Source organism: Sceloporus occidentalis, unplaced genomic scaffold (assembly GCF_023333645.1).
Source record: "Sceloporus occidentalis isolate IW3139 unplaced genomic scaffold, rSceOcc1.0.p SCAF_3, whole genome shotgun sequence".
In the NCBI taxonomy this organism is placed as follows: domain Eukaryota; kingdom Metazoa; phylum Chordata; class Lepidosauria; order Squamata; family Phrynosomatidae; genus Sceloporus; species Sceloporus occidentalis.
The window spans coordinates 112,799,843-112,862,628 of NW_028316983.1; the positions used below are offsets into that span (position 1 = coordinate 112,799,843).

A 62,786-nucleotide genomic window follows, 5' to 3' on the forward strand; every position below is an offset into this window, starting at 1 on the left:
GCTTTTTCAGAATAGGTTTTACAATGGCCAATTTGAGTTCTGATGGAAATTGGCCCTCCCTCAAAGATGTATTAATAATCCGGCGTAACAACGAAGTTACCGCCGGTCCCCCCTGGGCCGCTAGCCACGAGGGACAGGGATCGAGAGAGCAGGTCGTCTTCCGAACTCTTCCGAGGATCTTGTCCACATCATCGGTACTCACCAACTCAAATCGATCCAGTACAATGGGGTCCACGGAGGCTCTGGACACCTCTACCCTAGGTTTTGCTTGAATGTCGGCGTTAAGACCTTCGCTTATCCGAGAGGTTTTATCCGCAAAAAAGTCGTTAAATTGGTCACAGCAGGCCTTAGAAGGTTCAAGGATCTGGTTCAGGGAGGGAGGGAGCTGAGTTAGCTCCCTAGCCACCCTGAACAACTCTGCTGGACGCGACTCTGCGGACGCAATACGAGCACCATAGAACGAATTCTTTGTTGCTCGTATTGCCTCTCCATAGTCCTCTAACAGTTGGTCTAGGAGAGCCTTGTCGTCTAAGCGAAGGTATTTCCGCCAACGGTACTCTAGCCGTCGCAGTTCCCGCTTCCTTGCCCGGAGGTCTTCCGTATACCAAGGCTTACGTTTGGAAGCAGGCCTGAGAGGGCGCTTAGGAGCGATACTATGTATAGCCCTTGAAAGACCGGTATTCCAGATACCGGTGAGGGCATCAACAGAATCGCCGTCACTGCCAACCATGAGCCCCTCTAAGGCCTCTTGGAACCTTCCAGGTTCCATCAGCCTTCGAGGGTGGACCATCCGAATCGGTCCACCACCCCCGGGGGGGATCTGGGTAGAGACCTTGATTTTTACCTCTACCAGGAAATGATCCGTCCATGACAAGGGGGAAATATTAACTATTTCCGCCCACGGATTTTCCGCATCCGAACAGAAGACCAAATCGAGAGTATTACCTGCACAATGTGTGGGACCCTGTATCAGCTGGGACAGGCCCATGGCTGCCATGGTTTCCATGAATTCCCGAGCCGCACCGGATGGAACATAGCTGGCCGTAAGAGGGATGTTGAGGTCGCCCAGGACAAGAAGCCTGGGCGTCTCCAACATCAGCTCTGCGACCAACTGTGTCAGCTCGTTAAGGGAGTCCGCTAATGCACGGGGTGGCCGATACACTAACAGAATCCCTAGACTGTCCCTAGCCTTTAGGGTCAGGTAGATACACTCAATATAGGACGTCTGTCGGATGTGGTTCCTGATGAGGGACACGGTGTTCCTATGTATCAAGGCCACACACCCCCCCCGCCCACCTAACCTGCGCTGGTCCTTCACCGAGAACCCAGCAGGCAGGGCCTGAGCCCACACAGCATCCCCTTCAGGCCCTAGCCAGGTCTCGGTAATGCAAGCCAGGTCACATTTTGAGTCCTCCACAAGGTCGTGGAGGATGTGGGTCTTGTTGTTGATTGACCTGGCATTGCACAGGAGCAGCGTCAGGGTTTGTGGCACGGTTGGAGCGACCCTCAGGTTCCTTTGGTTGGGAGGGGGACCGGAAGGAGGGATAGATATGATGCATCGATCCCTCCTTCCCCTGGAACGTAAGCCCCTACTCCCACCGCCATACCTCCCCTTGCCCCACACTACCTCAATAGGAGCTCCGCTCAACACGATGTTATCCCTTCCCTCCCCAGCCTGTGCATTCCCCGCCACCAGTTCCTCCCCCCATCCCACCGTGGCGATATAAAGAGCAGGGGTTAGCCACCCCAGGCATCCCCTGCTCTAAGGGCTCGAACCCAGCCTCCCTAACCCACCTAAAAAGCGCAGCTGCGCAACTGCGCAGCTGCGCGCTTGCTCTCTGGGGAGCCGCAGATGGTAAGTCCTCCGCGTGGGTGCGCAGCTGCGCAGTGTCCTCCAAACAACGGAGGACCGTCCGGCGGCACGGCGGTGGCCCCAGCAGCAGCAACACAGTCCTTGGGGGCGGGCAGAGGCGGGACGGAGGAGGAGGGCCAGACACGATGGATTTATCTGGGTCGCTCTCACCGACACGCCCCCTCCCCCGCCTTCCTCCAGGTGTTCCTGGCCCCCGGGATGGGCGCTTGCTCTCTGGGGAGCCGCAGATGGTAAGTCCTCCGCGTGGGTGCGCAGCTGCGCAGTGTCCTCCAAACAACGGAGGACCGTCCGGCGGCACGGCGGTGGCCCCAGCAGCAGCAACACAGTCCTTGGGGGCGGGCAGAGGCGGGACTGGGAATACTGGGAACTGTAGTTTTGTGAGACATTTAGCCTTCTCTGTCAGAGAACTCTGGTGCCACAACAAACTACCCAATGGCGCAAACCTGGAATATTCCTGTCAGAATGCCTCTAGAAGTGCCCTTTAAAAGTAGCTTTTGGGCATAATCAGAAACCATTACTCACTGCCCCAATAAAGTGACTTTGTTCTTTCTCATTTTGTTTTACTTTCATTACTTCCAAAAGTAATTGGTTTCATGTAGCCACATTATACATAACTCATTACTTCCAACCACTTGTGGCCTATATCGAACATGTGAGCCATGCCTGCCTCACAGCTTACTCAGTGGTCATCCCTCTCCGCATCATCCTATAAAGTAGTGGAGAGAATGTTAACACCCATTGGTCAGTCTGTCTATTTTGATTTCACTTTTCTCATTTTTCTAAGTTCATTTAGCCTATGTTCACACTCATTTGCAAATTCAGCCCTCTACAAAATGTCCATGTAAAAATGTGTTTGCATTTTGGTCCACAATTCTCCCGCTAAATGCATTTTGCACACTTTCTTCCTACTGTGTAAATGTTGGGCAAGTGAGCTTCCTTTCCACTAATTTAATCTACATGCATTCTCCCTATACACGTTTGTGAGATTTTTTCCTTTTAAAATATGCACTCTTTTTAAATGCAGTTGCATCACAACATTCTGAAAAGTGCAGATTTTGAACCCTTATCTTTTCTAGTGTGTATAATGATTTGGAAAGCCATCCTTTTTGCATTAGAAAATTACTGGAACTATTAGAAAAGTATAGACCTGTGGTGGCGAACCTGTGGCACACGTGCCTTCACTGGCACGTGAAGCCATCTCTGAGGGCACACTCTACAGCAAGTAGTGGTGGAGGCAGGGCATGCATGCTTGGCCTGGCTCCTTGTCATGGCATGGTTTGCCTTGAGAAAATCGGGCCATGGCAAGGAGGGGCAAGGGGCACGTGCCTAGCTCTTTGCCACAGCCCAGTTCTCTTCTGGAAAACTGAGCTGCTACAAAGAGGGTTTTGTGTGGCCCTTCTTGGTGGAAGCCTCTCCCTTTCCAGCCGGATGTCCTGCCCCTTCCAGCCAGAAGTCTTGTCCCCCTGTAGGAAATGACTTGTACACAACAACAACAACAACAACAACAACAACCAATTCCTCTGGAGTTCAGCAGGGCTGACTTTTCAGGTGAGTGGTGCCACTTTAACAGCCATGGTTCCATGCTATGGAATTCTGGAAACTCTAGTATTGTGAAGTGTAATGAAGCCATCCACACTGCAGAAATGATCCAGTTTGACTTCACTTTAACTGCCATGGCTCCATACTATGGGATTCTGGGAACTATCATGTTGTGAGGCACAATGAGGCCACCCACACTGCACAAATGATGCACTGTCATACCACTTTAACTGCCATGGTTCCATGCTATGGGATTCTGAGAACTGTAGTTTTGTGAGGTGTAATGAGGCCATCCACACTGCAAAAGTAATCCAGTTTGACATCACTTTAATTGCCATGGCTCCATGCTATGGGATTCTGGGATTTGTCATTTGTTGTGGAACCAGAGATCCCTGACATAGAAGGCTAAATGTCTCACAAAACTGCATATCCCTTAATTCCAAAACATTGGGTCATGGCAGTTAAAGCAGTGTCAAACTTCATTAATTCTACAGTGCAGCTGCAGCTACATGCTTGCCAATATATTTTTATACTTCCTCTTGGGTTTCTCTGTAGTGCAATATAATCGCAGAGGAGACTCATAATTTCTTTCTAGGAAAATTCAGTTTCCTTTCCAGTTGACTTGACTCCCTTCCAGATGCAGAAATAGACAATGACCCAATGCCACAAAAAAACTACAAATCCCATGATTCCCTAGCACTGAGCTAGGGCAGTTAAAGCCATCTCAAACTGGATTATTTCTGCAGTGTGTTTTGGACAGTAGCCTCGTTAACCTGTTTAGATATATCACCAGATTGGGGTGGTGTTGATTTTATTTTGTTTTTAAGGTGTTGTTGTTGTTGTGTGCCTCCAAGTCATGTTAGTTTGTTTCAGTATAAAATTGAGAAGAGGGCAGAAAGGAAGGGACTCCAGCAGCACTTTTGAGCGTAATTGGTTTGGTCTTTTGGTAGTCTGTGCTTCTGTTAATATCTCCTCTTTTCAATTTTGTCAGACTGAATGGTGATGAATCAATCTTATCCAACCATATACTGTATCTAGTCTTAAGTTACAGGAGTTTAAAATTGATGCCACTTCTCTTCTCCAGCATATGTCCTTCCCTCTTTGGGTTGTAGATATGTTTGAACAAGTTTGATGATTTAAGTATCTAGGAGTCATCTTGCAATTATCTGGTGCCTGGATGTACCAACCTTACTGCTGTCACCCAGGTTATGATATCATTGCATAGCAGCAGGTTGCATGCACAGCCAAGGTGAATCATGTGTATGTCTTTGTTCCGTTCCAGCCTCCTGTCCAGGAAGGATTCCAAAATGCTCTCCATTTGGAGCAGGAGTACGCATTATGGATTTATATCTATATGAGTGTTTTTGGCTCAGGGTGACCAGACGTATCCTCTCTTTCAGCCTCCTGTCCAAGAGGAATTCCAAAACATCTTCCATTTTGAGCAGGGCTAAGAAGCAAGGATTTATTTTATATCTATATGGGTGTTTTTAACTCAGGGTGACTAGACTTGGTTCTCTTTCTTTTCAAGACCTGTCCTCCATTTCAACTTCCTGTTCAGGAGGGATTCCAAAAGGTCCCCAATTTTGAGCAGGGCTTAGAAGGTTGGATTTAATATTTATATCCGTGGAATTTTGTTTTGTTTTGTTTTTGTTTTGAGCTTTTATTAGGTTAGGTCCTCCATTTTTTTCATTGTGTGTTTTTTCCACTGGAAGTCCCACTTCCGGAAGTCCTCACCCTAGACGTTCCACCCCTCTGAGTTTGGGCACTTGGTATCTAAAAGGTTCGCCATCACTGATATAGTGATCAATAGAGCAATTGTAGGCAGAAAGCATTTTACAAAAAACAGGAAAGGTTCAAATTACATCTAAGGTTAGGGCAAGTGAGATTTTGGTATAAATTGCTTTAAAATCCTTTGGTGTGCAAAGGAGTGGGTAGAACGATGAAAGCCACCTGCACAATTATGAAATGACTGGAAACAAGAAAATCTACCCGGGTGGGGACTGATTGTTATTTAAGCTCCTTCTACTAGAAAAAATGTATGCTAGAGTTCAAACCATATCCAACAGGCTTCATTTTTGTGATCAAATACAACCATGGCTTTGACTTGTGCAATTTTTCCTGGCATATTCTATATGATACAGTCTGATAGGTAATTTCGTTATTTTATTTTATTATTTTATTTATATCCCACCTTTCTCCAAAAGCAGCAATAAAAGAATGCTTTATTATCTCAGTTACCCTTGAGTGCATCAAACTATGGGTCTTAAAAAAAACTGTTTCAAACTGTTCTATTATTGTTGTTTTAGTGTAGATTTAATTTTCTGCATTTCTGTGATTAAATTTGAACATGTTCCTGAACCCTGCTGTAGTATGTTCAGTGATGAAGGATAGTTTAGAAGTATATCAATAAATATTCTGATGTAGCTGTACCAATGTGAGGACAAAAACAGAGTGGAGACTCAAGGGACAGCTGAGGGGTTCCATTTCAGCACTGCAGTGCATTTGTTCTGGGTTTAAGCCTGAAATCTAAAGAAGCTATCTGAGTTGATTAACTTGTTTGGGGGATGCAGTTCAGGACTTTGAATAACTCCTTTAAAGTTTGGACTAAAAGCCAAATCTTAGGTATTGAACAGACCACCCCATGGGGCAGCCTGCAGCCACCTTTCTTTTCTGGATTGGGGCCACAGCAACTACACACCATGGCCCCAATCTGGCCTTTCTGAGGCACAAAAAAGAGCCGCAAAAAGCAGCTCCTTTTTGCGCAGTGCAAAGGGTGCCATAGCTGCCGGTGCTGCAGCATTTCAGCATTCCTTTGGTGCTGTGTCATCTGGATGCAGCGCCAGAGGAGCACCGTGATGCCACCTGCTGTGCAGTCATGCGCCAAGTGTGTTGGCAGTATCAGGGCAGCTTCAGGGTGTGCATCATGTGGACGTTACACCCCCACTCTGCCCTGTTCAGGCCCTTAGTCACTATCCAACTAAAATGGGAGCTACCACCTACCACTGGGTGACATGGGTGGGGCATGGGTGGGACAGATGAAGTGCTAGCTTTTGCCAAATCCTGGACCCATTTCTTAAGAAGCAATTTTATAATAAACTTCTTTCACCGTGAGCTTGTTTTTTGCTGCTGCCTTTGAGTTCACTTCCACTCACGACAACCCTGTAAATGAGACATCTCCATGGCCCCTTATTCTCAACCTCTATACTGCTATCCTGCAGGTTCAGACCTGTGACCTCCCTGATTGAGTCTATCCATCTGGCATGCAGTCTTCCTCTGTTTCTACTGTCCTTTACCTTGCTCAGCATTATTGCCTTTACTAATGAATCATACCTTCTCATGGTATGACCAACTCACAAATGAGTTAATTTTCTTCCTATCCACTTTCTTGACTGTCTAGCTATCACATCCATACATGGTGATGGGGAATATAATGGCTTGGACAATTCAGACTTTAGAGACTCCACCACGAGGAAGAGTGTTCCACTGTTGAACAGCTCTTACTGTCAAGACATTCTTCCTAATGTTGAGGTGGAATTTCTTTTCCTGTAGCTTGCATCCATTGTTCTGTGCTCTAGTCTCTGGAGCAGCAGAAAACAAGCTTGCTCCATCCTCAATGTGACACTCCGTCAAATACTTAAACAGGACTGTCCTATCACCCCTTAACTGTCTTTTCTTCAGGCTAAACATATCCAGCTTCCTAAGTCTTTCCTCATAAGCCATGGTTTACAAACTATTTTGGTCACCCTGCTCTGCACACGTTCCAATTTTTCAACATCCTTTTTAAATTGTGGTGCCCAGAACTGGACACAGTATTCCAGGTGAGGCCTTACCAAATCAGAATAGAGTGGCAATATTACTTCCCTCTATCTAGACACAATACTTCTATTGATGCAGCCTAAAATCACATTGACCTTTTTAGATGCCGCATCACACTGTTAACTCATGTTCAACTTGGGGTCTACTTGGACTCCTAGATCCCTTTCACGTGTAGTCTCATTAAGCCAGGTGTCACCCATCCTATATCTGTGCACTTCATTTTTCTGCTTTAAGTGCAGTACCTTACATTTCTCCATGTTGAAATTCATTTTGTTAGCTCTGGTCCAGCTTTCTAGTCTATTCAGGTCTTCTTGAATTTTGATCTTGTCCTCTGGGGTATTAGCTAATAATTTGTTGTCATCTGCAAATTTGATAAGCATGCCTTCTATTACTTCATCCAAGTCATTGATAAAGATGTTGAATAGCACTGAGCCAAGGACAGAACCTTGTGGCACCCATTGGTCACTTCTTTCCAGGATGAAGAGGAGTCATTGCTGAGCACCCTTTGGGTTTGGCCGGTCAACCAGTTACAAAGCCATGTAACAGTTGCCTTGTCTAGTCTAAATGTCCCTGATGGAATTTAACTTTAGCCTCCACAATGTTCTAACTACTACCTCTACTTTGTACTCATTGAATATCAGATTAGGGATGACTTCAGCCCCAATCATGGTATAGCAAGGCTACATTACAAAAGCAACAGATTATGTATTTAGAGCACACAAGGGATTATGACAGGGACTATGAAAAAACTGAATTTTGAATAAAAATAAAGCATTTTGAACATAACGACTTTCCTCTGGAGCACCAGTATTCTGGCTTAGGACCAAACACAAATGACTTTATCACATGGGGGAAACTGAACAAAATCAGGGGTTTAAACAGCGATTATCCCAGGCAAAATGCAAATTTGCAATTAAGATTTTCACACAATGTCACTATTAAACAGACAATAAAGAGGCAATAAACAGCAACAAATCATTCACAGGGAAGTCCCAAAAATGATTTGTTGCTGCTGGAGAATACAAGGCATTGTTATTCAACCAATTTTTCAAGTTCTAGTCTCTTTATACTAATGTTATCACTGATAAAAACAGGAACTGTTGCACCACATGGACTGTTTCTTTGTTCCTGTGGGAGGTTTGATGACAATTTTTCCTCCTACAACCCCTACCCTGGTGCCAGATTTCCTGAAATGGATTTTGCTTTTAAGTGTATATTCTGCTTTCCCAGACATGCAAGAAATTGGATAGGAGGGGGTATGAAGGCACTGCTCCCTCCCAATTAAGATTTCTCCCACAAACTCTTCCCATGAAATTTTCTGTTTGCTTTTCTAGCATTGCAATAACTTGAATCTTCAATAGAACATGGAGAAATACAGCCAAGGCATCCAAAGAAAAGCGCCAGGCCAGGTCACCAAGGAAGGGCATATACAGCAAATATAAGAGTTTTAGGTGTAAATGATTTTTAATATCTCACTCTCAATAATGCCAGAAATTTGGGGGACTGAAGGAAAATTTCATTGGGAGGAAGAATTCTTATTTGGAGGACCAATGCCTTCATTTTGCCTTGCTCCATAGCTATGGATACCCCATTACCGTCAGCCCTCCACATTCATGGGGGTTAGGGGTACAAGACCCCAAGAATGTGGAAAAATCATGAATAACCCTTCCCCCATAAGGAAGCCAGTTAAAGGGATGGGTAGTGCGGCAAGAAAAGCAGGCACGTGTGCTTCTTTTCTTCACCTCTCCTCTTGTCCCTTTAACTGGCTCCCCACCCTTTTCCCAGTGAGATAGTTGTCTTCCCCAGGCAGCTATCCTACCAGGAAAGGTGCAGAGGGGATTGATCCATCTTTTCCTGTTTGGATAGCTATGGAAAGGGGAGGAATTGATTTCCCTCCACCCCTTTCCCCAGGCAGCTATCCCACCAGGAAAAGGGTGAAAGTGATAGATTCCACTCTGCCCCTTTCTTGATGGAGTGGCTGCCTTGGGAAGGCAGCTATCCCACCAGGAAAAATGTAAGGGATAGATTCCCTTTCCCAGTGGAGTGGCAGCTACCCCACCAAGAAAGGGGCAGGGGGATTAATCCCCCTCACCCTTTTTTCCGGTAGGATAGCTACCTTGGTAAAACAGCTATTCGCACTGGGAAAGGGGTAGGATTTGTGTGTGCACCTTTCCCTGCTTCTCTCTCCTGGGCTTTTTTCCCTGAGGGTAAAAGGCCAGTAGGGAGGAGGAGGAGAGGTTTGTGCACACACAGACTTGATCTCATGAATAATCAAAATCGCGAGTGTCAAAGCCACAACTGTGGAAGGCTGACTGTAGCAGAAAAAACAATGATTTATCAGCAGTTTTTGAAGGGGATTTCTTTCTTTCTTTTTTCTTCCTTTTTTTCTTTTCTTTTCTTTTTTAATTTTTTTTTGAACTAGCATTTTATTTTACTTTTACAGTAATTTCAGATAAATTATTTCAGGGACAACTTGGCCAAAACGGTGAGATTATCATCCCGTACAGTCTGCCTTTTATAAAAGCTTCCCGAACCAGCAAAGCAATTATTTTTTATCTGCTCTCACAATGTTTGGTTTAAACATTGTGAAATGTTTCGCAAAAAGAGCTTTCATTCTAATTGTTATTCATCTTCAGATCATACCGACACTCTGTATAACAATTTGACGTCTGAGCCTAAAACATGGCTGGGTGAATATTCCCAGACACTGTTATCATCAAAGTCCTGTCAGCATCACACCCTTACATTTACTGGGAAACTACTCATTGAGTTATTGATGGAATAGAAGTATTATTTTCTTTTGGAAATCTGGCTTCACTGCTGGATTAAACTCAGTGGCCTTTCCTCTATTTTAGGATCTTTCATCTTATCTTTCCATTGCATGTTCGCTCTCTTTCCTTCCCATACAAAATTTGGAGAACATCAGAGTGTGACATGGATGTGTTTACTGTTTTAGCTTGGGAGAAGACTGCTCATTTGTACGGAGACAAAGAGGATGGAATTGTAATATGAGCTGAATAGGTTGGCCACAACTTTTAATGCAAATTACAGAGTCATGCGTCATATATACATTCATAGCTAATATCTTCCTCTGGTTGACAATGTGTAGGCAAAGTACGATTGAGGGGACATGGGGCCCAATGGTTTCATGAGTATGAAATGTTTAAGCAGGGCTTCCCCCATAAAGGTCTGGTAGACAACTGGATCAGACTTTTTGTAACAAACTAGTAAAATGTATGTTTGAGAGGCCTCTCCTCCGGTTGTGTTATTAGTCCCATTCATGAGTTTAGGAAAGGGTGAACCTGAGAAAGGAAAAGGAGACAGCCTCTCTACATAATTAGAAACTCTGGTTTTTCACAAGCAGTAAAAACTCTACAGGCTATTGTTGCCATATGCAGAGAGCTCTGAAAGAAATAGGCAAGCTTATCTTGGTCTCAGATGAACTCTATTCTGAATGCCTAAATAGAGTCCCATTGTATTTTGAGTCTGCAACCTCCTCTTAAAAAGGGGATATCAGTCTGTAGAAGTCTGGTGAATGACCTTCAGACAACTCTATCTGAGATATGCAAAGAGAGAAAGAGATTGAGAGCGAGAGAGAGAGAGACTGAGAGAGAGAATGATTCTCTCCAGGAAGTATTATATTGCTGTATATTTTACATGTTTCCTCTATTAGAGATATGCAAAGAGAGAGAGACATTCATGGGGTCATCATAAGTCAACAGGTGACTTGAAGGCACATATAGCTTTTCACACTACACAGTTATAAAACTATGCTTCCACTTCAATTGCCATAACTGCATCCTAGGGAAGTCCGTGGCTTATAGTTTGGGGAAGACTAAAATTCTGTTCCTGAAAATTCTAAAGAATGTTCTCTAAACTGCAAATGTTAGGTTTCCATCGGGTGTCGCCATGACAATTAAAATGGAAACACAGTGGTATAATTTTGAAGTTTAAGAAGGCCCACCTTCTACATGAATAAAGTCAGGCAAATCAGACTAATTTACATTGGAAAATTTCAAGAACAAAGTTGTGTTCCATGGACTATGGTGGGGGTGGAAAGAAGAAATAATGAAATGTTTCTATGGCACAAGTGAAACAGATGTTAGAGGCCCACGCCATGGGATATTCCTTCCAAAAGAAATACATTGATCATGTTTCACAATACCTGTGGAGACTGCAAACTCTTTCCTCCAGTTCTAGTCAAGTTCTCCCAGAAGATCTCCACCATTTCCTGGCATATGAGGCAAGCTTCTGTTTGCCTGAGTTATGCTCTTGCTTGTATTTTCCCTCTTATGATTCCATCCATCACAGATTAACAGAAACATTAAGTATGGTATTTTATGTCTGTAATATCTCTTCTAGGTGAAAGCTGGTCAGTTTTTAGTCCAATAACCCAGGGATCAACTAGTCAAAGGATTACTATCCTATAAAATAGATTAATCAACTAGCATTATCCTTATATTTTATTATTTAATTCATTTCTACAGTAGTTACATCTGAAAAGCTTCCAGAATGTCTTATATAAGACAAATAAAAACCAAGATAATCCCTGCCCTTAGGAAGGACAACCCTTTTAAAAATAGAGAACAAAATGAAAAGAATGTTGTGGGGGGGGGGGGGGGGAGAAAATGGAAAAGTAGCAAATTTGGAAACCAAACCTTAAAGTTAAACAGCTGTTATGATGACCATACAGAGGAAGATAGAAGAAGCTGGTGTCTCAGCAAAATCAGCCTAGTGTTTCTTCTCCTGTTATCGGCATATTTTACCTTTTAATCCACTTTTCTTCAAAGAGGCCCAATGAAATGTACATAGTGTGGCTCCATAACAACATCTAAGCCAATATTTCAGTGTTAATAACTCTCTAACATTCCATCAATGATGAAACCATTCTTAAATGAAGGAATTTGAAAATGAGACAGTGTGAAAATATTGAATCACAATGGGAACTGATCATTGATTTCATGAGAAAATACTGGGGTAAAATAGCTATTTTAGGATTCAAAGAATGGGGTCCTGACCTGCATGCCATAGCTGTGCAGGAGAAAGGGCCTTTTTGATGGCCTCCTGGAAGGACATCACAGGCCTTTACAGCTGGTGCAGGGCACCGTGGCATCACATGCAGGGGCAGAAACAAAGGGAATATAAGGCATATGTTTGACCATTTAAATACTAATCCACTTTGCTGTGCTCACTCTTTCTCTGATTAAGATTTCAGGGGCACCACCAGGAGATGAAGGCTGCTGGTTTGTGGTCACAGCAAGGTCCACTGGGCAGAATGCCAGGCCAGTAGATGTCATTGAGGGACCCAGTTGGGCTTCAGTGAAGTTGCCATAGTAGAATGGCTGGGAAGGAGGGGTCTGCGTTGAAGTGGCCTGCTAACCTTGTTATTCAAGGAGCACAGGGGTCCTCTACCTAATGTGCTTGTTGTACACCTGGGAAGGAACGATCTCAGCCTGCTTAAGCACAAGGTACTGATCCTGCAGGCTTTGCAGGACCTAGACATCATTCAGAGCAAGTGGCCTGGGGTCAAGTTGGTATTGTCAGCAGTCCTGCCTAGGCAGACATGATGCACTGAGGGAGATGCATGTGTCATTGACCTTGCTCAGGGAAGGGTGATCAGAAAAATGTGCAAAGCTATGATTGCAGGCTTAGGCCACTTTCTTCCACATCCATCAATAGTCTTTCACTGCCCTGAGCTCTATAGAGATGATATGGTCCATCTTTCTGAGGCTGGTAATGAACTATTCCTGGAAGACTTGAAGCAGGGGGTGAGAGCTGTGTTGGCAGACACCTGTCCCTTGTCTATGGCAGGTAGAGGGAGAGAGGGTTAGAGTTGTCGTGTACACCTGTGGCACCTCCTTTGGGTGTAGAGCAAGGTCTCACTAGGGTCCCCAGGCCTGGGGGCAGGGAAGGACTATGCCTTTGAGGCTGGTCTGGGGGTTTACCCTCACTAGTAGAGTACCCATCGGTGAGCAAACCAGTTAATGGATTGCCCCCATCCCTCAGGTTGGTTCAGGTGTGTTGTCTGTGGGAAGGCTGCAGGGGTTGTCAGGGTTGTCAGTCAGGGGCTGAATCCGCATCAGGTTGCTCCCCCTCCCAGGGATGTTATACTTGTAAATAGGTCAATAAAGTGGCCCAACTTTGTGTCTGATCTCTTTACTCCTGGATGGTCATCAATAGTAAAATGGAATAATATGTGAAAGTGGATTTGGAATATATATTTAGGGGCAGTAAACCAGCTTAATAATATATATCAAGTTGTTCTACTTCCTCTAAATATATATTTAAAATATATAGAGAGAGGATATATAACCACCACTTAGTAAGTTGGAAGTCACACATATTCCCTTTTTCTTTGTTATAGTGGGGGACTTTTTGTGTGTGTAGTGTAGTTAGTTGTATAATTTGTATCTGTAATTTTCCCTGGATGGTTTCGCCCATCAATGAGAAGGAGTACTCTGTCAATGTACTGACTACAGACCAGCTACTGGATGGACACAGTGTTGTGTGATAAGGTACAGCCACAGACTCTACTGTCTTGCTCTAGTTCCACTTTTCAAGCCTCTTGTGATAAAGTCCTAAAAGCCTGATCACTGATATGGTCATTCCAGTTCACTCCAGAATGAATCAACTAAGTAGTAGTTAGTAGTCCTTGAACAAGAATTATTATATAGAAAATTATTACATATTACACTACAAATCATATGAACCAGTGCATACAATACAGATGCCAGATAATTCACAGCACCCAGAGCCTGCCTAAGGATGTTTTCACATCTACAATTATCCAGGGTTTAGATTTTAGTGTAGAATTTCCTATTTCACTTTGCTGAACTACAGCATAACAGCTCTCTGGCATGTAATTCTAAGTGCTTCACAAAACTATAAATCCCATGATCCTGTAGCATAGAGACATGGTAGTTAGATTGCTACCAAGTATCAGACTGGTAGAATTATGCAGTGTGAAAACACCTAAAAATGCTGTCCTTTTCAATATATTGCTCCATCCTTCTGTTTCTACAGATCCATAAAAATCAATACCTTGTCTAAAAGTATTTCCATCTTGGTTGCACATCAAAGCTATTCACAAATTATGTTTCCCATCTATACCAAGAGATCATAGAGACATTATTTTAATTTACCACTGCACCAAATATGCATTGTTTCACTTTCCATCGGAGATGACGTACTGAGATTTTTTAAAAAAAATGTTTGGGTTTTTTTTGGAAATGAGGCAAGTTACAGAATGAAAACCATAATTAAAAAAGACGCCTATCTTCTCTCGATCCTGTTACCGGCAAAGACTGAAAAAGGGGTGATAAGGAATGTCTCTGAAAACTTTTCACAATATTGCACAGCACAGTGAATTCTTTCAACTGAGTCCTAGGTGTAATAGATGGATAATTCACTTGCATTAAGAGTGCTCCCTTTGTGTCCACAAACACTGCCTGAAGGTCAATTGTGTGTGCATGCATGGCTAGATAGATAGATAGATAGATAGATAGATAGATAGATAGATAGATAGATAGATAGATGCCTCATTTAGCCATTTAGTCTTTTCTTTTTTTAAAAAAAAAGGTACAGTTCTCTCAATAGGAAAAAATAAGATAGTCAATGCACAGTATGTTGGTAATGTAATAATTGCAGACATCTGATGTGTTAGAACAGTGGTGATGTGTGGTTGCATTGACTGATCAGCAAAGCATGGGAAATGCAACAGATGAATCATTCACAGAAATAGAAAGAACAAGGAAAGGATCACAGTTGTGGAGCCCTTCATTTTATTTCCTGAACAATATAGATTATTAATTGCCAGGTGCATTCTCAATTATAAAAATACAGTCACCAGGCAAGGAAATGGTGATCTGGGTGCACTATGTGTTAAAAACATTTTAAATGACCAAAGTGTTCAGTGCCAGTGTATTTCCTCATAAAGTAAAAGTTTGGGAAGAACTGTGTTGTAGACTGTTGTCATGATAGCACTATTCTACAGTCTCTACCTGTTTTCATTTTTTTTAAAAATTATTCTCACTTCTAAATCAAAGAAATTAATACTGTGAATCTTTGGTGGAACAAAGAGCTAGCACACAGGAAAGTAAGTAAACTTACTATGTAACATGATAGTCTACAAAATAATGGGGGCAAGATAGGAAACATCTCTCAGTTTGATCAAGGCAAGCTAGAAATCAATGATCTAGCTGAAATGTTTCAATAATAATTTATTTCAGTTGTCTGTTCAGAGAGGCTTCAGGAAAGCATTCTGCTTGGTCTTGCCTTTGGCATATAATAACCAGTTCCATCAAGATCTGCCACTTACAGTACTTGTCATTTTTAGTATACAATGTTAGTTTTGGCACTCAGTGCTGGAATCTTCTCAAGGGTTCCAGTCAGTGTATAAGAAATTACCACTATTGCCAAAGCACAGCAGGACTGAAATGGAAACAAAATTCTTCTCTTGTTTGTGCCATCCAAATTCAATAGCTACAAGTATTTTCATCATGGAGAAGGTCTCCATGTTAAAGAAGAGAATCCTATCAGGGAAAAAGGGAGGGAGAAAGGGAGAGATGGCAGCTGTATTTTTGCACTTACATGACTAAATGCATAATAATTTAAGTCAAGACTATTAAGAGTTAAGTACACAAACCTCTGGGCCTGGATTAACTAATCTATCCATTCCACTTCCTCCCAAATTCAATTTTTTTAAATCTCACATCCTGTCAAGCCCAAATATGAAGAAACATGTGTATTTTGATAAATTCTTATCAACAATGAACTGAAACATGATTCTCAACCAACCCTAAAGTGGGCTTGAATATAGATTCTGAAAGGCTGAGAGCATCCCCTGCAGGCAGACAAGCAGGGAAGCAGGCATTCTAGAAGACACCATAATATCTATCTATGTAAAAGGAGTCTATGCAGAACTATATTTGTCCACACAATGACACAATGTTTTCCCTTTACTTGCAATATCTACACGGGATAGGTAATGGGTTAGAGATGAAATTGTTACATGGAACTGGCAAGAAACTACTTTTAAACTTCTGAAAAATTATTTTGTGTGAAACATCTCCATTAATATACCCAAGCCGTAGCATATTCACATGCTCCAACCCCGAAAGCAAATATTAAAGCCCATTCCTTCTGTAAGAAGGAATGACACTCCTTTGACAAAAGAGGACAATGACAAAATAGGTACATTCACAACCACAGCAAAAGAAATGTAGATGTTTACTGCTGCTGCTTACATAATTAATATCAGGATGGACAATCGGTGGCCCTTCAGACACAGTGGGGTCCAACTTGTCCAACTTTTATTATCCTAGCCAGACTAGCGATTTGTGAAGTTTGAATGGAGTTACATTCCAGCAATATCAACAGGACTATCTGTTGCTTACCACTGATCTATAGAGTGGGTTGGGTCCAGATGCAACGATGTTTAGGTAAGACAACTCAGGATAAATGACATGTAAACTAGTCATGACTAAATTAATTAAGTCTCATTGATCTCAGTGATTATTATTTAAATGTTTCTTAATTTAATAAGATCTTAAAACAGCAGAACAGGTCACTAGGAAGAATGCAATGAAGTCAACACTATGGTTGATGTGTATAGATCCTATGTACAGCCTAGATTGCAGGGAAATTATCAATTGTCGGTAAAATGTCCAAGCCACCAATGGCACTATCTTTCCATGGTGGTGGGTTTGCATGATCCTGTGAGGAAAGGGATTATGCTGATGGCAGCAGTGCTACTGATAAGGTCTCCCTTGTCAGACAGAATTTTGATGAGGAATCAGACTAAATGTGCCAAACAGCTACTGGGGAGCTACTGTAACGGAGGGTGACAATAATGGAGGATCTCTCAGAGACAAAGGGAGTGGCACCATAGTTAACTTTTGGAATGTGGAATGTGAAAGGCAGGCAAACCAGATCTAATAAAACAAGAACTGGAACATGTAAATGTTGCAATATTTGGGGTGAGTGAGCTAAAATGGACAGAAATGGGACATTTTGAGTCAGATAATTGCACAGAATTTTACTTGGTAAATGAAAATTAGAGAAGAAATGGGGTGGTATTAATAGTGAGGAGAGATATAGCAAAAGCAGTCAAAAGATATAATGCAATGTCTGATCAAATAATATAAATAAGACTTCAGGGAAAACACATTGGTACAACCATAATCCAAATTTATGCTCTAACTGCAGAGGCAGAAGAAGATGAAACTGGCAGATTCTATGCTGGAGTCCAGGAGGAAATGGGTCACACAACAAAGCAGACTTCTAGTTGATCTTAAGTGGCTGGAATGCAAAAGGAGGAAACATAGCAGAATCAAAGATTGTAGGGAAATTTGGTCTGTAATCAAGAAATGAATCAGGAGAGTGACTGATTTGATTTTGTGAGGTCAACGGTTTGTATATCACAAACACAGTAGAATTTAAAGATAATGGGATTATCACATGTCGGTAAAACATTCCTGAAGCTTGAAGGTGTGATAGCTGGTCGTGCTTCTAAATCATCATTGAAGCATCCCCACTCCTCTCCTGTCATTAAAGCATTCACAGAGCAGCCATTTCTTCAATAATGGGAACTTCGGTTATTGAAGAAATGGCTGCTTTGTGAAAGCTTGAGGATGGGAGAGGAGTGGTACGCCTCCATGACGATTTAGAAGTGCAACTGACAATCACATCTTCATACTTCAAGAACGTTTAACTGATTTTTCTCCAACAGTAAGCCTCTGTGTGATCATCCCCATTGGGAAAAACAGATTTGCACTATTAAGCCTAACTGACTGAGAGCTAGAAGAACCCTGGACTGAAACAAGGGACATTGTCAGGGGAAAATGCAAAGAGACATTATCTGAAGCCAAAAAGAAAAAGATGCCACAGTGGATGACAGATGAAACTCTTCAAGCAGTTAAGAGCAGATGAGAAGCAATCAAACAAGGTGACAAAAGTAGAGTCAGAACCCCCAATACAACTGTTTGGCATCTTGTCCACAGGGACAAGGAGAACTACTATAATAATTAATACAGACAAATAGAAGATGAAAACCAAAAAATATAGAACAAGGAACCTCTTCCACAAGATCCAGGAACTGAAAGGGAAATTTAAACCAAGAATGGGTATGCTATACAACAAGCAGGGGGACACACTACATTACCAAGTATAAATAAGAATAAAATCAAAAGTTGTCATAAATTGACAGCAGCTAACAACACAATATTCAAAATCAAGGCAACATTCCACTGAAAAGAATAAGGTTGCGATGAACTGTAAGTTAAGAAAGACACATTTTGCCCCAAAGCATGTTTTAAAGTAAGCATTCAGGCAGTGATATATCATGGGATTATTTCAGAACAAAGAATCTTTTTCTGACCTCAACCACATACAATAAAAGCACTTGATCTTCCTCTAGTCTACGAAATACATAACTGACTATATTGCATAGTACATTTTCATCTCATCTGTTCTCACATGGTTCATAAGGAAAAGAGGGGGTCATCTTGCTGTAGGGATATGATATTTTCCTTTTTAAATCTTCTCAAGAAGAATTTTGTGCTTTTATTGGGAGGGAGGTTGCTCATAAGTAAAGTATACAGTATTTTACTAAATATATTAAACGCCAAATGCACAAACCACATATATTCTGTGTATCATGAGTCTTGTGGTGATCTAGTGGAAAAATTCCCTATGTTCTTATCAATTTTGCAGTCCTATGTAATATGTTCAATGCATTGTCTGTATTGGATAGATAGTGTCAGTTTGTCCAATACATAAACTGGTGTTTTTTTCATACAAGGTTGGAAAGGGATTCTTATGAAAGTTCCTTGAAAAATGCAGCCTTCTGAAAAATGTTAATAGATGAATATTCAGATAATGGACATATTACACAAGACTGCAAAACTGAGGATCATAAAATCTTTTTTAAAAATGTGTGCTGTTTTTATAGAAATGTGGCACTCTAAATCCAAAAATGATCTCAGATTTGCTCCCATCACATACTGTTTTTTTAACAACTTGTTTTTATATTTCTGTGTTGTAATACGTGACTATATTAAATGATTCTGCAGGAGTAAGAAAGGGATTAAAGTCTTCTAATAGACTTTCAAAACATTTTAATTCACTGCTATGAAACTGAAAATTCCATTCAAAGGTACTAAAAGAAATTGCAGTGGAATATCAGTGTCTGCACTTAATCAAAGCTAAATAACAACTAAATTGATTTTTAAAACATGAAATTAAAAAAAAACACGAGAGAACTATGTGTGGCATAACATTTTTTATTGTATTTTTCAAATTAAGCACCCAAAATACATTTTAAAAAGCTTTTAAAAATTTATTGCGGGCTGGTGTTATATTCAAAATCAACCTCTGCATCTTATCAAAGAACATTTAACTATTAGTACAATTGGTAATGTATGCTTAATCATACTTTAGGCCATTCCCATTAGTGGTGGGTGCTTCATGTTCTGCTAGTTATCCATCTATGTTCATTGGAAATTGTAGAGTGCCATCAGCTACCCAATGCTGAAACATCATGATCAGTTTGAGGTTTTCTTTCTTCTTCTTCTCTGGTTATATCTATGTATTAAATCCTTTAAACCACTGGGAAGCCTGGCATTTCATTAGCCTGGGCTAATTAACAGAATTTACTAATTCCTTTATGGTAATCCTCTTACCTGTCCAGAGCTATTTCTGTTAGGGTCATCATGATCTCAGTGCCTAAATCTCTACCCAGATCTAGCTATCCTCAAGTGTACGTCAGCCAGGGTCTCACATTCACTTGAGCCTCCACCAGTCAAGGACATTGGTGGTTATACTGGAAACAGTGGAACACCTAGAAAGCTGAGAACCTGCACTCACAAGGTAATGTTCTCCATTTTGCTGGCTTCTTTATTTATTTCTACAACAATTTCAACCAATTCACACAGTGCTATATAGTTTCATAAGAGGGGAAATTGTTTCACCCTACCGTTTAAATCAATATTTCCCCCTGAGCAATGTGTGTTTTGCAGTTTTTTATTATGTCTGCCTCAGTGAAGTGATGGATGCAAAGCTCATTCACATAAAAGAATTTAGCTGACACCTCACACACACTTACCTGAAACCCCTGATCACTAATGCATTTATTCAAAATCCAATTCGTGAAACTAATTTTTCATAAACTGCCTTATTTAATTGATCCATTTAGAATGCTAAGATTACCAAAATGTTAACTGACAGTGCAGTTCTATGGAGACCAACTCAGAAGTAAGTTTCCAATTGAATTCATCAAGTTATTTCCAGGTAAATGTGTACTGGACTGTAAGCCAAGATGCTAAATGTACTAAAAGAGTAAAAAGGTAAAATCTATGCTAGCTTTTGTTTTTGAAATTATTATTTATATCATAACAAGTTACTGCTCTTCTTTTGAAAATCTGCATTGTTCCCAGTTTTTTACATACATTTTTACATTTTTTTTTACATAAGGCTTGGATTAAGTCTGCTGGCCTCTATGCTGTCATTCTAAGTTCTTAAATGTTGTTTTTCTTTGCTCCTTTCCTTTTATTTATTACACCAGTGACGTATCAGTGTTACATCAGTGTTATGGTGACAGGAGGTTTCTCTGTGTGTCCAGTTGGTCCAGATAAACAGGGCTCAGAGCAAATGGTACCTTGCTGTCAACCCCTTAGTATGGAGCTAGTATGTTTTAAGCAAGTGCATTGGATCCAAGGCATTGCTTTGTGAATGAAGTTGCAACCTGCTTCAGTGTGCTCCAGATAGCCCTCCCACTAGCTATAACTCTAAAAGCTACCATAGGGGACCTGGATCCCTACAAAACAGTATGCAATGGGGCAGAGGGACTGCCAGCTGGTATATACATTTGTGATCACCACCTTGCTCTTTATTATGCAAGTGAAGCATGAAAGCACAATTTTCTGAAAGTAGAAAAGTAAGCTTTCTTCCTTGCATTGGTTTTCTCTCTTTCTCTTTTACTGCAAGGAATGCTTGAGTGCCCATTTTAAGTCCTTAACGAACTCATCTACTGGATTGAAAATTGCACCGCCCAAAAATGATAGTGTGGTTGCCAACTAAATGATACTCACTTAGTCTGACCAGTAAAATATTCTGTCAACCATTTGAAAAAAAAACACACTAATGGCCCAGTTTTATGCATCTGCTCAGATGTAGGCATCTTTGATCTCTATAGGATACACTTCCAGAGTTGAATAAGGTTTAAACAAACTTGGAGAAAATAAATGTAAATAAATGTAGGAAATGATGCTTGTGCTTCCACAGGAACAAAAAATCCATTTAAATCTGTATCTTCTGATCATCATGAACAATGTTCAAAAACTGTTCACAGATAGTATTTTACCCATATACATTTAAAGTACATTAATCCTAATCCAAAGAGCACCTGTTAGCAAGAGTGCAGAGTGCAAATGCCCAGATATAGCAAAATTTTGGCCAGATGTTTTCTCTTAAATCATTAAAATCACGGGCCAGAAATATGATCTTTCCCAAAGATCATATACAACTATCACACAAAGACCTTATTATATTTTTAAGGCTGGCAGCAAGACTAGAAATCATTTTGGTATGGAAAGATCTTAAAAGATCCTCATTAGATCACTGGTGTACACATATCTAGAATATTGCACTTATATTAAAAAAAACCTAACACCACAGAAGTAAAATTTATTTAAAATTTAAACTTATTAGATAATTTTTATGGTACCTGGTTTCTATATTTTGACTTTGCCATCAATAATTCTGATAATTGTCCTTCAAGGTCCCACACAAATTTGTGGAGTGGTGTATCCTGATATAAAAAGACAGGCCATGCTGTGACTTATACATTTGTTATTGTCCATTTTAATTTCTTATGTTAAGACTACCTGTACTGTATATGTAATTTATTTTTTCTTGTCTTTTATTCAAGGATATAATTTCTGTTGTATGGTCAGTATATGTGTGTGTGTACACACACACATTTATATACAACAGCTTGTTGTCTAGATAGTGTGTGGGGGGATTTATCTCACATGATGGGGTGAGGAGCCTCACCTCCCCATTTGGACCATGAGCCACCAATGGGTTGTACCTAACTTTGTTCATGAGTCGTCATATTGTGCCCAGCAAAATCACATAACTCCACCAAAATTTAATCCCAAGAAGGGATGTAAATCTTCATAGGCATGATTTCTGCTGATGAAAAATCCTATAGGATTCTTCCTACTTCATGAGAGCATGAAAATTTCTGCACAGTTCTCAATTACTAACATCACTTTAGTTGACATTTGTGCAGAAAACACATTTTCTGTGCAGAATCTGTGATTTTCATTTCAAGTTTTCTGCACTGTCTTTTTCACAGAAAGCAATGTGTATTTCTGTGCAGATGAATACTTATCAAAATGCAAATGATACCTTAAAAGGGTCTGTATCTGGAGTCCCATACCCTTCAACCTTCCCAATTTGGCAGAGACAGTCCCAATTAATGTTCTGTCATCTTCTTTGTCTTTTTCTTTTTCAGCTGCTTTTGAAATGCCTCAGGTTTTCTGTCCTCTTCCCACTTTTCCCCTTTGTCCTGAGTTTACTTCAGTTGGTGCAAACTGAGTTCAAAGTGCAAAAGCAGTTTGCATTCTGTTAACTCTGCCAAGAGGAGAAAAGAGGAGGAGGCAGAATCTTGCTCTTCCCGGTAGATTGGGCAAAAGCAAACTGCTGCAACCACTGCTATCTTGTACAGTGGGCTCTTGATATTCACTGGGGTTTGGTTCTAGAACACCCTGTGTATACCAAAATCCATGGGTGCTTAGGCCACATTATATACAGTGGCATAGTAAAATGGTGTCCCTTATGTAAAATGACAAAATCAAGGTTTGCTTTTTAGATTTTAAGTATTTTTTTTTAATCATTTCAAGCTGTGGATGGTTGAATCCATGGATAAAAAATCCATGGATACTGAGGTCCAAGTGTATGTTCTTCCTAATCAGTTACATTTGTTTTCTTGACCACACTCTGATATTGTTTGACTACATGTATCCTGGTTTTCATCTATGAAATATTGGAGTGTATGGCGTTCCACTTGCATAAGAGAGTTTTTCCCTCAATTACACTGAGATTCTTTGATACGCCTTAAATTCATGTTTAAAGCTGATGTCCTCTTTCAGATACATGTGGGATCAGGCATTGGGAGTTGCAATGGAAGCAGGGCCTGGAATCATTCAGGGAGGCCATCTTATTGAAGTGCCTTTCTGTTGGATCCCACTTGATCCTCAATCTGCGGAAACATCATGCCTTTCCAAACCATTCCACTTTAAAAATAATTATTTGGTGTTCTATGTGTGTTTGTTCATATATGTGTCTCACACCCCACTGCTATAAAATCATTTTGTAAATTGGAAGGTTGAGTATGCCTTTAGTTGAACTTTATTTATAAAAAGCTGATTTGCTCTGGCCTAGTTTATATCTGTTGTGCCAGTGTCACTACACTACCTTGTATGTTACAAAATGAAAAGCATTAGCTATTAAAGGCAGCATATGTGTCCCCCCCCCCCCCCAGTAACTAAGATGATGTCTAGTTAGGTCAAAGAGAGATTGACCCAAAATTTTAAGTATATTGTGTTTACTTCTTGGCTTTATCTTGGCTTCTCTCCTGTTATAAAGCCTTCAGTCCCAAATGTAAAGGTTTGATATTTGTGTCCATATTGACAAATTCTACTTAATATGTGAGATTTGGGGGATATCAAATTTTCTTTGAAAATCCAATAAAAATGTAAACATGTCACAGACATTTATATGTGAATACTGTTACCAAAATGTAGTTGACTGGCATGTGTCCAGAAAGGTGGGAAACAGATCTTTTGCTGATCAATCAAACATTCATCAGGGATTGCAAGCAGTCAAATATGAACATTTCTGCAACACAAACAGGCTGGTATCCTTTGGATTTATCCTAACTAGAGTAAATCCATTCAAACAATTGTTAAATTGGGAATCAACAAGTAGGTGGTTCAGTGGGTCAACTCTTCTCAGGACTCACAAAAAGATTTAGGGTGCAAAATAGTAAATGCCATCCATTTCACATTGTGTAGGCTGCTTTCTTCCACTGTTTTCTCTGGTCAAACAGATTTTGCAGGTTCTTGAAGCATCACAAAAACCTGCAGACTGAGCATGCACATATAAACAACGATGCCCTCCATAATGCTACTTTTAGCTCTTTGGCTCTTTCTCTTGGAGAAAGGCTTCCTTGACAATTGTTTGAATGACTTGGGATCCAATACTATGCAGGAACATTAGGGAATCTTCCGAAAATGGTACACTACTATTGTTTCGGCAGTTTAACATATACATAATTTTTTTTGCCTGCCAGCAACCATATGCTGTTTAAAATATATTTTAACATATACATGAAAACACTGGAAGAAATTGTCCATAGTTTTAGGGTTCAGTGTCACCAATATGTTGATGGCATTCAACTCTGTCTATCCATCTAACTCTCAGGAAGCTGTTGTGGTGCTAAACTATTTGGTGTTGCCAATAATGGACTAGATGAGAGTAAACGAATTGAAGCTTAGTCCACACAATACTGCACTGCACTGTTATACTGCTATTATTCCACTTTTGCCAAGGTGGCTGCCTCCTGGGGAATCCTGGGATTTTCAGTTTAGAGAAGGGAAATTAGCATTCTCAGCTAGAGAGCTTTTAGATCTCATGAAACTACCAACTCCAGAATGCCACAGGAGAGAGTCATAGCAATAAAACAGGGATAATAGTGCTTATAACAGTGTAACAATATTATTCTAATTGGTTTAAGCTTCAGTTTGGTTACTCTCATTTAGTCCTTTATTGGCAACAGAAACTAGTTTAGGATCAAAAACAAGTTCCTGGGAATTAGATAGAAGAGGCTCTTGGTCGGTTGGAAATCTGATATGGAAATAGGGATTCAGCCTGTGCTGGATGGATTACACTCCCTCTGAAATCTTGGGTTTGTAACTTGGTTTGTAAATCTTGGGAGCATCCTGGATTCGATACTGAGTCTGGAGGTCTGGCTTTCAGTGGTGATCTGGAGTGTATTTGAACAATTAAAACAAATGTGCCCATTCCTGAAGATGTCAGATCTGGTTATGGTGACATGTGCCTTGATTTTATCCTATTTGGACTACTGTGGTACATTCTACATGGGGCTGCCCTTGAAACTGATCAGAAACTTCAGCTGGTCCAAAATGCTGCAGCTATACTTCTGATCAAAGCTGATTATATAAAGTGTATAATTCTTTTGTTGAAGTAGCTTCATGGGCTGCCAATCCATTTCTGTGTACATTTCAAAGTGCTGGTTATGAACTATATTATCTAAAAGATGGTATCTCCCCATATGAGCCGGTCTAAATCTTTCAATCTTCAGAGGAGGACTTTCTCTCAGTCCCATCACCATCCCAGATTTGTTTTGAGAGGACACAGGAACGAACCTTAATAGTGGCTACTGCTAGGTTATGGAACTCATTCTCAAAGGCGACACAACACATTACCGCACTACAATCTTATAGCGCTGCTATTCCACTTTTACTGCCCTGGCTGCCTCCTGTTGCATTCTGAGGTTTGTAGTTCAGTGAGGCCTAAGAGCTCCCTGGCAGAGAATTCTAAATTCCTCTCCCTAAATTGCAATTCCCAGAATGCAACAGGAGGCAGCCAGGCCAGTTAAAGTGGAATAGCAGTGCTATGAGTGTAGTGCAGTGATCTACTCAGTTGGCATTGTTTCTTCTTACTTTTTGCCAGTACGCAAAGGACTTCTTATTTAATTAGAACTTCAGTTTTTAATTGTTGGGCTAGAAGGGTGTTCAATGGGTGTGCAGTATTTTGTGCTAAGTGTTAACATGAGTTGAATGTATTCTTAATTGTTTTAAATGGATAGGGTGCTTAATGATTTTTAAAAATTTTGTATTATATATTGTCTTAGCTATTTTATTTGCACTTATATCATAAGCCACTTTAGGTCCCATACTGGGAAGAAGTATGGTTTCTCCTTACTGGACATCAAATAAATAAATAAATAAATAAATAAGGTGGTGAAGCTCCCATGGCTGCAATCTGTAATTTTACAATTACAGAGCTACTTCACTAACTTGATACACAACAGTGCTAGTGAACTGCAACAGGGCACAATGGGACACTGTATGAGATGTCTCATTGTGCAATAGTGCCTCCCATTGTGCATGGGATACCTTGTGTATCGGAACATGGTGTGCAAAGGCCATGCTGCTGGCTCGACCTGTGCAGTGCTTCCAGTGGTGTAGCTACATCTCCCCTCCATAGACTGTCAACATTGTGCAATGGCGTATTCAACATTATGCGCCAGTGTAACTTCCCAACAGGATGCCAGACACATTGTTTCAAAACCAACCTATCATCCCTTTGTATATCTCTTGGAGGAACAGAAGAACCAGCAGGATCTGCTGGACTTGGTCACCTTCTCCACTGCCATTTTCTTCTCCTTGTGTGTCATGACTTTTTATATGGTAAGATTGAGGGCAGGGAATTATTAAAGTATCAGTCTGTAAACCACTCTGAGAGACTTTGAGGCTGATGAATGGGGTATAAATACTCTGAATAAATAAATAAATAAATACTCATTCTGTCTTCCTTCGGTATGCAGTAGGCCTCTGATTAAGAAACCAATGTATCATATATGTAGCAATCAACATATAGGATCTCACTGTTCTCTTCATTTTTAGTGTTCCCCTTGAAATATTGTCTAACAATATAGTCAGTGGAGTAACTCTCGATTCAGTCCAGTCTTGACAATCGTGGTCCAATATCATATTACTAGGTGGCATTATCACCAAATACAGTGGACCCTTGTTATATGCTGGGGTTTGGTTCCAAGATCCCCTGTGTATAACAGAATCTGTGTATGCTCAAGTCCCATTAATATAATGACAGAGCAAAATGGTGTCCCTTATAAAAAATGGAAAATCAAGGTTTGATATTTGAAATTTATACTTTTTTTGAACATTTTCAAACCGTGTATGCTTGAATCCTTGTATAAAACAATCCGGGTATAAGAAGGGCCAACTGTACTGGCAAATGTTCCTCTTCCATTTCTACAGTAAGCCCTCTATATCCACAGATTCTTATCCACAGATTCAACCAGCCATGGTTCAAAAATATTCAGAAAAAGAATTTCCAAAAGCAAACCTTAATGTTTTTTGTTTTGTTTTATATAAGGGAGCCTCTTTTACTATGTCACTGTATATAATGGAATTTGAGCATCCACAGATTTTGAAACCAAACACCAGCATATCTCAAGGGCCCACTGTAAAATATAAAGAGAGCCCAGAGACAATTAGAAACACTTTAGATATTTTGATTCATAGGCATATGATTAAGATTTTACAGAAAGATTTTCCCTTGAGTCCACAACTTTTACTATTGAACAAACATCCAGCCTGGAAAAAAGATTTTGAAAAGAAAAACTGCAGAGTGATTTTTTATATGGTGACAGCGGTGATGAGTCAATATGCGCAAAAATGGAAAACAGAATTTGCTTATGTCTGAAGATTGGATGTTGAAATTAACTGATATGATAGGGGTGGAACAAAATTTCAAAACCAATTTTTAAATCTGAAAAACAAATCTTAAAAAATGTGGAGAAGAATGGACTTAAGTTAGAAACTACTGGAAAAAGATATGTTCAAATCTGCAAAACATCAGTTGAAAAAATACAGCATGTAGTTGAAAGAAGGATTTAGAGGAATATGAGAATAGAGAAAGAAGATACATAAATGGTAGAAAATAACAATAATTGATCATTATAGTGCAGATCTAATAAATTATTTAGAAATTCAACTGGGTAAGATGAGAAGTTAAAAATAGATTCAATAAATCAGATGCAATTTGGTACTATAAACTTTCAAAACAATGTCATAATTTGATATGTACTTTCCATCTTGATGAATTTGTTTTATAAGTAATCATTTTAGTGTTTTAATGTTTTAGTTGTAAATATATGTGTAGTTTAATATAAAGATGCATTTTAGAGATTTTGATAACCAATTAGATGTTCTCCCATGAATTAACACCCAGTATATACTCAAGGGTATTCATATAAAGATATTTCAAAAATTTTAAAAATATCTTTTCCAAATTTTCTTTCCCATTTTTCTTTTCCCCTCTAATTTTCTTGTGTGTTTTCCCCCATAATTCTCCAATGTATTTGGTTGCTGTCCTATAATGTTATGGCAGTGTATTCCCTAATGCAGTGTGGGGTGAATATGAAATATGCTCATCCTTAATCAAAAGAAGAGACGCAAGAACAAGATCACAAGGAAATACAAAATTAAAACATCAAGGAAAAATGGACCAAAGTATTAAAGGATAATTTAAAAGACATAAAGAATTACCAAAGTTCTAGCAAGGAATAGGCAGAGACAGACAGAGATAATCATCTGACCATTATTATGATTTTAAAATAAGATCCTGCTTCTACATGATTTTAAAATCAGTTTAGTACTTTTAAAACTTAATATTTTCTATTATTAACATGTTTATAACTTAGATCCCCAGTTAGTCATATTTAGAGCAGACCCATTAAAATCAATGGCATTTTATTTAATCATGACTAACATAGGACCCTTTTATTACAAAGGATATGTTCGAAATAAAACTATTAGTGATTCCAGATGAGCCTTTTATTATGCCATCATTCTTATGCATTCAATTTTATTGGGGACTTCACATGTCTACAGCTCATAATCCTCCCTTGTTTTACTTTGCTGCTCATAATGTAATGCTAGCATGAGGAAACCTCCATCTGGTGTGCTAAATTTGGATCCAGCCAAAGGTATCTCACTTTTTGATAATAATTGATTTATTTATTTTCTGAACTTCAGTGTTATCCAATAGTACATTGTGTGTGTACATGTGCCTTCAAGTCTTCTATTGACTTGTGGTGACCCCATGATTTTTTCATAGAGTTTTCTTAAGCAAAGAATACCTAGCAGTGTTTTTACCAGTGTGTTTTTACCTGGTATTTGTTGGCAGTCTCCCATTCAGTACTAACCAGGGCATGCAAGAAAAACATCACTGCATTTCAAGATAGCCTTCATATTTGTGGGTTTAAATGAGGAAAAAAGCTTGGAATTAACTAAACTAATATACATGAACAGAAAAGAAGACTGTAAATATTTTTCTATACTGAAACACTTAGTGGTGAAATGAAAGCATGCATATATTATTTATTAATTGGCACCATAGTATAATAAATCACCATTTGCACGGAGCCTGCTATATTTCCATTTATTATTGTTGTTAACTACCCTCAAGTTGACCCAACTTGTGGCAACCCTGGGGCAAAGGAGATGGCTGGCAAAGAGTGGCCTCTGGCCTCTGTAGCTGCATTCAGGCAAGGACCATGGCAACCACTCCCAAAGTGAGCTCCCACCTATAGTCCCAAACTATGTCAGCAAGGAGTTAATTCAAATCAACTGCTCTTTAATCCCATCCTTTGGACCAGAGTGCGGTCTTGGTTCCAGCTGCTTTGGGGGGGTGTATCATGCAAACGCCATGTTTCCAAAACAGCCGGAAGCCACTTTATTTGGCCAGTGTATTTTGGGCTCCTATGGACCCCAAAGGACCTCCTATCCTTCTCTGCCATGCTTAGGTGCTGTAGATTCAGGCCCATGGCTTCCTTGATTGAGCCTATCCATCTGGTGTATGGTCTTCCTCTATTTATACTACCTTCTATCATTCCTAGCATTATTGTCTTTTCTTGTGAGTCGTGCTTTCTCATGATGTGGCCTCAGTTTAATCATCTTAGCTTCCAGGGACAGCTCAGACTTTATCTTTTCTAGGATCCATTTGTTTGCCTTTTTGGCTTTCCACAGTATACTCACCATTCTTCTTCAGCACCACATCTCAAATGAGTTGATTTTCTTTTATCCTCTTTCTTCAGTGCCCTGCTCTCATATCTGTACATGGTGATGGGGAATACAATGAACTGGACAAGTCTACCTTTAGTGCTCAGTTGTATATCTTTACAATTTAGGTTTTGTCTAGTTCTTTCACACCTACCCTTCCCATTCCTAGTCTTCCTCTTCTTTCTTAGCTGCAGTCTCTGTTCTGATCAGGGTTTGATCCAAGGTACAGAAAATCTTTCCCTATTTCACTTTTCTTATTGTCTAGGCTGAACTTATGTAGATCCTCCATGGTCATTATTCTTTTATGTTCAACAGTAAGCCTGTCTTTGCACTTTCTTAGTAATGATTCCACTAGGAATATGGTGTCGTCTGCATATCTTAGACTGTTGATGTTTCTTCCTCCTATCTTCAGTCCTCCTTCTTCTAAGTCTTACTTTCCTCTTTATATGATATTTTCTGTGTCCATGTTGAACAAGTAGAGAGATAAAATGCAGCCTTGTATGACCCCTTGCTAATTGGGAACAATTGTCTTTCTCCATATTCTGTTCTAACAGTAGCCTCTTGTCCTAAGTATAGATATCTTATCAGGACTATCAGATGTAGTGGCACTTTCATGTCTTTCAGAGCAAGCTGTAGTTTTTTGTGATCTATGCAGTCAAACCCTTTGGTATAGTCTATAAAGCACATGCTCATTTTCTTCTGAAATTCCTTGGTGTGCTTCATGAACTATTGTATGTTTGTAATAATGTCCTTAGTGCCTCTTCCTTTTCTGAACCCCACTTACACCTCTAGGATTTCTCTCTCCATGTACTATTAGAGTCTATGTTGCAGAGTTTTGAGCATAATCTTGCTTGCATGGGAAATTAATGGTATGGTCCTATAGTTGCTGCAGTCTTCTGTGTCTCCTTCTTTGTGGATTAGGATCTATATGGATCATTTCCAGTCTGTTGGCCATCGTTTTGTTTCCATATTTTTGGCATATTTTAGTTAGCACAAGATTTGATTCTGTCTGTGTGGATCATTACAATTATTACTGCACTGAAATCTTCCTTAAATTGCTTTGTGGAGAAGAAGACTTATTTGGAGAAAAGTATAGTACTTATTTACTTAAGTATCTATTATTTATATTTTCACCCCACATTTTCCCAATGAACTCAATATGACATGCATGATATGCCTCCTTCCCACAACAACGCTCTAAGATAGATCAAACAGAGAAATAGTGAGTGGCACAAGGTCACACCATGAGTTACTTGCCTTTGTTGAAGACTTGAACCAATCCAACACTCTTTACTAATGTCCAAGATAACATATTTCAGAATCAAATGCATCTTAGTGAACATTTATCATAATTACATAAAACCAAAAATGTACTTGTAGGTGTGAATTTTAGTGATTTGGGCTTTGAGACAAAAACTTTTTGTAAAGTGAAAGAAAACATTGTCTGAAATGAAACTTTTAATACATCTCCAGTTTTAGTTTTTGGCCTTTGCTTCACATGTATTTCAAGTACTTCTATAATATGTTTTATATAATTTATAACTGTAAAGAAGTTTATAGTTCCTGTAATATGGATCCTTCATTATATTTAGAAATGGGCTAAGGGAAGATCAGTTACTGAGATTATTGAATTCCAAAGCCTTTTAATGGAACTCATTATTCCTGAGACTTATTCTTGAGAAAGTGGCTTGACTCTTATGGTCTAGATGCGAAATACTAAAAAAAATCAACACTCTAAAATCACAAAGGTTTTAGTAAAGAATCAACTGATTTGACATGTCATGTAAATTTAAAATTGTAATGTAAATTTGGTTATTTGGTGTTGTGGTTCATTCAACTGATTAATAACTTAGGGGTTATCTGCACAGGTGAAAAACCCCATCCTCAGCCTGAAGGTGCTGCTGCCTGTTCACATGCCACATGGTGACTTCTGGCAGAATACTGTGGGATTTCCTCATAAACTCAACTTTGTCCCTGGTTTGCAAAGTCAGGGAAAACCCCAGTGTTTCCCTGAAACCCCTGGGTGAACATGGAGTTTTGTAGCATGCAAATAGCCAGACTGGGGCCAAATCAGGCCATGCCAGCTGTTTAATGCCAGGTGCATGGCCATTTGCCTTCCCCACCATGAGCAGCACAGAGAAAGAGAAAGACCTGTCCCTGGACCTACCATTGCTGCTTCTGTACATGCAGGAGCTCTGTGGACTAGCCACCTGGAGATCAGCCACTTCTCCTAAAACAATGAGAAGAAACTGAAGAGGGACCTCCCAATCATATGGCTGAGGCCTCAACAATTCAATTATTTTCTATCTCTGACTGAACCTTCCTGTGTGGGTTAAAGAACTGGCAGGTAAACATCACTGTAAGCGCACAAAACCTAGGCAAGATTATATGTGGAGATGCAATTAGCCTGAATCCAAGTGGTGTATGACTTTGTGGTTGCTAACAAGTACTGCGTGCTGTATCCAGAAAAAGACTGGTAGTGATTCTAAACCAGAAAAGGCTTGTTTAGATGGCATAGTTTAGATGCATGGTATGCAGGGACAACTTGTCAAAACATTCCGAGATGAAAACCGCAGGATCCAAGATAATAATATATATGAAAATCTTTACCTCTATAATAATCTGGGGGGAGGAGATATAACCACATGATTCAGTTGCAGTTGCACAAGTCCTTGCAGAATATTTCAGTTCAATCTCTAGTTGGAAGAATCCTAAAAGATTCCCACTTGAAACATGGAAGAAACACTGTCTACTTCTTGCCCTTTTTTATCTGGATAAAGTGACTTGATAAAATTAATGGCTCCTTAATTTACAATATCCGGACCTTATGTAATGGATCATTTTTGGACAACTGAAGGGAAATTAGAGTGCTGTCAGATGTGCACACAATGATGAGTGATGCTTGACCCTCCAGATACTGTTGGAGTGTAATCCCCATCATACCTCACCACTGGCTATGCTAGCTAGGGTTTGTGGGAACTGCAATCCAGCAACATCTATAGGATCAGAAGTGCTCTCTACCCCCATCCTAAGAATTTTTTTAACAAATGTTTGCTTAAATTCTTGAAAGGTTTTGTCTCAAGGAAATATATTTTATATCAGGAGAGAAGAACTTCTTGATATTGCTAGACCTCTCATTCTGGACCATTGGCTATGCTGGCTGGGGTTGATGACAGTTAGTGTCTAACAACATTTTCATAGTTTCCCACTCCTGTATAATACTATTTTTCTTAACATTTCTCTGCTGTTGTCTATGCTGTTTTTCAAAACTAATTTTTTAAAATCTCATTATAATACCACTGATAGGCAACAATTATAATAATAACCTCTGAAGCAGTTATAACAATCTAATGCAAGGATAAAGTTAGTGGGAAAGATATATATATAAAGTCTTATTTATGTAAAATAAAGTGCTGTGTTTTATTCTAATAACATTTGAAAGGGATTTTCTTTAAAACAGGGAGCTACATTTAGTAAAATTTATCAGATCTCCTATATTTGCTGAAAATGTAATTTCATAATGTCAGTAGTATTCCTATCATGTCAGAAATCAACCTTAATGGAATAAAGAGCAGATAAAACAATAAAACAATAATTAGTTTATTCTTATGTACTTACCTAATGCTTATTTGTTTTCTCCACCTCCCTTTCCTTTGGCCTGTTTATGAGGACGAGATTATACTGTATTTTGCTTCAAACTTCATTTAACCACAATTAATGTTCTTTTCAAACCCTACCATTATTGCTAATCTTAACAACTAAACTATGTTTAGTTGAAACAAGCCGGGTTAATCACACATAGTTGGGAGTGGGCTACTTTCTGCTAACCATAATTAAGGGTAATCATAATTTATCTAGGCTGAGATGTCTGAATACTTCGTCCTAACTGAACTGGAGGAGGAGAATGAAGATGGAATGTGAGAACCCAGAAGAAATCTACTATTATTTTTGTAATGATAAACTATGGTTTACCATTCAGTCCAAATGAAGCCAATGGGATGGCCCCAGTGGTACAAGAGCCCTTCCATGTACAGTGTGGCATTTGAGTCCACCAGAGACTTCAACAAATGGAAGACAGGGAGGCATTTTTGTCCATTTCCCTCCTTGGAAGCCCTTTTCTAAAAAGTCACCCATTCAGAGCAGGCTTTGTAGGGGGCTGCAGGTAAAAGGGGAAATCAGCACCAGGAGTTCTATTTCCATGAATGGAATTCTTCTTAAATGACCTTTCAGTCCAGTTCAATATGTATGTAGGGGTGGTTCTGACATTTTAATGACTATGGAGAAGCAGGACATGCTACCACAAACCTAACCCACATTCGTGTTCTCTTCTTTGATGAAAGCTATATGATAGCACTGCATTTCCATATCAACATCAATACACTCTATCCAAAGTGTTCAGGAAGGGAATTGATCACCAAAACATTACTATAACTACAGAAGTATGTTCACTGGTTTACAAGTTTCCTGCACTCAGCAAACCCTTTCTACAAATATTTCTATTGACGTTATCAGAACAGCCTGCAGCAGAATGTCTACATTTTGGAGAAGAGTCAAGGGGTTCGTTCTGAGGAAGCCTTCAGTTCATGCAAGATTTATCTAAGCCAACTTGCCATTGCCTTGTTTGAATTGAGATTTACCATATATGGATGTCCGTTGTGAGTGAACGTACAAGACCAGTAATGATGGATTTGACATCTTTCAGGAAAGAGTTTCTAGCATTTCTACTCTCAGCAAAGAACTTGATACCTTTTCACAGAATCCCATTGTTTCTGAAAACTGGGCATAATTCTACGTGATGGTTATGGTCTATAAAGTTTTATGTGGCTCAGATCCACCTTTATTTAAAGAATAAATAACCTGCCATATACCCTGCCTTGGTTTTGTAATCTTCAGAAGAGATTCTTCTCTGTCCCCACCAGCCTCACAGAGATCACCAGAGACAGCTTTCTCAAAAGCTGAACCCAGACTCTGGGAGAACTCAGTTCCTAGAGAGGCTAGAATGCCCCCCTCCATGGCAACCTTCCAGTGGCAAATGAAGACTTTTCTTTTTCAGTAAGCCTTTCAGAACAGATTGTCTATGGCATATGTATGACATTGGAGTGAAACAGACTGCTCCTTTGTGCTGCTGTCCGGACTGTTTCAGAGCATGAAGTTTTGACACCACATACTCTGAAGCCACCCAGAAGGCAGCTTCCAGCACACATGGGCCGGATTCCGGGTGCTCTGACGGTGCAGCATTTATATGTCGCACACCACCAGAGTGCCATAAAGCTGGCTTCTGTCTGCGGCAGGGTGAGAAAAGCCGGCTTTTTGTCAGTGCAAAAAGGAGTAGATCTTTTCTATTTGGCCCACCTCTGTGGCATGGCATGCAGTTGCTGTGGCACTGCAGCAGCCCCAATCTGCCATTTTTGAGTGGCCTGTTTCACCCCATTGTTGTTTTTTAATAGAAATGGATTTTAAATTGCTTTAAATTCCATTGACAGCTTTTCAACTCGTGTATATGTTCTAGACTTTTATTTGTATCCAAATTTTGTAAGCCACCTTGAGTCCAAGGGCTAGTGGAGTGGTGGAAAGTAAACAATAAATAAATCACTGCCACCTAGTTTGGGAAACATTAAATTAGGTTCGTGGAATTCTAGTTGTACATCATGTACAACAATATTGGGAAGACACAAAAGGGGTGTGGTCATGAACCCTAATCTGCTGAGGTTTTAAGACCAGGTGAACTAGCCCCTTATTTCTACCACTGATGTGCCCTGCAGCCATAATCATATTCTCTGCCCATTGAAAAGGTTGTATACAGTACCAGAACATACCTGTAGAGCTCCTCCATGGGAGTGGCAATTAGTAGCTCATACCATTATATTATTATTATTATTATTATTATTATTATTATTATTATTATTTCTATCCCACTTTTCCAAAAAGATCAAAGTGGCTAACAAGAAAACATCCATAAAATACAATAAGCATACAATAAATGAGAATAATACAATAAGTATACAATAAATGAGCATAAAATTCATAGTATCCCAAACCCTCCCAAACTTCCCACCCACAATAAAATTAAATTAAATTATTAACAGTTGTTAAAACAATTAGTAAAAGCAGGGCAGAGGCAGTGGGCAGTTGCTAAATAATTAGTTAAATTGACAGGGGGTTGTTGGAATGTTAAACTGGAATCTTTTTGCCAGAAGAGATACATTTCGATTGCCTTTTTAAAGCTTTCAAGACTGGTGATATATCATTTCTCCTCCGGCAGGCCATTCCATAACTTGGGAGCAGTCAAGGAAAAAGTTCTCCATGTAACCGCAGCCAGACTAGTTTTGGCTGGCTGCAGTAAGTTCTTATTAGATGATCTCAGTGTGTGGGGCAAATTATATGGGAGAAGGCGATCCCTTAAGTAAGCTGGACCCAGGCCCTGAAGGGCTTTAAAGGTTATAACCAACACCTTGTACTGTGCCCGGAAATTAATAGTCAGCCAGTGAAGAGACTTTAGTATAGGTGTAATATGTCACCTGTAGATTTTCCAGTGACCACTCTGGCTGCCATATTTTGAATTAGTTGAAATTTCCAGACTTGGTGCAAGGGTAGCTCTATGTAGAGGGCACTGCAAAAGTCAAGACATGAGGTTACCAGAGTGTGTACTATAGTTTTCAGGTCTTCAGGTTCCAGGAAGGGATGCAGTTGGCGTATCAACTGAAGCTGATAACAGGCACTCCTGGCTTTTGCATTTATCTGAGCTGACATCTGGAGTAATGGATCTAGGAGCACCCCCAAACTGTGAACACAGTCCTTCAGGGGAAGTGTGACCTCATCCAGGACCAGTTGACAAACCTCCATACCTGGATTAGGACCTTCAACAATGAACACCTCTGCTTTACCTGGATTCAGTTTCAATCTGTTTTTCCTCATCCAGCCCATTACTCCCTCAATATTTATTCAGAGGGGAGATGCCTTCCTTAGTTGACACTGAGCTCCAGGGCATGGAGAGATATAATTGGGTGTCATCAGCATACTGATTACATCCCACCCCATGCCTCTGGATGATCTCTCCCAGCGGTTTCATGTAGATGTTGAACTGCATTGGGGACAGGATGGCGCCCTGAGAAACACCAGATTTAAGCTCCCTTTTAGAGGAGCAGCTGTCCTCAAGCATCACCATCTGGAATCTGCTTGAGAGATAGCACCAGAACCACTGCAATGGAGTGCCCTTGATCCCCAATTCCCTCAGGCATTCCAGAAGGATACCATGGTCGATGGTATCGAAAGCAGCTGAGAGGTCCAAAAGCACCTATCAATACTTAAGTGAAGATCATCTACTATGGTGACCATAGCAGTTTCTATTCTGTATACCATCCTGAAGCCAGTTTGAAATTGGTATAGATAATCTGTTTCATCCAAGACCTCTTGGAGTTGAAGAGCAACTATCCTCTCGATCACCTTGTTTAAAAATGGAAGATGGGAGACCGATCTGTAATTGTTCATGTCCAAGAGATCTAGGGAGGACTTTTTCAGAAGTGGTCATACCACCGTTTCTTTTAAGCAAGATGAAAAATAGCCTCCCTAAGAGATGCATTTATGATATATCTCAGGTAAGTCCTAAGTGCATCTCCTCCTCGGACGACCAGCCATGAAGGGCAAGAGTTGAGAGGGCAAGTTGTCTTCTTCACACTTCCAAGAAGCTTGTCCATGTCCTCGGTACTAGCAGATTCAAATTGATCCAGTGTCATCTTATTCACAGAGTCACTGGACACTTCACCAATAGCCTCTGCAATAATACCAGCATCCAAGTCCGTTCTTATCTGAGAGATTTTATCTGTGAAATGGTCATTTAAAGCATCACAGTGAGCTGGGGTAGGCTCTAACAATGGGTTCTGGGGGGTGGGCCCCTGAGTCTGGTCCCTTACCATCCTTCAGCATATGGATGGGTCCATCTTTTACATACATACCCACCCACCCACTCTCTATAGTTAACTATGGTAATATGGTGCTTTGTATTACCAATTTACTGAGCATTGTGGTTTGGTCTTTGTGATAGGGCTGCTAATCAACATTGTTGGCCAATCTGACATCATTTTAATTGACCCATGAAACTTTGGCCTGCTACTATTTAAAATGTTTCCACCATTCCAAATGAGGAACTGCATTAACTTCGCTAAAGAGGATAGATTCTGTAAATCCACTAACCCTCTTGTCAGCTGCAGTGAATCAAAGTGAAGCTGACAGTATTCTACGTCAGTCAACCCAGGTTTATTTCTTTGCTTCCAGCCACATGACCCCTTCTTTAATCTAGTAGGAATCCTTGTGATGTATATCTGGCAACATTTTCAGAGACAGCGATTTACAGAATACAGCGTGCATCAGCAACAGATGATGGCAACCTACTGCAGAGTAACAAGAAGCTTGCAACTTGGTGATGGGGACTGTAAGTGCATTATCAGGGGCAAGAGTCAGCCCTCAAATATACAAACTGGGTACTGTCACCTTTTCCAGACCCCATTCTGTCAAACTGTCCCTACATCATAGGACCAAGCCCAACAGAAGATTATTCACACAATTAGAAATGATAAGAATTTGTTAAAAAAAAGATAAATAGCAGCCATAGGAGAACCTATAACTGGAACACAGTCCATGTTGGGGAGGGACGTTTAGTCTTTTGCTCCTGTTGAGGATTGCAACCACATGTACATGAATTCTCATGGCTGAACTAAGGTATTTTTTTTCTGAGAGAGTACAGCAAATCTCCGCACTCTATGTTTAGATAAATAGCACCTAAACTAAGCCAAATAGTTTGGGTTTATTAAGGCAGAAAGCCTTGCAAAAATGCCTCTCTTTTTCCCTACCAGGAAACATGAAGCAATAACAAGCCAGATAACTAGGAACTTGCTAGCCTTTCATGTCACCTAAAATTTCTTGCCTATGGTAGCTGCTTCCCTCTTTCTAATGGTAGGACTGATCCTCTTGGTGATAAGTTTTCTGGGTGTGCCGGGTAAACCACATGAAATGGTGGATCTATATGTGTTTTTAAATTATTAGGTAGAATCCTATCAATAACACTACCATGGTAAATGAATACTTCATATTTTAAAAAAACTATATTCCTATAAAATCAATGAGCAAATAACTAAGTAAGGTCCCACTGGAAACTTGTCAGTGCAAACAGCAGCTTTGGGGAGGGTGAGATTCATCTGAAAGGTCCTGACACTGGTCAAGCTCCCTTGCAGCTGCTACATTTGTGTGTGTGTGTATTTTGAAGTACAAGTTTATCATATTTACATAAGCCATCTAATTAATTCAGATCTAGTTTTGCCCTTCCCAATTATTTCTAAAATAAGATTCCTGGGGAAAAAAATAATAACAGGCTTCAGAAAGCATGCTTGATGCAGAAAAGGAGACTGGGTGGTTTCTATTTCTTTAAAAGGATGAAAACATTTTGTTTCATTGTTTTATAATCACCCTTTGGTGTTCCTCAAACCCAGTTGCTGACTTTATCCCAGCTCCCTGAGCAACATGTTCCCTAGAAATTGGTCTTGTAGCAGCAGTGGCTTTAAAAAGGAATGAAAAAGAAAATCAAGAATAAAATCAAAGCAAGTGATAATAATGGTTCCGTTATTTTATTCAATTTTGCCTCCAGTGCTCTGGTATGCAGAGTACATGTGCTGCATAACTATGAAGGTACTTGCTCTATCCCCAGTGTTATTATGGAACTGGATGGAATAAATTTGTGCAGTCCTGATATACAATAAATATATTCCTGTGAACACTCTGCTGTTCTGCTATTCTGACATTGGGCACCTTTCAGAGACATAGCCATGTTAGTCTGGAATATCAGTATGCAAAGGGATTTTGTAGCACCTTTGAAACTAACTGTGTGACCCTGGATAACCCATTATCTCAAGCACTGGGACACTCACAGTTGGTGCCTCTGGAATTATGAAAAATATCCTTAGTGCATATGCCACCAGTACTCCCAGCTATCTGAAGGACACTACCGTCCTCCTGCAGAAATTATAGTCCACCCACAACTTTCTGAGGAACACCATCTTAGCCACTATGGTTGTGAACACCAACGTCCCACATAAGGATGGACTACAAGCTGTCAGGAACATCATTCCAGATGGGACCACAGCAGACCTTCCCACCAAAGTCTGCTGCTTTGTTCTCACACTTTATCTTTGGCAATAACATATACCTTCAGATCATCAGAACTCCCATGGGCACATGCATAGCACCACAATATGCCAACATCTTCATGGCTGACCTAGAACACTCCTTAACTCCTGCACTCAGAAACCCTTCCTCTACTTGAGGTGCTTCACACAGTTAGTCTGGAGCAGACTAAGAATCCTGACACTGGACACAATGCTGCTACAAGACCCCTTTGCATAATGGGCACTATGGCTTTGAACTCACCCATTGCTGGTTAGCTCCTACCACAGTCAAAGGTGTGAGAGAGTGCTGTGTATGTGTACCTGCAAAATGATAATACTTAAGCAATCTCTGATAAAGCACAACTGCTTGACCAATGATTTTTATGCTAGTGGAGTGCCCCCATAGGAAGCCGTCCTTCAATTGCTCATGTCACTGTCTGGGGCAGACTGTGTGAAGCACCTAAGAATACTGACACTAATGCATACCTAAAACCGTATGCCATGCCAAATCAGTGGTGACATTCTTTTGCTAAGATAGTACCATTTCTGTTCCAAATGCAGAAATTAACCAGACGTGTAGCTGAATTTTACTTTCATCACTAACTATAATGAGAGACAGTGTGATGTAGTGGTTTGGGTGTTAGACAACAACTCTGGAGATAGTAGTTTGATTCCTCACTTAAACATAAAAACCCACCATAGATAACCAAGGGGCATGAATCCCAAGTCTGCGAGAATGGAGGGAGGACTGTAATTTCATTACTTAGTACTTGATGTGCTGTTTCAACATGCAGTTACCATCAAGCTTCCTTGTTCCCTTGGCTTTTTAAAACTTCAGAAAATAAATATGTTGGATTTCAGTTCTGTAATGGTGAAGTACAATTCCTACAGGTCATCAAAGAATGTAGGAATACCAAATCATTCCCTCTATATCCAAAGTTCAAAGGTGAGTAGATTTTTTTATGTAAGCCAGAACTGAATTATGCACAAACAAGAAGGAGATATGTACTGGTTTAGAAGAACTCAAAAGGTCTGCAGAAGTACAACATAATCCAGGGAGGAGGGAATCCCAATATGGAATGGGCCCAAAACAACCTAATGAGAACTGTGTGTATTTGGTGTTTAGAGAGCAGAATGCTGGCCGAGGCCTGAATCACATTCTTTTTCCCAACCAGAATAGACCAAATGAATCAAAGGAAATGACATAATTTGTGATTTACCAAGTCATCATAGATGAAGTGGGTCTATTTTAGTTGTCAGCAGCAGAAGAATTAGGCTTTAATATTGGACAAGGTTGTAGTGGGAAAACAGGTGCCAAGGAGAAATTAAATGGAGTAATATGGAAGACCAAATGGCTTGCTGACTGACTGGAAAACTAAACAGAGCTGTTTGCATTGCAACCTTTTGTTTTAGGTCTCACTTCTCATGATGAAATATATTTTGCAGTACTGGAAAATTCAGTTATTCTTTGTATATGTGTGCATGTTTACACAGGAGAGAGAGAGAAAAAAACCCAAACACACACCAGACTTTTATACAGTAAATATTCTGCAAATAGTTAGAGAACTCTGTTATTCTTCAACAATTGTCAGAACAAGTCTGCCATTAAACAAGCAACACTAAGAGACCAGTTCACTAAAATAAATTTAATTCCTGTATTTTCAATCAACACATTCTATGAAGTAGGATAGTCAAGAATGGCACAAGAAAATGAAACCGTGTGTGATACTATACAGTCTTATTTCTGTTTAGCAAAAACACAAATGCACCACAATTAAGTACCATATATACTCGTCTATAAGTCAGTCACATGTATAGGTGAAAGGCAGGTTTTGGGGACAAACATAAGGATTTTGATATGGCCCATGGATAAATCAAGGGTAAAACCTAGGGGTAAGCAACAAAGGATTGAAAAGATTAAGCAAAGGGAAAAAATGCCAAAGAGCTTACAAAATCCAGTAGGCACAACTGTTTGTGCTCATACTATAAGATGAAAGGATGAGAGAACAGAGGAGAGCCATTGCTTCCAGGACAGATTATACTCTTGCTTTTCACCAGGGCATGGCTCCTTTTTAAATAAGAGTTGAATCACAATACATACATGCAGGCAGGAATTATCACATGTAATTCGCCACTGATTCCACCGAGCAAGCAGCCCGGTTACATCCCAGAACCCAGGCACACTTCGTAGGCTACTTTTCAAAGTTAGAAAGCTCCTAGCTTTGAAAAATGGCCTCTGAAAAGTGCCTGGGACCCAGGATGCATCCGGGCTGCACTTGCCCAGTGAGAATCGGTGACAAATTACGTGTGATAATTCCCAGCTGCGTTTTGCAACCCAGCTGCATCCCATTGGGGTGCAGTCAGGTTTTTGTCCATGCGATAAGCTTCCTAGTCTCTGGAGCAGAAGAAAAGTAGCTTGCTCCTTTCTCAATATGAAGTTCAAAAACATCCTGCAGGCCAGCATTACAACTGGCACCAAACTATAACATGAACACAACTTTGTAGAACTGCCTTACTTCTATATTTTCAAAGGGAGAACACCTTGCTTCTCTCTCCCACTGGCCTTTAGAGCAAGCCAATTAAATGACCTAATTAACCCTGCTGAACTGGCCTAATTAAGCATTCTTAATGGCACTTCTACAGCATCTTACAAACTGCAGATTGGAACTTTCTTGCCATGTCCACGTTGAACTCAAAAACCTTCTCCCCATGTGGCATTTTACTTGGTCATAATAAAAGTCTTCAATCCAACGTTACTTTGTGGGCTTGCAATTTGTTGGCTGACATTTTATGCACTTTCATAAAATGTAGCGCTGTACAAACAGGAGAGGAGCATCTTTCTCGCTATTATCCCCTCTGGCATGACCCAACTGTTACTTGCATACTCAATACAACTGGAGACAAGGCAGGAAAAAATGCTTGACATGTGATCTGAAAGTCTCAAAAATGGCAGAGGTTGTCCAAATATCTACTGTCTCCAACTCAGAGACATCCATGTTTTAGTGGTGTAAACTTGTTCTCTGATATACAGTGATTTAGGCTTGAGTCAATGGACTCAGATTTGACTAGGACTCAAATTGCTTCAGTGATTCAACTTGGACTCAACTCAGCAATGAATGATATGCTGACTCAAGACTGCTGTATTTTTAGTAACTGCTGATCTAACTTCTTCAGATCAAAGTTCTTCCAGAACCAGCAAAAATGTTAGGCTATGGGCTTCAAGCAAGGGTTGGTCTACTCAGCAACCTGTCCCTGCTGCACATTGGAGGAGATTTCTAAAGCTTTTGAAAAGCTTTGGAAGAATCCTTCCACCTCAAGCTCACTGCCTAACACATTTGCTGTTCCCCTCTGAAGGTCTTGCCCCCTAACTTTGTGCATATCTTCTGGATAGTTTCTGTTCTTGAAATTCCCCCCCACACCCCTCCACTACCTCCTTTTTTCTGTTAAAGTTGGTTCCCAGACTTGAGACTCAATTTGAGACTTGACTTGAAAATATCTTGCAAAGACCTGAAATTCGACTTGAAGGTACATACTTGAGAGTGTTTAATACAGGAATACACCACTACTGTTATATAGAAGTACAGTTTATTGAATAGCCCGAGGGCCATTTCAAAATACTAGTAACGTAGTATTAAAGCAGTGCCACACACGTATATATAAAATGTAAATATAGTGCACTAGGTGCAATAAACCCCAATACAATATAGATACATACGAATAACCTGAGCATGCACCAGAACCAGAACATGCACCACTTGTATACAGCTTATACATATCTAAAAAGTATACAATATATGCTAAAAGATATACTAATAAACAGGTAAAAATAAAATGGTTACACAATTAAACAGTAATATGTAAGATAGTTACCATAGAAAGTAGAACAGAATTAAAATTGAAATTTAAATGGGAGGCAGAAATAACATAAAACATCCGTCATCGTATGTCAAATCTGTTCATCACCCTTACAATTAACACCAATCATCCCCACATATCTAGATCTCAACAGTGATGCTTTATGAAGGAACCAAGCTGTGGCAATAGAGATTTTTGAATCTTGTCCACTCATAAAGCATGATATTCTGATGTGGGTATCCCAGAATATTGTTCGTTTAATATAGGGATGAAGGTATTGATCCCTTTCCACTTGGTACAGATTACATCTAAACAAAATGTGTGCTAGATCCTCAATTTCATGATCCCCAGAAATACAAGTTCGTTCATTATAAGGGATACCCTGGAATCTTCAATGGAGATTATCGCACTGCGTTCTGAGAACGTTCCTATCATCACGTGATGAGAACGTTCCTGGAACAGATATTACTGCATTAGTAAACTAGAACGTGATCAGAACGTGATCAGAACTGCATTTTACCGCACAGCGATTCCTGAAACCGTTCCGAGAACATATTCCACCAAAGCCGCCTCCGTCTCCTGATTGGCTGAAAGAATGACAGGCAGGGAGGCAGGAAAGCAAGCAGGCGAGTGACTGCAGTGAGGGAAGGGGGGTGTGTGAGAGAGAGAGGGGGGAAAGGAGGAGGGAGGGAAGGGAGGGAAGAAGGAGGGATCGGGAGGAAGGCTGGGAGAAAGAGAAATGAGGAGAGATGAGCCTTGCAAGTTACATCCCAAACCTCCTTTGCAAGGCTGGGAAGAAGGAGGAGCTCCATGCAGGTCTCTTCAAGCCGAAGAAAAGCAAGTTGCCAGGGAGGGGACTGGGCCAAGGGCAGAGCCCCGGCAGCCATAGCAGCTCTTTAAACCGGTTAGAAAAGAAGAGTCCTCTGCTGTCATCCCAATTCCCCATTTTGGCTGCTTGTCAGCCTTTTGCCTCCTGTGTGTGTGCGCATGTAATGTGTGCCTTCATAGAATCATAGAATCATAGAGTTGGAAGAGACCACAAGGGCCATCCAGTCCAACCCCATTCTGCCATGCAGGAAATCACAATCAAAGCATCCCCAACAGATGGCCATCCAGCCTCTGCTTAAAGACCTCCAAGGAAGGAGACTCCACTACACTCTGAGGAAAGAGTGTGTTCCACTGTCGAACAGCCCTTACTCTCAGGAAGTTCCTCCTAATATTGAAGTGGGATCTCTTTTCCTGGAGCTTGCATCCATTGCTCCGGGTCCTAGTCTCTGGAGCAGCAGAAAACAAGCTTGCTCCCTCATCAATGTGACATCCCTTCAAATATTTAAACAGGGCTATCATATCACCTCTTAATCTTCTCTTTTCCAGGCTAAACATCCCCAGCTCCCTAAGTCGTTCCTTGTAGGGCATGGTTTCCAGACCTTTCACCATTTTAGTCGCCCTCCTTTGGACACACTCCTTTTTGAATTGTGGTGCCCAGAACTGGACACAATATTCCAGGTGGGGCCTGTGAGCTTCCCTCCCCGCTTTAATTCTTGTCTGGCTCTTTGCTATGGAATTCTGGGAGTTGTTTGCTTGCTTTTGTGTGTTGCTCCAAACAGAGGAGCTTTTGTGGGTTCCTTCCTGGAGGGAAGGAGGAGAAGGTCCTGGGCATCTCTGCCATCCTTGCCTCCTGCAGGCTGCCAGCACAGGAGCCCCGCTGGACATGACACTAGAGGCCCCCGCAGAAGCAGCCAGACCCTCTCCCTCTTGCTCTCTGCCCTGGCCCCCTGTTTCCCTCTCTCTTTCTCTCTCTTTCCCTTCTTTCCTCTTCTCTCACTTGTCCCAACTTTCCTCCCTTCTCTCCCTCCTTCTTTCCCCCCTCACACACACACACACACACCCCTTCCCTCACTGCAGTCGCTCGCCTGCCTGCCTCCCTCCCTGCCTGTCATTCTTTCAGCCAATCAGGAGACGGAGGAATGAGAGAACGGATTTGAGAACAGATAAGAATATCGCACACACCTCTGTTGAAACGTTCTCATCACGTTTCAGCTCTCTGGGAACACATTCATATCTGTACCCTCCTGGAACACATTTGGAACACATTTAAGCGTTCTGAGAACCCGATTGGAACACATACGTGCGGTATACTCAAATGCGTTCCGTTCTCATCACGTGATGAGAACGGTCTCAGAACGCAGTGCGATAATCTCCCATGTCTTACCATGGTATCAAGTTGGTCGAATCTTGCTCGGGTGAATGCCTCTCTGAGATGTTTAGGGATCTGTATTTTTAGATAAGATGGCATTTGAAAGGACCGTTTGTATACTGTTATATAGGAATTTACCCATAACAGCTTTCCACAACCATCTGGCCTCCATCAGCCCTTCATCATTAGCCTCAGTCAGCCTAATTCAGCAGATTCCCCTATCAGTGCTGAAGTTCAAAACATGTTGTGTGGGTCATTACAGTTTGTTAGAATGAGTGTCTGTCCCTTTGTCACACTCAGCAAAACAGGAAGGCCAGCTACCTCAGAAGAAGTATTAGGATGGAAAGAAGTGCATGATATTGTTTGGTTATTAGGCAAGCTAGAAAAGGTAAGAGAACTTTCTGGAGCCCAGGTCAGCAGAACAAACAACCAAATAGGGAAAAGAAGGGGGGGGGGGTGAATCTTCAAATGAAATGGCAGAGCCAAAGTAATGCGTTTTGAAACCAAAGCAGCCAAGACCCTTTCAGAATGTCATATGATTTAGGCAGATGTGTTCTCCTTACTCTCTCCATTGTCCTATACAGAAGGAAAGTGTTTGGAATCTTTCAGTGGTGTGCACTGTGGCTTTCTGCCGTATATTCTCCACTAGTGATTATAAAATGGAGTTATTTCTATTGGAAAAATGGTGAAGGGTCTGGAAACCATGCTCTATGAAGAACAACTTAGGGAGCTGGGTATGTTCAGCCTGGAGAAGAGACAGTTAAGAGGTGATACGATAGCCCTGTTTCAATATTTGAAGTGGTGTCACATTGAGGATGGAGCAAGCTTGTTTTCTGCTGCTCCAGAGAGTAGAACATGGAACAATGGATGCAAGCTAGAGGAAAAGCGATTCCACCTCAACATTAGGAGGAACTTCCTGACAGTAAGAGCTGTTCAACAGTGGAAGATGCTCTGTTGGCGAGTGGTGGAGTCTCCTTATTTGGAGGTCTTTAAGGAGAGACTGGATGGCCATCTGTCGTGGATGCTTTGAGTGAGAGTTCCTGCATGACACGGGGGTTGGTCTGGATGGCCCTTGAGATCTTTCCCAACTATATGATTCCATGATTCTATGATTCTATGTTGTTAGTTGGCCACACATGTCCTAGTTTTCATGTGAAATGTTGGAGGATGTCATTCAAGCCCAGGACAGATGTTATGGGAAAATGTAGGCCTCCATATGCTGTTATACTACAACTATTACTATTATTACTGCTGCTACTACTACTACTACTGCTGCTACTACTACTACTACTACTACTACTACTATGCAACCATTCCCCCAGTCCTGGGATTTATAGTGACTTTCAGAAGTTAACAGGAATACTGCTGAAAGTACACATTGCACAAATTTTAAAAAAAATATTAATCAATAAAGTAGAACAATTAAAAGCAGGCACATTTTAAAAAGTAGAACAAATGTAGATAATACAGAATATTATTAAAGGCCTTTTCTCCATGAACAATTAGTCTTCAATGGTTAGCTGAAACAGCGAAGCTGTCACCTGTCTATGAAAGGATAGCAAGGAAGGTGCCAACTGAGCCTCTTTAGGAAGGGAGATTCAGGGGGGCCTGGAAGTAGTCACCCAGAAGGTTCCTTATGAGAGTAGTGGGACAAAGAGAAGGGTCTACTTAGAAGATCTCAAAATATGTTCAGGCTCAGAGGTGGAAATACGGTCTGAGAGCCTGAAAGTAAGCCAGATAAAGCTTTATAGGTCATAACCAACACTTTGAATTTTTAATCCTTGGCCTTGGGCAAGTCAGCCGCAGAGAGAGACAAAAAGCAAAGCTCCTCTGAACACATCTTTCCAAGAAAACCACATGATCAGTTTGCTTTAGGGTTGCCATAAGTCCAAAATGACTTGAAGACATGCAATAACAACAAAGATTTGTTGATGTGAATTACAGCCCTATAAAAGCGAGGCAACATGTTTTCCACTGGTGCATTATGGGGCATGTATAGCTGCCACTAACCCATAGTAACATATAGCAGTAACAAACATTCTGGTACCATTCAGTTGACATTTTTTGAGAGGTCAAAGTCTGGGAACTGTAGAGGGGATTGGTAATCAGCATGTTTTACTGTGGAGATGTGGGTCAGAGATGTAGGGCAGCACCCATGTACAGTGGGCCTTTGAGATCTACTGGGATTTGGTTCCAGGTTCCCCTGTGGATACCAAAATCTGTGGATATTCAAGTTCCATTAGATACAACAGTGAATTCAAATGTTGTCTCTTATATAAAATGGCAAAATTAAGGTTACGTTTTTGGAATTTTGGAATTTATATATTTTTAAAATATTTTCTAGCCGTGGATGGTTGAATCCATGGATAAAAGATCCATGGATATGGAGGGTCATCTACATTCTGTATAATATATAGTTGGACTATACACTATACAGAGATACACTGTGCCACATGTAGTCTGAAATGAGATTGAAGGAACACAACAAAGCAGCTGTCCTCCTTGAAATAGCGTACATCAAACAGAACTTCTGCCAACATAAAACACTAAAGCGTTCTTGGTTTTCAAAAATTATAAAACACCAGAAGAGAATGCCAAAACTTCTCTTCTGCTTAGGATCTAACAGCTGCAGATATCTTGGAAGGATTTGAGGATAAGAACTGCACAGAAAACCGCCTTACATTGTGTTGGGTCATTGGTTCCTCAAACTCAAAATGGACTGTCCTCCAGTCTTATCTGGAGATGCCAACTGAACGTAGATAGATATTTATTTATTTATTTATTTATTTATTTATTTATGGAAACCATGTGCTTTGCAAGGTATATGGGAGTCCTATTCTAACAGCAGTTCAAAGCCTGCATTCCCTTAGGACTTGTAGAAGGAAGTAGTAAAAGAAATCTAATTAATTTAAAACTGTCTGACTATGATGAGTAGTCATATGAGGCTGAAGAGACATATCTGTTTTGGCTGTAGCCAGTTTTCTCCTGTTTACACTTGTTCCAGCTAAAAATACACTTAATAGTGTTATTCGGCTTCCGTGAAATATTTTTATATGCATCTTTTTATATGAACCAGTCTAACAGAGCAGTAAGCCAGATCAAACAAGTGCGCTTTTAACTGGACCAGCCCAAGTCATTTTGCTAAGGTAAAGTACAAGGTACTGTTTTCCTCACCTACATTCCTTGTACAGAAGCCCACCCAGACCAGACCAGGTCTTTCTTCAGTTCTGGAAGCAGGACTGTGTCTCTCACTATACCTAAGGGCAGCAGGCTAAAACTAAGGGGGAGAGGGGGCATGTGGCAAACACTGCTCTGTCCTCCCATACAATTCCTTCCACACCATCATTTGCAGCCTGAAGCAACTATCCTTATTCACATAATGTAGGGCTGGGTTTGCCTTTGAAAATCTCAGTTTTAAATGCCTGTTTTTCTTCACCTTCAGACCCCCACACCTCATAAGAACCTGAAAATACTCATAACTTTCTTAAGCTATTTTTAAACCTCATTTTAAAACTAAGCATATTTAGCTGGAAGCAATTTCCATTTATTTTTAATGATACTTAAGTCTAACTATGCACGTACAGCCTTGACTTGATTTGACTTGAATAATACCACGTTTGCCTGCTAAACAGTGGCATCCAATACTGGAAGAAGAAGAGTTTATACTATCTTGCCCTGGGACATTATTTTCTGCAGGATTATACACTCCAGCAACAGACAAAACTACCTTGTTGGTTTCCTTTGCTTGACCCGGCACCGCAATACATCTCCAAATGTTAGTTGTCAGAATAAAGGTGCAAAACAGGGAGCTCACTGTTCTCTTCCATCAACGTAACCTGTGATTCAAAGGGGTCCTGTATTCCCAAATGCAGGATCATTTTTTAATATATTGTTTTTATAGCTTTTCATGGTCTTAACAAGCCCAGGGCCAATAGAGGAAGTCTGTTTTGAGGGTCTGCTTACCATACCATCCTCATACACCATCTGGTAGGACATATGGCTTCAACAGTGTCATTTCCCCTCAACTCTCTTCCCACCCACCACATGTTTTTAAAGCATTTGTGCCAGATGAAGAAAAGATTTTCAAAAGTTAGTACCAAGATGCTTCTGCTTAGTTTTTGATTTTTTGGCTAGGTATCAAGGCTTTAGAGAGCTATAGTGGTTTAAGCATCAAACAAAAATTCTGGAGACCAGGGTGCAAATCCCTGCTCGGCCATGCAAAGCTACTTGTTGACCTTGGGCAAGTCACACTCTCTCAGCCTCAGAGGTAGGCAATGGAAAGCCTCCTCTAAACAAATCTTGCCCAGAAAACCCCATGGTAGGATTGCTGTAAGCTGGAAACAAGTTGAAAGCACAGGACAACATCAGATCAAGGCATTACTACTGTATAGATTTGGAGCGTTATACATACGATTCTGCAATGCATGCCTCAGGCTGTTTGTGATCATTTTTTCAAAGCACTTATATCTCAGAGTAGATCTATTGCTAATCCTACCACACCAAGTTCCACACCAGCCATGGTGGGGGAGAGGTACTTCTTCATGTGTTTGGCCTTTTCACCTACAAATAAGGAGAAGATCTAATCTAATTTTTTAACTAAAGGTTTGTTTAACAGTGGAGTTCTCACTTATATGAAAAGACCTACCTCTGTGACTCTTGATATGTTTACTTCAGGCCATTTTCAGTACCAGATATGTGTGGAACTGAGCTTTGGTGGGAAAATTCATGAAGTTATCAGAATGTAGAGAGTCAAGAGTTCTCTTCACTCCAAGTTACTTTTGACCACCACCACCCCAAAAAAAATCCCTTCTCCCACAGTCACTGATTGACAAAGTAGATACAAATGTAATTTGTAAAATACAGAAGTACTGTTGTGTCTAGCTTTGCCAACATTGGCCCCATGGAGTTATTATTACAAACGACTTAATCTTTATAACAGGTTTTGTGCCTCCTGGTAGCACAATTCCCTTTTGCTTTAAAAATGTAAGAAGGGGACATATTTGCTCTCAGTTTATTGTATTAGTTCCTGGTTTAAAAGAAGAAAACAAAAGAAGCATCTCTTTAAGCATATGGGAAGGATTTAAGCCTAAAATGAACAAGAAGAACAAGAATGTCAAAGCTTTGGTCTGGATGTTGTTACATCTTTCCATATATTCATTACCAAAAAAAAAAACTTCCCCATTCTCCCAACTATCATTTCCATACCCTTCAACTGTCCTGATGTGGCAGGGACAGTCCCAATTTCTCCTCTGTCATCCCACTTTTTCAATGGCTTTTAAAATGTCCCATTTTTTCCTCTTCTCCTGCCCTTTTGCCTCAGTAGACTTCAGTTGCTGCAGTTTCCTGGTTTTCCTCAATGAAGTGTTGAAGGGCATGTATTTCTCTGAAAATTATAGGAAGGATAAATCCAGCAAGCTGTTGACGTTGCCAGAGCAGTTCTCGGTGTTGGCAGGATCTTCTATTTCTTCCCAAGAAAAAAACTAATGATAGAGAAGAGGGGATTCTGCATTTGAAGTGAACTGCACTTTAGCCAATTATGAAGCAAAAAAAGATACATCCAGCAGTTATGGATCCCTGACTTCAATATATTTAGGGCATTCTATGTTACACAGAACCATCTTTGTAGTAACTTCTTAAATGCCTTGTGAGAGGTCTTTTGTATTACAATTACTGCATAGCTCTCCATTGACTATGCTGGGAATTACAGGCTGCGAACATCTGGAGATCTATAATTGTCCGCCACACTCTAAGTGTTGTAGGAAATGAGCATGTACTGCTGTAACCTCTAGTATAGATATCACCATGCCCAAACCCAGTCGTGACTTTGCTGTGTCCATAGGTGGCTATAAGGTGGGATATATGGATATAAAATACACGAAGAAGTTATGGAAATGTGAAGACCAAGAAATATCATGGTGGAGTGGTGGGCGACTGTATCATTAATCATAATTTAATCAGTCTGCAGTGCAGAGTCATTCTTGTCATGCCTTTTAAGAACTGAATATGTTGTTCTGTCTCCCTGCCCCGTTTGTGACATCTCAACAAAAGTGTTATTCATTATGATTTCATAAGCATATCTAACAAAATGTAGCAGCAGAAAATCATGTACTAATTTTCTTTAGCAACTTGCAGTTCATCTTTTCAGTATATTCATTATTTGCTTTCTTGACTATGCCAGCATCTGCAAATCCAGTCACGACAATGGAAGAACATACAGAGCTTAGTTTGGAAGAAGAATTTGAAGCACCAGAGGCTACACATACAGGTAAGGAAGCAAAGGCAAGGCAAAGCAAGATTCTGTGATTCCAGAAGGTATGAGTACAAAGTATATATACATATGTCTCACCATCTGAAAAGTGAGGCTTTTTTGCAGGTATCCCCTGATCCACTGGAAAGATTTTATGAAGATACAGAGGACTGTATGGAAAAGGAGTGGAAATAAACATTCAGTGGTACAAGTTGTTTTCCATTTACACAACCACTGGATACAATCCCATCAGCACTGGAAGTGTCAGTGTATTTAGTTGATACTGTGATGTTTGAATGCTGTCCCAGAAGACCCCCCACCCTTACCAAATCTTACCAAATTTTAACTTTAACTACATGAAACTATGTCCATGTAAATGCATTTAGGCAGTGCGCATGATGTTGCAATTTAAATGTATAATTTTAATTTTGCTAGTTGTTTAGGTCACAACTCTTGCATCAGTTGACACCAACCCTAGTGAAGCCACTGCTTGAGATGCCAATGAAAAGTCCTTTGGAAATATCTGAGGATTTAATCTAAAGCTTCTGAGTTTTGGGCTGGTTCTTTGAACCCTTTGCATATTGAATCAAAATAGAGCTGGGAGCAGAGTCAAAGGGGCTAAATTTTTCTTCTCCCAGCTTACAGCGTTTGCTATTAGCTTCCCTCTTGCCCTTCTTATATTATATACCCTGAACTTCCAAGCATAGTCAGGCTCTGTTCCCTATCCAGCTAGCCCCTTTCCACACAAGGGGTGCTTCCACACTGGACATTTGCTGTGTAATAGCCACAGTTTGTTTATTCCATTTTTGTGGAGCCATTGATTATCACATAATCCTATGTTCTCCATGTGTAACTTTTTCAGGCTGCAGAAACCCATTGTTGTTGTGAATGGAACAATCATGCAATCAACAGCATTGTTACTTTTGTGCCCCTTTTCAGGGCAACGTTCTTCATATGCACACAGATGCATTGGGTGGGTGTATCTATCACACCCACTGTTACATTTTCCATAAGGCCATTTTAGACATATATTTCAGCATTTCGTATTTTAATACCCGTTTTGTCACCTTAAAAAACTGAAGTATTCATAAAGTTGTGCTTTAATGAAAAAGCATTTCATTTCACCACAGTTTGCTTTGGTAATCTGCAACTTGAATGTTCCTTTAATAAGGAACAAAAGTATGCTTTGTGTTTAACCACAGTGAATGATTTATATTTTATAATAAACATTTTTTTAAAAAAGCAATGGGGTAGTTTTTTTTCCATGATAGTAATATTTTGCAATTTGTTTTGATCTATTAGGTTGTATATTAGCTAATCATCTGCTCATTTTCATATATTTTGAAGTGCTTTTACAGAGATTTCCCTTGTTTAAAAGGTTCCCCCCCCCCCAGTTACTGGGAGCCCCCAATTTATGCAGTGGCATTTTGGTTTTCTTAACTAGTCTCCTCCCCTTCAAATTCTGCCCTAAGAACCAATGAAACCTGGCAGTCCATTTTAAAAAATGAAGTTATATTGGAAAATAACTCAAACAATATGAAGTAACACCAGTTTCTTCTCCTAGGACCTAAAGGGGTGATCAACGACTGGAGGAAGTTTAAATTAGAGAGTAAAGATAGAGATGCCCTTCCTCTAAGCAAGAAAGAGATCCTCATCAGGCAAATGTCTTCACCCTATCGGGCTCACAGTAAAGATGATAAAGACACCAGAGAGCGATTCAGTCGCAAGGTAAGAAGAAAGAACAACAAACTATAACTGAAGAGATTCAACAGAGTGAGTGGATTCAGTAGCTTAGAAAATGGTCCTACACATATAAGGAACACATGTTGGGATAAGAGTCAGGTCTTCTCCATTGCCAATGTGCCCCGTGGTCATGTTCCCATTGCCCATACAACCAGCATGCATGTGAAAACATCTACACATGTATGAATGTGAAGACATAAAGGTCCTTCACACCCAGGGAAATCCTAGCCAAATAGGAGCATCCCTGCCACCACATCATTGCATGAGCTGTCTGTATGCATGTAGTTTTTCATGACCACAGTTATGAATGCATAACCTAGAGTTATGCATACAGAGCTGATTCATTTTTATGGTCCTTATGCATTCACAATCATGGCCATAATGTAGGGAATATGCAGAGATCATTACTACCTTACCAGACCTCAGCTACCGCAAGTGGTGGAGCTCTGTTCTCCTAACAATAAGCATACAGTAGACTGATGTTTCCATGCACCTCACACTGGTGATCTCCAGAAACAGGGGAAACTGGAGCAGGGATACTGCTTCTGATAGTCTCACTGGAGATTGCTGGCAGGACGGAAATGTAACATCAACCTGCTTCGTCCTGACTGACAAGAGAACAGATAGCAATAGCAGTAGCAATAGTAAGTACATTTCTGTACTTATCAGTGCACTTAAGTATTCCCTAAGCAGTTTATAATGTATAAGCTAACTGCCCCCAACAAGCTGGGTCCTCACTTTAGCGACCTACAGAAGGATGCAAGGCTGAGTGGACCCTGGAGGCCTGCCTGGGATTGAACTCACAACCTTGTGGCTGTGAATGGCTGCAGTACCGGCATTTAACCACTGCACCACCAGGGCTCCCACTTGCAGTGTCACTTCCAATGACGGATGCTTGGTAAGGCAGGATTAGGAGGGCTAGCCCAGGAGATGCTACTTAACTAAATATACCAAACTAAGTAACTGACCTAGAATCTTAGCTATGGGTAACAGGGGTGTGTGGTTGTTGGGCATGTAGGTTATTGCTAACCTGTGCAGTCCATAGTTCCACATCCATTGTCATTGGAGCTGTGAATCTAGTCTAGCTAAAAGGTAAAAGAATTGCCAAGCATACTGAACCTGTTTGGATGTGTGCTTCAGCACTTTGGATAGTTCCTTTAAAGTTTTAAATCCTCAGGTGGATTAAGTGTTCTACACTGACATGAAAGCCACAAGCTCCCATTGCTCCTATCATATATGTGTTATCCCTAGAAGGAGGATGGCAAAGGTCCCTGTGTAAGATGGTTTTCCCTTCTGACATTTAACATATACTCCTGATAATCCTGAAGAAAAAAAAGGACAACATTTCAAAAGGTGAGATGGAACATCAAAAATGGCCATCCTCTACCAATGCCTGGTTAAATTAAGCTATGAAGATTTTTAGAACATGAGTGGTCACAACTGTGATATATTTAGTTCTCTGATGTACATAAACATAGTTATGGCAATTAACATGTGTACCCAAATACTCATTTGCTGCTCAGGATTTCTTTATTGATATGCTTATTTTGTATTTAGCAGTATGCTTGATTAACAGAACAAAATATGTTACAAATTGCCCCCTGAAATTGCTTTTTACAATGGGAGAGGAGTATTAAATAATACAAATACAACAGTTGCTGTTGCTGCTGTTGTTATTGTTGTTGCTGTGTCCCTTCAAGCCATTTCTAACTTATGACATCCTTAATTTTATCAAGGGTTTAATGGGGTGAGAGTGTGTGACTCACCCAAGATCATATAGATACACATTAAACAAAATATAATTAATGATACAAGAATTAAGATCAAATGATCCTCTCTTATTCCTAAGGAAATCATTTTCTTGTTTCATATGACGGTGAGTTGTTTGGGGAGTAAATAAGTACCTTTAATACACTTACTTTTCCAAATATTTGCAGATGAGTATACAGGAGTATGAGATAATTAATGATGATAAAGAAGATGAAAGCTGCCTACGGAAATACCGCAAGCGTTGTATGCTGGACATGCACGAGCGGTTGAGTTTTGGGCCCAAATACGGTTGCCTCTTTGAGCTGCAGAATGGGGAGCAATTCCTGGAAGCTGTTGAGAAGGAGCGGAAAACCATAACAATCATTGTCCATATCTATGAAGATGGTGTCAAGGGCTGTGAGGCACTCAACGACAGCTTGATGTGTCTTGCTGCAGAATACTCCACCGTGAAATTCTGCAAGATCAAAGCTTGCAACACGGGGGCCGGAGATCGTTTCTCCACTGATGTTCTCCCAACACTTCTTGTGTACAGAGCTGGGGAGCTCGTAAGCAATTTCATTAGCGTAACTGACCAATTTAATGAAGAGTTTTTTGCTGTAGATGTAGAGATGTTTCTGAATGAGTATGGGCTACTGCCTGAGAAGGAGATCCCAGCACTTGGGAACGGCAACACAGATGAAAAAGAAGTTGAGTAGCTGACAAGATATTAAATACGCCTGCACCTTTTATCCCTGCTCAGTACCTGTTGCAATTGAATCGCATATGGACCCATTTAGTGAAAGCTGCATGTATATGCTATGTATGCAAACAGGGGTGTAGCTGCTACTGGACTGGCAGGAGAATCGCCCCTGAAATCGTCCAACCAATGTGGGCCTTCTGCTACTGTCCACCTCACCCTCAGTCCCGACCCTGGTAGTCAAGATGGCAGTAGCAGCCACACTTGGGGAGCCCATTTGTGCCTCTTGCCTTTGGGCACTCAGCTATGCCCCTGTATGCAAACAGTACACACATGTAACAAAATAAATTAAATAAATGGCAGTGCATTCTTACAGAGGTCCAGAAATAAGTCTGACTGAGATAAATAGGATTCCCCCCCCCCCCCCCAGGAAAAAGCGTATAGGATTGCATACATAATCAGCAGCTTCTATATATACCTGCACATATCACACAAAAGTCAATAGGAATGTACAGATACTGTGATTAAAATTAGTGAGGGGTGTATGTATGCACATTTATGTATCTACTCAAAGGTGTATATGCACAGGGCCTGGTCTGGTGCACCAAAATCCACGAAATGAAAATTTTTGGTTTCACATTTCTTTTCATTTCTAGAAAAAGCTAAGAAAGAAAAGAAGCAGAGGCGGAAAGGAAACACTGGTGCAGAACTCAGTTATAGGGCTGCAAGGCAAGAGGCTATCAGAGTGCCACACGGATAAGCTGGTGCGTATGTAGCTGTCTTCTGCTCCATCTACACTGTGTAATTTATGCAGTTTGACACTGCTTGAACTGCTATGACTCGGTGCAATGGAATTCTGGGATCTGCAGTTTTGTGAGATAGTTAGTTTTCTCGGTCAGAAAGCTTTGGTGCCGCAACAAACTACAAATTCCAGGATTCTATAGGATGGAGCCATGACAGTTAACTGCACACTTCCACACTGAAGCATTTATATCCAAATGCATAAATGCTGCAGTGTGGAAGCAGCCTTCAGGAGTAGAGGAGAAGTACAAGGATAAGAAGCTGACCAAATCCACTGAAGGTGGAGATTGGAGTACTTAGCCCTGCAGAAGCACTGGGAAATCTTTGATGACCCTCTGTAATGATGAGGAAATTGATGAGATAGTAATCAAGAAGACTTAGAAAAGAACTGGGGAACCTGTGGCTTTCCAGATGTAAGATTATTCTTTACTATCAACAATGCTGGATCGAGCTGATGGGAACTGTAGTCAAGCAACATCTACAAGGCCAAAGGTTCTCCAGCCTTGAATTTGACAATGTAATTAAATGAAGGTTTGTACATGTGGGGAGATGAGGACGTTCAAGGCAATTAACCAAAGTAAGGGCAAAGAGAAATTGGTTCATGAGAACTGTATATTGAGGCGAACCTTATAGCCTGGTGGAGACCAATCGTGGACCAGAGTTCAGGACAATTGTTGCTTAACAATTCCTTTGGTTTACTTCCATTGTCAGAAGTATCTCTTCTTGTGATCCCAGCAATGTACAGAAAAAAACTCCACACAGATTTTCAGGCATTCATCTAATTAATTCATGGTTTTTGTATAAGATATGAAAGTGGATTTAAATCCTGAAGAGCTTAAAGAGGTACTAGTTACTTATTTAGCACATACACTGTAGGAGTAATCGAAATTAAGGTAGACATTACCCCCAACTTTCCAATCAAGATAAGAAACTGGGAAGATAAATGAACGTCCATCAAATGGTTTGTGAGTGGCAATCCATAAAGGACTTCAGAAACAGGTTTTGGACTAAGGAGACCACCTGGCATATATGACAGTTCAAGAAAAATACATTTAACTGGACTGCACCACTTCTAAGAAAAATCTCAGAAACAAGTACTATATAGATGAAAGTTTGGCCCCATACAGACAGGCCAAAATAAAGCTGCTTCGGGTCACTTTGGAAGTATCCGGTTTAAATGATGTATGCGTCCTAAGAGTCTGGAAGCCTCACCAAAGCCACACTCCAGTCCTTAGGACTTGAGCGTGGCTTTGGCATGGCTTCCAGACTCTTAGGACGCATGCATAATTTAAACAGCATACCTCCAATGTGACCTGACGTAGCTTTATTTTGGCCTGTCTGTATGGGCCCATCGAGACTGTCATGTAATGAATGAAACAGGTAGGTGAAAATGGAGGCTGAAGATGAGTCCAGTTGAAGATTAAAGTGTAATTACATTTTAAAAGAACTGAAAAGCTACAAATGAAGCAGGTGATAGGTTTTGTGTAAACCAGTAAACATTTTAGTCTCATTTTGACTATAAAGCTCTCAGAACAACATGCAGTTGAACCACTATAGCCGCTAGTACTTAGTTAAAAGCAGTTAAAAAATTGAATAATCTGAATAGAGAATACTTGCCTGATGGACCACCTGTTTGGAAATGATACATTACTGAAAACTAATCAGGTAACTGATATTTTCAAGCCATATAGAAAATATAGAACAGATTTTAAAGCTCATATTTGGCATTTAATCATTGTGAATTTAGAGAAAATAATTATTTTGCAAGAGATGAAGCATATTTCTGTATTAATTATTACGTAATGCTGCATGCTACATTAACACTGGTGTTTGCTAAACTGTTCATTACTAAACCTTTATAATTTGTGGTGATATCATTAATAAAGGATACAAAAAGGCATATTTTAAAGGCTTTTGATCTTTTCTTAAAAGAATAGCCCAAGATGACTTATTTTGTTTCTGAAGAGCAAACAACCATTAGGAAGTCAGGCTTCTGGGATATAAATGTTATTTCCAAAATTGAGCTTAATCATCTGTTTGCTGCAGGCCTTCTTCAACCAGTGTTGGAGCTGTAGGGAATTTGAACTATTAAAAGACCACTATCTGAATCACTTTTACCCTTCTCTTCATCCAAAAAAGGCTCCTGGGTGGTTTACAAGATCAATAATAGGAGAGTCCCTTCCATCAGGCTTGCAGTCTGAAAGGCATGACACAAAAAGCAAAGGAACTGGGGGGAATAAGGAAAAAAGAAACTCGGGTACTGATTCCCAGTTTCCAAGTTCTTCTGATAACCAACCAGAATGTGGAACGCTCAAGATGTGCATCCAGAAGCTGCTGGTCTGGCTCCTCTTCCATTCTTTGTCTTGTCTTATAGCCTGAGATATTGACTGCCACCAAGTGACAGTAGGAAAAGGCTGGTGGAACTGGCTTCTCAGAAGAGGAAAGGCATCTCTGCCTCCCTTCATCCTCTATGCTATTTTTACCTATTTAGTATAGATCATGGATGGTATTACCATCACCCAGCACTCTGCACTGTAGTTTAACATCTACATTACCCCAGTCTAGCTCTCACCCCAGTCAATCTCTCAGTTACTTGTGTGACCTTCTCCTAGATTTAGTTCTTCATCTGTAAAAGGATAACAAAGAAGTATCCACAAGGCTGTTGTAAGGAAGTGGAGGCCTGTATGTGTATAGCATAGGGATCAGAAGGGAAAGAAAGAAAGAAAGAAAGAAAGAAAGAAAGAAAGAAAGAAAGAAAGAAAGAGGGAGGGAGGGAGAAAAATCTTATGGACGTGCAAGGTTAGTGTTTTTAACTGCAAACTAGGTTTGGCTCCATTAAGTACTAAAGATATTGGTTTGAACGTTAAGAGACATAAAACATAAAGGTCACTTAAGTACATCCCAGCCTTCCCTAGAAAACATAACATTGTTTCATAGATTTAATTATAAGTGGTTATAAAGTAATAGCTAAGCGTAGCAGCTGTCCAAACATGCAATAGCATGATTTCTCCGGGAAATTCATTAACCTAAAATTGTTGGAAGACAGTATCCACATGGCGCCAGACCAGCCCCCACATACTGCCACTCTCAAAGGTAGAAACACATGACTAATCAAAATTAAACTAAATTTTTGATCATGCCACTCATCAGGATTTCAGCAGGTTTAGGGAAAAGTGATGTGTGATGAAAATACAATGTCATACCACATGCAAGTTCCCACTTTGTTCCAGTGGAGCACATTTGAAAAGGCCTAGATGTACAGGTGACACGTAAAAATCAAAATTCTGCAAAAAGAAGTAGAAATCTGTACTTGTATAAATTAACTAGGTGCCTTGGTCAAATTATACAGTTCTAGTGCTCTATTTCATTTTAACTGCCATGGTAACATCATGTGCAATACTCTGATTCACCATTTAGGTATGGACATTTAAAATTCTCAGATGGGGAGCTCCTTTGGAGCCTCATCAAACTACACATCCAGGAATTCCATAGGATGGCGCCATATCCACCAACTGTCCTGATTTGACAGATAGTCCTGATTTATCCTTTGTCATCCCACTTCATCATCTGGTTCTAAAACGTCCCAGTCTCTTTCTCTCTCTCATTGTTTCATCTCCCCCCCCCCCCACTTGTCCTCAACTTGGTTCAATTACTGCAAACGTAGTTCAAAGTGCAAAAGTAGTTTGCACTCAGATAACTCAGCAAGGAGAGAGGAGGCAGCAGAATCTTGCCCTTCCCGGTAGGCTAAGGCAAAAACAAATTGTCACAGCCTCTCTGGGCTGGTGTGTTCTTCCTCATCTTGCCTGAACTCTGATATTGCTTGGCTATATGCCCCGATTTTCATCCGCAAAATGTTGAACAGTATGTGTTGCCATAGCAGTTAAAGTGAATTAAGCTACTATAATTGTGTTGTGTCAACGGGTCCCAGACCTGACTTGGCTTATTTTTCCAGAATATGAGTTGCAGAAGAACTGAAGTCAGAGGTGGAGCAGAGGTAGGGCTCACAGAGTTGAGCACAATGACAATCCTATACCTGCAAGACTTTTTGTCCCTTTTGAGCTGGTGAAGGTAGGCCCAACACCTTCCCTAATTGGGACTAATCAGAGTAAGAAGAAGGGCCCTTCCTCCAGTTCATCTGCCGTGGTCAAAGCATAAGAGGGAGAGAAGATCTGCTGGATTTTTCCCCTTCCCTACTGCCATTACCTTCTCCTTTTGTGTCTTGTCTCTTTAGATTGTAAGCCTGAGAGCAGGGAAATGTCCAGTTAACAATTTGTAAGCCGCTCTGATAACCTTTTGGCTGAAGAGCGGGGTATAAGTAAATAAATATTATTATTATTATTACTCCTTCATATTACCCAGAACTGAATCTGTTTTAGAGCTTGACATCATGATCTGAGAAAATGCAGTGGGCCTACAGCATCTGCTGGGGTTTGGTTCCTTTGTGGATACCAAAATGCATGGATGCTCAAGTCCCATTATGCACAACAAGGTAGTAAAACCATGTCCCTTATGTAAAATGGCAAAATCAAGGTTTCCTTTCGTGCTTTCTTTGCAAGGGAAGGGGTATTTTTCAAGCCATGACTGCAAAACCTGTAGATAATGGTAAGTTGGAATTTCCCTTGTGAACCACCATACAATTTAGGCCAAAAGAGGGGAATCAGAGAGTAGAAATACCAGCCCAAAAGCCTCCTTGCACTATTTGGCTGCTGTGAATAACCTGCTGCTTTACAAATATGTAAAGGCCTGCAGATTTGTTTGTATTGGCTCATCCTTGGTCCTGTTTGTATTGGCTCATCCTTAGGTGCCCAGAAACCAGATCTGACAGAACACTGTAGCTGTGTCAGGACAGGCCAAATAGCATGTCCTCCTCATCCTCATGGCAATCAGTCCAGAAAACACAGGGCCCAATTCTGGTGCAAACTGTCTGGATGCTATATGGCCAGTTCAGCATTTCCCCTTAATATTTTTTTTGGGGGGGCTCACCTTTTCCTCTGGTTTGTCCAAGAAAATCCGGAGCTCTCTGGAGCAATGCCAGGGAGATTTTTTACAATATATGTACCACTATGTTGCCTGGCACTGTCCCTCATTGCTGGAGCAAGTCAATTCCTCTGAGGTCAGAACTTGCCATGTGAACAATACTGGCTGCCACATTTTTGGCCTCAGAGAAAGAAGTTGTGGCCAGTGACACATTGGGATGTGCATGCAAACAGCTGTCCA

The 62,786-nt window shown here is 40.5% G+C and overlaps 1 protein-coding gene across 1 annotated transcript; it reads left to right on the plus strand.

Annotated features, from left to right (window-relative positions):
- Window positions 1-19,995: 19,995 nt before the first annotated feature.
- PDC (phosducin) lies at window positions 19,996-60,257 on the plus strand. The gene is made up of 4 exons (XM_089515814.1): window positions 19,996-20,095; window positions 52,511-52,597; window positions 54,144-54,307; window positions 56,260-60,257. Exons 2-4 carry the CDS (start codon window positions 52,534-52,536, stop codon window positions 56,785-56,787), a joined length of 756 nt encoding a protein of 251 aa, XP_089371940.1. The 5' UTR covers window positions 19,996-20,095; window positions 52,511-52,533; the 3' UTR covers window positions 56,788-60,257.
- Window positions 60,258-62,786: the final 2,529 nt, after the last annotated feature.

Excerpts from the sequence above, each read along its gene's own strand:
- PDC (XM_089515814.1), top strand. The coding sequence starts at position 52,534 with ATGGAAGAACATACAGAGCTTAGTTTGGAAGAAGAATTTGAAGCACCA. Across the intron at positions 52,598-54,143 it reads ACCAGAGGCTACACATACAG|GACCTAAAGGGGTGATCAAC; the intron begins GTAAGGAAGCAA and ends TTCTTCTCCTAG. Across the intron at positions 54,308-56,259 it reads GAGAGCGATTCAGTCGCAAG|ATGAGTATACAGGAGTATGA; the intron begins GTAAGAAGAAAG and ends AAATATTTGCAG.